Below are 60948 nucleotides of genomic sequence, written 5' to 3' on the forward strand. Positions count from 1 at the left end.
AGTTTCAAGTATAGCATTCTAACACTGTCTAGGGGAAACTAATATAACAAACTTTACTCCACTTTTCCTGTACCAAAACAGGAGGGTCTTGAAGAAAGCCATAGAAGTTGCTGAGTGTCTGGAAATACAGCATACAAATGTTCTCCTCATAGGTAAGAATTTAATGAGATAGTCCTATTATTGATTTGTTTAAATTCACTCTGAAGTAGCATAAGCTGTAAGTTTATAATTATGGTAGAGACTTGCTAAAATTCATATAGAATTCAAGTAAAGACACCTGAATGTCCCACACTTCTGGAAATGCTTCCTGTAGTTAAAGAAAACATATTAAGCACAGTTCCAGGGTATGAATGAAAAAGCTTCTGATAAATTGGCAGGAGAGTCTTGCCTATAGAAGACATTCCTATTTCCAAGTTTATTTTATTTAAGGTCTCCTAGGCCCTTTGCTGTACTTTAAGGGGCAGGGGAACCATATCTACACAAAGGACCAGTAATATGAAAACTTTGAAAAATAACCTTTATATCTTCTAGACACATGTTGGATATTCTGCAGACTCTTTATTAAAAATACATGGAATTATATGCTTACTGTAAACATTTTGAGCAGTTTATTTTCCTAGACTGAGTAATCACATGTAAAACCAAACCAAAAGTTAACCATTAAGTGACTCCTGGATTGGTAATTTAGTTGAGTTTTTCACACATATTGCCATTTGGGAAGCCTAGCACAGGCAAGAGGTGTTTTCTCGAGGCACCTTTTGGAAAGGATTGTATGTTGCATGAGGAGGCAGTTTCACACCTTGTGGAAAGAGGTGTGGAGGTTAGGAAGGGTGAGGACAAATGGCTGGGCTGAGGGGCAGTGTGTGCTTGTGGGAGACTGAAAGGCACTACTTATAGTAGTAAGGGTTGGGGCTTGGAGGTTTTGTTGTCAAAGTACTTTCCTAGGATAAGCATGTAAGTAACCTTAAATTTGGAATCATGGATTAACTTCTCTCTGACTTGCGAAAATGTCTGTGCTGCTCTGATCCTGAAATAGTTTTGTTTATGTGAACATGGCAATGCTTTGCTTTCTTACATAATGTTTGAGGAATGGCTCAGTGTAAAATGTAGTTTCTGTCCTCTTTTGTAGAGGAGAGTGCTACTGATCTGTGCTGTGTAATCTCGAGTCTGGTTCAAGTGATGATGGATTCATACAGCAGAACAAAGTCAGGGTTTCAGAGCCTCATTCAGAAGGAGTGGGTGATTGGGGGACATGGCTTTTTGGATCGCTGTAACCACTTACACAAAAGTGAGAAAGAGGAGGTATGATTTTTAAAATTGTTTTCCTTACTTACTATTTATAAGCTTACTCAGTATGAGGGAATTACCTGTTAGTCCAGAAGTTCCAGTTGCTCTGAGGATCTTGTGTTTTGTTTTATGGGTTGATGTTTGTACAGTGTCACTGGTTTTGCTGTTTAGAGGTCAGCAATGGCTTTATTATTAAAGAGAATTAAAATTCTCTTTAAAATTTCCCAGTCTTGGAGTCTTTTGAAAGTCATGTATCCTGTGCCCCTGAAAACCGTGTTAAATGGCAGTAGCATCCACAGAAATAAGTTAATTGCCTCTTCTTGTCACATCTGGAGATCAACTTTTTACTGTCTTGCTTTTGGACTAGATCAGATTGCTATTCAAATGGAAGTAATAGGTGTAAACTGACTAATTCTGATCAAGAATTGCTATAAACTAGTTTTGCTTTGCCACCTTTAAAAGGCTTCGTAGTGGCAAGTTTCAAATTCGGAGTAGAAAATCCTTATCTCTTCTGTCAATAATTGGCCAAGGATAGCTCAGATAATACTTCTTCAAATTTCAGCCAAATGTACATGCAACAGTTCTGTAGTTAATCAGTAGTTGCCTTAAGATTTGTGTTTGGAGACGCTTGATACTATAAAATAAATAGTTTGCATGGTGGAACAATTTTAACTTTTTTTTAAACTGATGAAATATTTTGTTTACTTAGGCTCCTGTTTTTCTGCTCCTGCTAAATTGTGTTTGGCAGCTGGTACAACAGTATCCTCCAGCATTTGAGTTCACAGAAACTTACTTAACTGTCTTGTCAGACAGCCTCTATGTGCCTATTTTTAGCACTTTCTTCTTCAACTCTCAACATCAAAGAGACACTAATAAGGTAAGGGTTTGGTATTTTGTGGATGCAGTGTTTTGGGGAATGAGTTTGACCAACAAATAAGGAACAGCCAAAAAAAGCTAATTCCCAACAGCACCTTTTTCCTTACTCATGGAACTGCCTGGAAGGGTGAACAAGTGCAATTTTGGCTATAGGGAGGCAAGTTCAGGACTTAGGAATTCATGATGACAGAAGGAATACATTACCTGTAATTTGTAGCTGCAGTTTCATGTTTAATGCCCTTCAGTGAAATTGGAGCTCCTTAACCTGCAAGGAATATCCAGCTGTCTGGCAGAATAAGTTATCTATTAAATTCTTGTATAGTATATTGTATATACTATATACAATATACTATACAAGTATAGTATATCCTCTATATACTATAGAGGGAGTATCCTCTGAAAGGCTGCACTGAGACTAAAGGAAAAAGTGAAGATTGCTGTCTTTCATACAAATAAATTGTTGATCACAAAATCTAGACCAGTAGCACTGCATGACTGCAGTTCCAACTTTTGGTGTTTGGAATCCTAATGTGCCCCCTGTGTTTGAGGAATCCAAACAAGTCTGTCTCTTGCCCAAGTTCCAAAATATCTTTTTTTTCTGAGAATATTTTACTTTTTTTTCATCTGTGAAAGTCTGATTGCACTGTTGTTTTCAGTTATTGAACACATAGAAAGCAAGAGTGTTGTTGCAACTCTGTGTCTTTTTTTTTTCTGAAAAGCCAGATTTTTTATTTCACCTTGACTTGGTCAGAATTCCCTTCTAGCAGTATTAAATGTGACCTGTTTGTTTTGGCAGAGTGGGGAAAGCCTCAAGACACAAAGTGGTCCTTTCAGATTCCTTACTGTGTGGGACTGGTCTGTGCAGTTTGACCCCAAGGCCCTGGCTTTCCTGAACAACCCTCTTTATGCAGAGAAACCAAAACCAGATAGAAGTCAACGGAAGACTGCACGGTTCAAAGTAAGATATGTGCTGCTAAACTGGTTTTTTAATTCTAGAAATATTTTGCACATCTGTTATTTCAAATATCCTCACAGTGAAAGTATTGGTGCAGACTTTTTTAATTGACAAAATACATGTATACCTCAGACCCACCTGGATCTTAAGAACCCAGTTTGCATGCACCACAGTAGATAACTGTTTTATAGTTCATAGCTGTGAAGTTAGGGATTATTTTTCTTCATACTTCTATGCAAGTCTGTTGGTAAGTCATGAGATTTAATATTCAGGTGAGTTGCAATGATGTGTTTGAAGGGAGTTCATTTAGTTGTTCCACGGAGTACCTGACTGAAATACAGAGGTTTGTAATTGCCTGCCTAATTTTCTCTGAGTGTAACTGGAGTGTGTGTGTGGACTTGGAGTGGGAGGAGCAAAAAAACTGTCTGGAGTATGGAGGATTATGGATGGACCTCCTCATTACTGGCACATAGCACAAACTCAGGGAAAAGTTTTTGGAGTAGCCTCTTTCAATTGCAATTCATTGGTTAACTTTTTTGTTGTATAAAGCATTCTCATGTGATACACTGCCAGTACGATCTACAGCATTTATCTGAGATGCAGTGAGGGACCACTGGATGAAAACCTATAAATAAAGTGCTCTCTGATTTCTAACTAGCTTAACCTAAACATGGACACTGGCAATACTTAAATGTAAGCAAAGGGTTTGGCTTTTTCAAAGACAGTTGTTTTATCAGTGTTACATTTGGTTAGCAGGGAAGGAAGCTGGCTACACTCAGGATGCCTTGTAAAGTACTTGATGTATTGAAAAGTTACAATTTAAACACAGCCACTGCTTTTCTATATAGGTCAAGTGACTATTGCTTGCAAGAAATTCCTGAATACAGCTTTTTTTTTCTTCCTCTTAAAACTGCTTTCTGAAGTCCCACTCCATTAACATTTATCTGAGTATTTTGTCTTTTTTTCCTCTTAAAGCATCAACGGCAACTTTCTTTGCCACTGACACAGGCAAAGCCTTCCACGAAGAGAGGATTTTTCAGGGAGGAAACAGATCATTTAATTAAAAACATTCTGGGTAAAAGAATTGGCAAGTTCATAAATTCTTCAGATGAGCCCCCTAATAGCTTAAGAGAGTTTTATGATAGCTGGCATAGCAAACCTGTCGACTACCACGGTCTCCTGCTGCCACGCATCGACGGCCCCGAAATCAAAGTCTGGGCACAGCGTTACCTACGATGGATTCCTGAGGCCCAGCTTCATGGTGGTGGAACAATAGCTACAGCTGCCAAGATTTTGGACTTGATGGAGGAAGTGCAAAGCCTGCAGGTGAAAATGGATGAAGAACACAGTCAGGCTGTTTCTGGAGATGTGCATTCTGTTCCCATGCTGAGAAATTCTGCCCGTTTGTCATCCTTGTTTCCATTTGCTTTACTGCAGAGACAGTCTGTCAAACCAGCTTTACCCACTAGCACCTGGAAAGACTTGGAAGATGAAGATGACTTGGTCAAGAGGGATGATGAATTTGTTGATCTAAGTGGGGATATGTTATAACATGTATATAGATTACAGTATGGATTGTATGTGGTTAAGCACTGAGTTTTAAATGTTGTGCTGTATCTTCATATAAGGAACTTGGGCATCTGCAAACTGTTTAATGGGTTTGTGGGGTTAAAAATCCTTGATTGGAAAGAGCTACTTGCTGTAATTAACTGAGCATGTTCTGAACCTCCATTTCACTCTAACAATATTTATTGCAGAACCATATTTTTAGCACAGGTGTAATAAAAATGGGAGTCTTGGCTGTAGTAACAATATGGCCAGTCTGTTAAAAAAAAAAAAAAAAAAAAAAAAAAAGCCAGCAAAAGAATACTTTCTGCTGTGAAGGTAGAATGATAAATGCATATAGCAACAATCATGCTATCTTAACAGAACATCTCTTTCCCCTTAGGCTAAGAGTACTGGGAGTACTGTGATTTGCAAATTCCCCCCACATGTAAACAGTGAAAGATGCAACTAACTGTGCACTCACAAGTCAGCTTTTAACAGCTGAGGAATACTCTTGTGGTCACCAGGGGTTTTCTGTCTACTGTTGGATCAACAGAAGTCATGTGCTTGCCCCTTCCCCTTTGTCACTGTTGGTCTGTGTGGTGGCATGGTCACAGGTTGGCTGCTCTGAGCCTGTGCATGCCCTTAGCTCAAAGGTCAGATGCAAGAGCTTAATGACACATTTCAAGTCTTAATGTATGGCTGCTGTGCTACGTGCCCTTGCTGCCTTGGAATTTTATGTTTGCTCTTAATTTTAACAAATTGAGATTTCAATTTGCCATGAGTATTTTTTCTCCTTTTAAGCAGAGGGAGACTTTTATTGGAACTTTCCCCCATTGATGCCAGTTGCCTTTAAGGCTTTCTGTAGCTTGCACTGAGACTCTCCACATAGCAGGGAAGACTCTTTTCCTGTAGTCCTGCAGGGAAGCAGGATTTGCAGTCTGTTACCACTTGCCATGAGTTGGTGGTACAGCTTATGAATGTGGTGTTTATAGAACACTCGTGTCCTGTTGCTGGATGTTATAACAGTACCTCAGTGAAAGAAGCCATAAAGAAATGCCTGTTGACTTGGATCTACTGTGTGTATGTTTATACAAATTTTTACTGCAAATAGTTATCCTTTGTAAAGCTGAATATTATTTGACTGTCAGATCTGTTTTTAACTCTTAAATTCTGTAATACCCCAAGAATGGATTCAAATTTTAAAATCAGTTACACTGGGAGGTTACACATTGAATATTTTTTCTGTTCTCTAACCATTTAGAAATCCATGCTGGAAAACTTAGCTGGTGGATAAACTGTTGCTTAAATTTGATCAGCTCGGTGAAACTTGGGGATATTAAACTTTTGTTACTGACTTATCACTTCATACTGAGTTGTATTAATATATAGCAACAATTCATCAGCAGCCCTCTGAAAACAAATTCTCATAACTGGGAAAGGGGAGAGATTGATGCAGCTATGCCAGACTGAAGCTTTCCAGCTCTTAATTGCCTTAAAGTCTTAGTGCGAGGACAATACTTGAGTTTGTAGTGTTTTATTTAAAAATAGAGTAGTACTTTGCTTTCTTCTGTGATATTTACAGCTAGCACTTGCTGGAATGGGCTCTACAGCACATTTCCTTCAGGCTTAATTGTAATTCATGTGACTCATGTATGCAATAATACTTTGCATGTTGAATGAGCAGTGTATTTTTACGGTGAAGAAATACTTGTCCTTCTAAGGTCATTTGGGTTCAAGGGTGGAGTTTTTTAAACACTGCCATAAAAAAAAGGTTACAATGATTTTCTATACTTTTGATCAAACTGTTGTAATGTTTCAGTCATGAAGATTACATATTTGTATTAAAGAACAGATGTTGGACATCTTATTTGTACATAAGTTATCAAAAATATATATAGAAGAGAAGTATATATCTGGATTTGAACATGGGAACACTTCTAATGTAGAGTAAATACCATTGTTGCTGGTTTTCTGCACTGAAGGATTGGAAATATACTTCATATTTTTACTCCAGGCTTTTGTTTATACCTCCAAGTTCTAACACTGAATGCAAGCTAGCAGTTTTACAGGTTTTTGTCTTCTTTTCTCCTTCTTTTTTTTAAATACTGTTTCTTCTCTCCAAGCTGTTTGAACAGTGTCAATAAAATATACTTTGAATTATTCATCCTGAAATAAGAATGTATGTTTAAGGTCCACTTTGCAAGTGATGCACTAAATCACAGCAGACTTGACAATCTGCAGTGGCAAGGCTTTTCAGGTTATATCCCGATTTTTACAGACTGTTAGGGGGAAGCTGTCCAGTTTTGATCTGGCTGTACTTCTGATGCCACCAGTGCAGGAGAGAGGACAGTGCAGCACAATGAAGTAGGATGGCTGTGGGAAGTTAAAGGTGATCTAGAAATTGTCTGCTGAGTGTCTGTATTCAGGGGGTTATTAAAGTGTGTTTCTGTCTTAGCAATATACTTCCCCCATGTCCAGGGTGAAATTTATTCATGCATTGTTACACTAAGCCACTTGAAATTGCCACAGGGGAGTGTTTCTCAAACTAGATGTGCATTTGAGATGGACTGAGGTGGCCACAGTAAGCTGTGGAGTACAGATTTTTAAATTACACTTTTTTTCAAGACACTACAAATTGCTAGCCCCTGGTCAAAGCAGCACTAGTAGAAATCACACATTAAAAACCCATGAACGTCACAAGACTGTGCCAGCTTTGTTCTTGAAGCCCCACACAGCAGTAGCTGTGGGTCATGTTGTACCACAAGGTGTGCCTCTGCCTCACCCACACCTGCTGAAGACCAGCAATTGTACTTTGACCGCTTGGCTTTGATTTAAGATTGTATTCACTATTGAAAAGGTTCAGCTGTTGATGTGCAGCATAAGGGAATGCAAACATGCACTTCATTAAGGTGTTTACAGCCAGCTTGCCCTCCTGATCTTTTGCTCCAGCTGAAGCTTTTCCCTTTTGTGCTTGAAGCACAGAAGTGTAATTTCTTCCAGAGGCACGTGAATACTTTCTGCTGATGATTTCTTACAATGGATTAGTTTTGTCACAGCAGAGGTCACCTTCATTCTAAACTACCTGGAGACCTCATGCAGTATTTACGGCTGGGTGCTCCTTCACAAAGAGCTAGGTTTTGCATAAATCTCTAAAAATTGTGTGAAGGACTTCATTTTCTAGGCTAGGAAGGAGATTTTGAGTAGTGACTTAGCTGAGTCTGGAAAAGCATTCTGTGTACAGAATTATACATGCTTTTCCAGGGTGAACTGGGGAGGGTGAGGAGTGGAAGGGGCAAAACCCTTCTTACGGTCTTGCTTCCTTTTTCTTGATTTGTAATAAAGTCAGCGTAACAAATGCTTTTTGCCAGCATTTGCAGGATGACAGAACTTGGTGGGGTAATAGAGTTAACTTGGAGAGGAGTGGACACAGAAGATAAGGAGAGCTAATACTTGAGCTGGAGACACGTGGGGAAGGCACCACCTTGTTGAGTACAAAGGCAATGGGGTTCTTCAGCCTTTGTTAGAAGGGCATGGCCAGACATTTACACACAGTTCTGAGCCCCAGAGAACTCCCTCTGCTTGCGTGCTGAGTTTGACTGGGGTGACAACTTCAAAAGCGCTGTGGAGGCTGAGAAAATGCAATAGAGGACTGCTACTATCTTGGCAAGTGTTTGGACGGGCAGTGGATGCGCAGTGCTGCCGTGGTTTGGCTGCTGTAGAGCCCTGTAGAGCTAGAGCAGTAAATGCTGGTGCTCAATTGCAGCATGTTGCTGTGCTTTCAGCAAGCATTTGTTTTCCCTGGTTTTCGTGTAGCAACCCAGTGAAACAAATAGGCACTTACCTTAATGTTATCCCTTGATGCTTAAAGCAGGTGAATAAGACAGGCCTATGAAAAGCATTTGTAAATTTTTCTCATGAACAGCAGATGTAAGAAGACTGATTTCCTGTGGCCTTGACTTTCTGGCCACCACACAATTTCGTCCTTTCTTCTGACATTTCCTGCCCTCGCCCATGCCAGAACATCTTCGGTCTCCATCCATCTCCTCCCTGTTCCTAAGTCATGTGCTGTTCCAGCAGTTTATAGGTTTGTCACCGCTCCTGACTTGCTGGACAACTCAAGCGCTGTGGCTCAGTTCCTGGGGGACCAGGTAATGCTCAAGACTTGGCATGGCCCGGCCACGTAGCCTCCAGATTGCCTGTTGGAATCTAGAAAATTTTGAAATAATTTTTTGTCAAATACCATCAGATTATTTAGTGGTTTTCAAAGCAGGTGACGGACAGAACATGGATTAGATGCCCAGTGTCGTTAGTAAGGAAATCAGGGTAGGAGAATGCAACAGAAACCTCTGTACCTGCAGCTCAGGCATGATCCAAATCTGAAGTTCTCAGGCTAAAAGCAATGCTTCTCTCAAACAGGAAAATCTGCTCAATTACAGTAAAGTCAGGTACCCTAGTTTTCTCTTAAAGCAATTTTTTTTTTAAGCATTGCATTTTGTTTCTGGGTCCTGAAATAAAATTTTCTTTATACTGTAGAAGCCAAAATTCAGTCTATGGAACCACTGAATTTTCTGCAAACCAGCTGATATTTGTACGAATTCTGAAATTTACAAGCCATAATTATTGCTATCTGAAGAAAATTTCCAATTAAGAACAGCTAACACTACTAGAAATAATGTGCAGTTTTGCTAATAGAGTGTAAGCCTTCAAGTCTTCTTAAGACATTTAAAAGTCAGAACTCCATGGGCTCGCTTTGCAATCAGTGGGACTAATTTCCTTTTGTTTAGGAGACATTAATTGAAAGTATGTTTATGCATGAATGTGATGACAGAGATGCTAATTTTATCTAGAGGGTGTAAGTGCTCATTGCTTTATGTTTTGGTGATGCAAGAATATATTTCCACTCTCACTCTGACCCCAATTCATAAATCAAAACAGAATGTTCCTCACCACCATCCTTGAGTGCACTACACACATGAACCCAGTTAGTTTCCTACAAGTCACTTCCTGTATTTTCCAGTTTCCCATCCCAGACTTTCCACTTTGGATTCACCATTAGAAAATATTTCTTCCTTTTCTGATGGTGTTCATTTAACTTTGGAAAATACTGGCTTTATACCTGCCAGCTGCACTTAGTTTTTCCTTTTGCAAGAGGCGGTGGGAATATTTGAAAGCCGGACGAGAAGTACAACAGATGACTTAAAACAGTTCTCAAAGTACAAGGTCTCTTACTTCCCTGCCAATACAGAGCATGGTTGTTCAGGAGGTCGTATTGTTATTGTACTATTATTATTATTTCATTTTAATTTATTTAAAGTGAGTAAAATCCTCCTGCACAGCACTTTTTCACAAACAAAAACTGCATCAAAGAAAAAGCAGGGTGGTAATCCCAAAATGTGTTTTCTAGTGCAATACATCTCCTGTAGATTCAGCACTTCGCTGTGATAGTGCCTGCACAAGTGACAGCAGAAGGATGGTCTGCTCTCCCACCAGGTTTGGGATTGGGTTACACCGGATCTGCTAATCACTGCCCAGCAGTGCCCTCACACTGCTGCTTGCCAGCTGACTTTATGGAAATCAGTGTTTTGCTTTTGTGGATTAGCTTTCCATCAGATCAGCTCGTTGATCCAAATCACCCCGTGGGGATGCAGGGGGAAACAAGAGGAGCAGATTGTTTGAGGATGCCCCTCTCACTCGGCAGCCCCCAGGCAGAGCAGATGAGGTGAAAGGTGAAACCACAGGTGCTGGAAAAGTCACTCTCCAGCTGCTGTGCTGCTGAAAGAGAGATAAATCCTGGGAACCACCTCTAATGTGCAGCGAGCTGAAATGCTGTAAATAGCACGCATGGCCAACTCCAACTATTTAACATTCTGAGGGAAAACAAAAAGACAGGGAAGAAAGAAACACAATCCAAACCAGCTGTGTTTTGAGGTTGCCTGTAGAAGCCTTATAGGATGATTTAAAGCACAGCTGCATTGGATCTGACCTGTTTGCCACAGCAGGAAGGTAAGTAAGGTGAGCAAACCCAGTGAACTCAGTTTATGGCCATCAAACATGTTCTGATGCTCTTCAGGCCTGTAGTTCCTTAGGCTGTGCTTTGGTTGGGCTGGCAGTCTTAAATACCATTTTGCTGTGAGCAAGCAGTTTGAGGGCAGCTGCTGAAAAGCAAATATCGTGTTCTGACTTGTAATCTAAAAGCAGGCATTGCTCAGAAGGTGGTTTTGGATTCCTGGTGCGTTCCTGCTGTTCTCTTCAAAGCTTCAGCCACACATAGGTGAGCTGATTGGTTACTCCCCCACACTCCTTTAGCATATTTTACTTACTTACTTCTCATTTGTATTTAGGCTTAATGCAGGTGGTCTGCTCAGTCTATAATCTGTCCATTATTTCTCTCAGGTGTAGAATCTAGTACTTTCCCTAATTTTCCATGAAAATTTATCTGCCTAATGTTGTTCTGAAAGCAATGGTCCTATTTATGATTCAAATTGCAGCTGAATAGCTGTCTGGCAGAAATGATGATAAAAAGGGCAAGTTAATGAAAAGAAGTACAGTAATAGTAAAACCATTACTCAATGGCTTGGAATTAAGTAAGAGGCTGCATGAATATGGCAAACCTCTGGAGTTCTGCAGGTAATAATGAATGCTAGAAACCGCTGAAATACAATTACCAGGGACCCAGAATGATTTAGGCAGCAGAAAATTACTGAACATAAACTTTTTTATAATCTTTGGGTTTTATTAAAGTAGTAATAGCCCTTCTTGTGCTGGTTGCTGACATTAATAGTCTGTCTAGGTTGATGGACATCCTTCTCCTCCGTGGACATTTTCCCTCTCAGTTATTAATGTACAGCCTGCTACCTTCCAGCTCCAGCCTCCAAAGGAAAATATCTCCCCTGCTGCAACACATGGAGGGAAAAGTTAACTGACATCTTTGCATTTGTTAGGGGAGCATTGTAAATGGCTGTTCTCTGCCAAGAAATTTCTTTTGAAAAGTTACATTTAGTCAGTAAAATAACGCCTGAGCATGCCAAACTGGAGTTGAAAAAAGGTAAATTTAATCATAGGACTGAAAAGGACTTCTTTAATGAAGAAGTCTTCTTCTCTGAACTGAAGAAAGTAAAGAAGAATTAACTCATTCCTTGGAGAGATGGGGGAAAAGACACTGGCTGGCTGTGAAGGAATTCTTTAATACACCTGAACTGAAGAAAGTAAAGAAGAATTAACTCATTCCTTGGAGAGATGGGGGAAAAGACACTGGCTGGCTGTGCCCCTGCAGCCCCTGGAGGCCCAGGGGGGAGCAGAGATCTCCTGCAGCCCTGGAGGAGCCCACACCGAGCAGGTGGATGTGCCTGAAGGAGGCTGTGAGCCTGTGGGAAACCTGAGCTGGAGCAGGCTCCTGGCAGGACCTGTGGCCTGTGGAGAGCAGAGCATTCCCCACTGGAGCAGGCCCCTGGCAGGACCTGTGACCCCACAAGGGGCCCACAGTGGAGCAGCCTGTTCCTGAGGGAATGCACCCTGGGGAGGAGACCCAGACTGGAACATTCCATGAAGAAATACAGCCTCTGGGAAGGACTAACCTTGGAGAAGTCCATGCAGGACTATCTCACTGGAAGGAACCCCACACTGGAGCAGTGGAAGAGTCTGAGGAGTCCTCCCCATGATGAAGGAGCAGCAGGGACACCATTGATGAACTGATTTCATCCTCAATTCCCTGTCCCCTTGTGTCATGGGAGGAGTGGAGGCAGGGAAACCATGAATGAAGCTGAGCCTGGGATAAGAGGGGGGCATGCTCTCCATAAAAAGGAGAAGGCCTTTGTAAGATTCATTCTTACTTCTTATTAATCAACTCTGATTTAATTGGCAGTAAGTTAAAGTAACATCTGCAGGTATTCACCCAGTTACCATCACCTGTGGTGGTAACTGGTGAGTGACCTCTCCCTGTCCTTATCCCAACCCATGAGCCTTTAATTTTATGTTCTGCCCCTGCCCTGTTGAGGAGGGGAATGACAGAGTGGCCTTGGCAGGTGCCAGCCAAGGCCAGCCCACCACAAACACTTAAACACAACTGCATGCCTTAACAGCATCTCTTCAACTGTGTGAGCTTTTGGAAAATCTTTATGGCAGGATTTTCAGTCTATGGCTGAATATGGGGATTTTTGAAGGAAATTTGAATGAGTTAGAGATGGGATTTCTGAGGTTTTTTTAGATTATGTTATTTATTTCTTTTATCTTTTCATAGACAGGAATGGTGAGTTCAGCTCACATTCTTACTGTATGGTTCAAAAGGTCACAGTACCCTTAGCTGTAAGACCTTTTAGGGATTTCTTGACCAATAAAACACTGCTAATAAGGATATTTATATTTTTGACCCAATGCTTAAGTATTTCATCTTATGGACTTATTTCATCTTATGGACTCACGTTACAGAGTAAGCTTTCTTAGGCTATGATACACAAGGCTACAGTATTCTAAACTTCTTGTTTACCTTTGTCACTACTTTTATTTTTTCTGTATCCTAAACTCCAAAACTCTAAACCTTCTTCTTAATTCAACATGTCTCTGCTTTAAATCATAAATCCACATTCTTGCTTGTAGTACCTAAGTTTGGAAGCCTTTTCCAAGGTCTCAAATCAAATCCTGTGTTTAATTCTAAACTTTAGCTTACAGGCTCAAAGTACTGAGAATTCCTTGCATTTCAGATTCCAACAGCTGAGTTTGAAAGGTGTTGACAAGTATTTCATGTGTCTCTATTATTTGTTGAGTTTGTTTAACTGTTGGTCTGCCAGCAGGGCCCCCAGGCGGCCACGTTTGCAGGATGAGCTTGTTCAGCGAGAATCACCCACTGATTCAGATCTCCCAAGCCTCCTGAATGTCTCCCTGGGCCTGCTAGAAGGTACATGTTGCATAAATAACTGAGTTATCTCAGAGTGGCCACCACCAAATCCTCACTGATGAGCTATGGCAGTCTGTCTCACAGGGGGCAGGGAGTAGCTGTGCCACCACTCAGGGGCCACTTTGGTGGGCCAATTCCATCAGACTTTTGAGATGTGTTTGATGGCAGTGAGGAGCATGAAGTGAAGGACTGCTCTGTGGAGAACTGGTAGAGGAGAAGCCTTTCAAAATGGTGCTTGGGTCAGGTGCTGGCTCAAAGAGCTGTGTTACAGAAGCTGTCCCCAGCTATTTGATTTCTCCTGTGCTCAGAGCAGCAGTGCTTCTTACATTTTTGTAAATAAACCAAACTTCATCAAAGAAGCTTTTATTCTGACTGGAGTAACCTATTGGACACTGAGCTGGCCAACTGCCCAGTCTTCCTGCAGAAGGGAAACTGGCAGACGAAGGAGAATTAGGAATCTTGATTTTGGTTTTTTGTTTGTTTGTTTGTTTGGGTTTTTTTTTTTGTTTTGTTTTGTTTTTTTTACTTTTGTCAGCTGTGCTAAAGAGCCATAGTAAAAAGTCTACTTTGAAATACTTTTATCTGTCTATGTATTTTCAAATTTCTGTGCAACATCATCTTTCCAAAACAAACATGCCAAAGGAAAGTGGTAAAAATGTCATCTTCTTCCCTAAACAGTCTTGGTCCTTCTTATTCTATGCTATATTTTGTCATGTTAATGGCAAAATTAAGTCCCTGCTACAGTTTGCTTCAACCACAGCTTCATAAAAATAATTTACTGAAGTTTTACTTCCAATGCAGTAGTATAGCTAAGAGCAACATGGCCTTGAAAAGCATCAGGAATAGCTTCTGTCATAAAACAGGATGTCAGAAACACTTAGCACTTTGTGCTAGCCTTGTGTTAACAATGATGAACACAAACATATTCAAATGTGACATTCATGTCTGAGGCCAATTGATAACCTTGGGGTCGTGCAGATGTAAGTAATGTTTTGGTTTTGGCTGCAGGATGTTTATGACTGATGGTGACAGGCCAAGCTGGTTCTCCCGTTCCAGGCTGAGTTTGCACAGAGGGAAACAGAATACATTTGATTTAAAGAAGAGGGAAAGTCCTAATTTTGGGTTTGGTATTGTTTGGTTTTGGGGTTTTTTTGCAGAGCTGTGTTTCAGAGTGGGACCATGCTTCCAGGATAAGGAATGCTTTCTTTACTTTGGCACAGTGTCTGGTCCTGCTCTCCTGCTCTGAGCAGTGGGAGATCATCTTGCTGGGTTTCAGCCACAGGTGTGTTTTGACCACTAAGGCCAGTAAAATCTTGTGTCTTCTGCTCATGCATTTGTTCTGCTCATGCATTTGCTTCTTGGGTCATGGGTTTCTAAAATTTTCTTTCTGAAGGGCTTAACTGTGTAGTAAACAGGTATTAATTAAAACCACTGTTTTATCCCTTAGCAAAGAGAATTAAGCTGGTACCTAAGTAAATATTAGGGAAAACACTTAGTGAGAAAAGGCCATACATACCAAAGTAGGACACCTTGATGCAGATGGCTGACTCATCAGTGTGACATATTCTGTTAAATATGGAAAGCTCAGATGTCATTTGTTGTACCTCAGCAAGAGCACAATGAGATTTTTTTTTTCTTCTTCCAAAGATGCCTTGTAAACCAGGCAGAGATCTTGATTTACTGTCTATGCAAGTGAAAACACAGATACACTGTGCAGCTCCTCTCATTCCTCTGCTGCAGCCCAGGTCCTCCCTCACAGACGCATTCCTGCTGTTTGGAGGTTCCTGCACCACACCAGGGCCACCTTTTTAGGCTGCTGGATGTATTTTTATTACCAGTTATTGGCTGAGTTTCTCCACTAAGATTTTGTTTCCAACTTCCATCTTAATTTGCAACCAGCAATAATTTAGCCGCAATCGTTTTCCGTCTCTCCTCCCTGGGGAAGTAATTTGAGCCCTGAAGGTCTAATCCTGGCTTCACTGATGTAGCTTATTGCTGTGAGCATCCCACTGCCCCCAGGAGCTGTGGGAGGCAGATTTTTGGGAGGCTGTGTTGTTCAGCCAGCTCTGAAGCTGCACAGGAAAGTGATCTGAGGATCACCTGCCACACACTGCTGCTGCTCTAAGCCTGAGGCTCTGAGGCAGACAGATACCATTGCTCTGGGTTGGAGCTTTAATGTAAGTGGATTCAAGAGGAAAGGAAAGCTTATTCTGGCCAGATCAAGGTAACATTTGCAAGAACTTAGTACCTTTAGAAAAAAATAAATACAATAATCCATAAGTAATTGGCCCTCAGTGATAGACCAGTGCACTAAACTGAACAAGTGATGCAAGAACTTTTTCACACTTCCTTTCCTTTTCCTCCAAGATACAGAAAAGAGTTTTGGGAAACCACTCTCTTGCCAAGTTTTTCAAGACTGTTTTTTCAGGCTCAGTGCTGCTGCATGTCTGGGCATGCAGGGAAATGCACCAAGCTGCCAGTTCATGCTGCAGCCAGCGAGGCTTCTGGACAGGGAGTCCTCCTTCCCCATAACGGCATTCCTAGAAAAAGAGTCCTGTTATCTTTCCAGCATTGCTGAGGATTTCTGGTGTTGTTTTAGCTCTCTTTGCCTTCAACATTGACGTTTCCAGTTCTCTATCTTCTTCCTCAATCTAGCTTTCAAGGAGAGAAAAAAATACACTAATAGGCAGAAACACAAGCATTCTATGAAGGTACAAGGCTGATGGTAAAACTGTATTTTTTCGGAGTTTTCTGACAGTTCCTGATTACTAGTAAGGTTTCTGCTTTGTTTGAATTCACGTGATAACTATAATACTAATTAAAAAAACCCAGGAGACATTATAGAATTACCTCGCTCTGTGTCTCGTAGTTAAATACTGTACTTCTCAATCCTGAGATGAGCTCAGCTGGTTAGAGCATGGTGCCAATAATGCCAAGGCTGTGGGTTTGATCTCCATACGGGCCATTCACTTGATGGTCCCTGTGGGTCCCTTCCAACACAGAATATTCTGTGATAATATGATCTTTACTTAGTTCTGTACATGTAGCCTTATGTTTGGTGCTATATTAGTACATAGCAGGAGTCCTTACGTATTTGTAGCTCATTAATGAGCTCATTAATGAAATCAGGACTTATGAAAATGTACTTATTCAACTGGACAGCAATAAATTTTTAATAACTGGCTAACCTTAGAAACAATGCTAAGATGCTCATCAATCTCTATTATGCGGTTAATGTCCTAAACAGCTTTTGTACCAACCATTCAAATTACCATAACAATTTTAATTAGGAATGTGGTTTGCAGGGTAGATTCACTTTAAAAATTATTTGCAGATCCCCTGTGAAGAGATTTCTGTTTGAAGAGCAGCTCTTTTGCAGCAGATTTATGTATTTGCATAGATGGTAAAGTGCTTGCCAGTGAAATTGCTTTAAAAGCCATCCCATACAATGATATAGCAATAACACCATTTTACAATACAGAAGATAGATGTTTTTTCACAGATGTGATCCAGCGCAGAATTAACCCCCCAAAATATCAATCCATGTTTGACTTGTTTTAGTCCTTTGGGGAATCAGTTCACAGGATAATACTCTGAAGCTCTCTACCTTGCAGTCAGCAGAGGCACCTGGATTACAGGTGAACACAGAAAGGTGACAGTTCCGTGGGGTGCTCTGAGTCCCACTTCTGAACTTCCCCAGCTAAGGGCAGGTACATCCCCTCCAAAAAACATCTTCTGGAATTTTCTCCCATTGCTGTAGTCAACCATGCAGGGCAGTTCACAGCAAGAGGGTGAGACAAAGTGCTCCCTAGGACTTGACTTGGATTTTATTCTTCCACGTTTTCCAAGCTAATTTCAGCAAACTAATTAGACACGCTTCCAGGGCTGCCGGTGTATTTAATCTACAAATGTTTATCTGTGTTTTTTGCTCCCTGGGTATAAGGTACTACAGAAGGTATTGACATCTGTGCCAGACTTAAAAACCTTCTGGCATTCCCTGTGATCACAACCTCCTGTCTGCCATCAGGAGTACAAACCACCCTGCACCAGCAGGGCATGCCACCTCTGCCAGGAGCAGCACAGAGAGTGCGATGCACTTGGCTCATTTCTCAGGAGAATGGTAACTTGGAAATGCAGCTTTATCTCCCTCACAACAATTTTTGTAGAGGCTCAGAGGTGGCTGCTACCAAATGCTTCTAGATTTTTCCTCTGTTTCCCAGCTGCTCATACACCTTTTCTGAGTTATGTGACTACTACTTCCTGGAATCTGTACTTTTCTCCCTCACTGACTCCATGGCTCTGTTTACCTCATATTTACAGTTCTAAAATTACCACTCATTATTCGTCTCTCTGCATGGGTCTTTGGTCATAACAAAAGGGTGTAAACCTACCAAGAGTATTCGACATTTATTCTACACACACTCTGAATGCACACAAGTACTCTCTATTTAGACAACATGAATGCTGCTCTAATCACTATTTATCTTGTAAATTACAACTCTGTGGAAACATTTTCTTTGCACCATCTGGCTTGATGTATTTTTTAATCAGTTGATAAGTATTTTTCTACATTACAAGGAGCAGATAGTAAAGCATTTGTTACAATAGGATGTGAAGTAAAAATTTTTCAAAGCTGAACTTGTAAAAAATTCACTGCATTAAACATTTTAAAATTTGCTGTAATACCAAAGACAGTTTTGGTGAAGGTTTCATAGGGCTCATTTTGGACAATGAACATCTGTCAAGAAAACTGCACATTTTTTCTAGGAATGCTGGTTGAACAGGACCCCTGTGTAGAAATGAAAAGACATCTCAATTACAAACAGCACTTTGGCTAATAATTTTGTCCTTATGATTTCACTATTGTAATTGTAATGTTAAAATAACCAGTACAGATCCTTGCTGGCAAAGAATTTCACTCAGATACAAGAGGGAAGATGCTATTAGATGCTAATACAAAGATTTCAGGAAATAGCAATCATTTCAACTCTCCTGGTGATAAGAAAACGAGAGTATCTGGAAATACTCAAAATAAAAAAAATGCTTTTTAAATGAGCAAATGCGCACAGCACTTTCTCATGTCTGCCTTTGGTCTTCCTAAAATGCCAGTCACTCTTTTTCTAAAAATCCACAAATTATTGTAATTGCAGATAAAAAACTTAAAAGTAGCTTGTGCTGGTTTTTAACTCAAAGTCCTTTGAAGATAAATTTTATTACTAAGTGTCTGCATCTGATTTTATATAAGCTCAGTGTTCAACACTGGCATTTATGCTGTTGAAAGTAGTAATTAAATACACAAATTTTTGAGAAGCCTAGAATATTGCCCTTGAATCATCCTAAGCTTAAAAGATGGGTATTGGAAAAGGTGCACTGGCAAATTTTGACTTTATAAATTGAAAATTTAAACAACATCCAAACAGTTGGGCATTTAAAGGCATGTTAGAGTTTGTTGTGCAGCTAGAAAGAATCATCAGTAAGTGTTTTTTTACTTAGAATAGTTTGCTGTTAGTGTTGGAAAACCTGTTCCTAAAACCAAGAAGAAAAGCCCAGGTGGTCCACACTGGCTACCAAAGGATTAATTTAGTAACCAAAACAACAGCAGAAGTAAAACAGGCGCAGCTGAAACTGAAAGAGACAATATTACATGATCACTGTGTACCAGACACAACTGCTACGGTAGTTGGCCATTGACTCTGGTCTCTTCCCACACACAGTATCACACACAAGCCCGCTCACTTGTCTTGCCTCTTGTCTCCGATCTTCTCCTTCTTTCATCACTCTGTACCTTCCAGCATCTTGATTCTTCTTGGTAGTGAAAATCCTGTTCTTGGAGATCACACTGATAATATTGGACAGAACAAATCTCACAACAGTTTGTTTCAAATTATTTCCTGGCATTAATGTCTAGTCTAGCACTCAAGCAGCATGGTAGTGAAGACTTTTTTGCCTTAAGGAATTCCTGTCATCATTTGGTCCTGGTCCTTGGGTTTCCATACCCTGTACTCCAGCACAGAGCTCCTTCAGCAATGATCCTGTGCCTACATATGAGGCTGCCCTGTCAATAGATCCCTGAAACCATACAGAGGAACAAGGCCTTTTTCTTGGCTGCTGTTTTTAAATCAGATCCTCACATGGATTCAGGCCATGGCTCCACCTGACACTTGCTCTTACTGGCCTAAGTGGGAGTGTCAAACCACTGGGAGGGAACGGAAGATACAGGCAGGAATGTAAACAAGCTTGACTGGTGAAACCGCTGGATGGTGGAGCCATAACAGAGTCAGCAGCCTTCTTCTGGAAAACAACTCGTGTTTTCTTGCTGTCAGCTTCAGAACATGCACCTCCCATTAATCTAACTGTTCTTCAGGAGAAAATCTGCCCACCTACATCTTGTGATAGTACTGTGACAGGAGCAGTAGGACTCATCCTTTGTGTCTGGAGTTCCAGAGCCTGGCACATCTGTTAAGCTGAGGTGTTGTGATAAGGCACAAAATGATGACACAGACACTGCTGCTCTCGAGGGGAACAAAAAAGAAGAAGCTTTATTTTCTGACTCCAACATTTATAGTTTTCCAAAGGTGACAGTGGATTGGAGAGTGACAGTGCCACCTCTCCAATGCCACTGGACAGACCAAGGGTCCATCAATTCTCTCCACCTCCATGAAAGAATGCAAAACATAGGTTATTTACAGAACTGTGTGTGAGAAAGTTTGTTGAAAGAATGTAAACATCAGAAGGCTTAACAAAGTCTTACAAAATCAGGGCGACACTGAGGTGTCTGCAATTTCTTGCTTCAACTAGCTCTGTGTCATGCTCTTGATGTTCAAGTTGTGAAACATTTGTTTGTAGTTACCAGAATGTGAGCTCCTACTTCAGGTGTTAAATAAAGTTACTCTTTTGGGACCTGCTGTCCCAACACACACTTGCAATCAGTTTGCCACTCACTTTTCCTGCTGACATCACTGAGATAATCCCTGCTCCCACGGAGAAGCAAATCATGGCAACTGCAACTAGCATGACAGAAAGTAAAACTCTCAGATCCATGCCTTTGCTCTTCTTGCTTTTATTTCAACCTCCCAGGTGGCTAGCAGCAATTAAAAATATCCTAGCTACTTCAGAAGACTACTGCACTGTGCCAGAGATGGGCTTAAGAATAAACTAGGATGCATTACAAGGTCAATTCACTGCAAGATGAACAAAACTATTTATAGACCACAGCCTGTGCTTTTGTATTATTACTTCTTAACAGAAGTGTTTTGAAGATTTTGGGCCTCAGCTCTCTGGATAACACTGGCATTGGGATGGGGGAGAAAGAGGAGTCTGTACCCAACAAGGTGCCCAGTGACAACCCAAACAATCAACAGTCAACCACACGTTGCAGTGTCGGGGGCTACAGCCTTCTGAACTCCTGATAAAGCCATGCAGGACTCAGAAATATTTTTCAAATACTGCTTGGCACTGTAAAATAAAATTGCAGTTATGAAGGTCATGACAAAGGATCTCCTAGGTGATATCCAGAGAGTGCTCCTCTCTGGCACACCAGCTCTCTGCTGTGTAGAAAGGATGAACAACAACATTATGTGCTGAAACATGTCTTGTTTGCTATCCTTTTCATGCAGATTTTTGTTTTGTATATCAGTGCTGCAGTGGTGTAGAAAAAAAAAATTAATTGGCTCAAAATTCAATTCATGTGTTCTTAATTTGATTCACACTGAACTTCTTAGTTTATGTCCATCAGGTAATGAGTCAGAACTGAAATTAATAATGAAGAAATACATTTGTTTGAAATGACAACATTCAATTTGTGCAAACACCTCAGTTTCTAAGTCAAAAAAGTGACTCATGTATAAGGAACTTCGCTGGACACCTCATCATAATAAAAACTAAACTGATCAACAAAAATGATTAAACTATTAGTGATCCTAATTTGTCAGCTTTTGTAACAAAATACAGTAAAGAGGGCAAATCAATAGTATAATTAGCAACTTTTTAAAGACTATTAATGCAACTATTTTAAAAGACTGATTTTTACAAAAATGAAGTAATGATGAGTCCTTTGAGGCCCTTCAGGAAAGGATAAAAAAAGACCAAAAAAAAAAATTATGAGCTGATAATGGACATTCCGTTAGCTAACCTTTAAAATGCAATCAGGACAAAATGAAAATGTACTTAAATGCCACCGTAATCTAGTGGGAAAGTGAAAATAAGTGTAACAGCCCAAACAGTGCATTCTATTGATAAAAATGGAGACGATAAAATTGCTTTAAAGATAGGAATTAGAGAAAATGTAAGTCATGCTTGAATGTGAATTGAATGTAGGCACAAGGCAAATTATACCAATGATATTACTAAAGTAAAATGTAAGAATTGTTAACATTCCTGTCAGAAAATGTATTCAACAAATAGCTTTGCATTCTGGGAAAATAGGTAAATATTATCAGACTTCACAAAGACTAAATTCTTTCCAATAACAGTACTTTAAAAAAAATTTAAACAGTAGCACTACAGCTAAGTGACTTGCATCAGTAAGCCAGGATAGCTTGCATACAGGTTTTCAAAATAGCTTTTTGGAACCTCTTTTTGATCTTTAAATATGGCTCTCAATAAACCTTGTGAGCTCCAAAGAACAGGAAAAAAGCTAATACATTGACTGTATTGAAAGAAGGCAAAGGGAATGACCCAGGTTAATTACATGCCTGTCATCTGGACTGTAATCCTCAGGAAAATATCCAAGTTGCTCAGAGAGGACTAAATGAATAAATGTTTGAGTTTAATTACAACTCAGAAATTACATTTCCAGGAAACACATCTTGTAGTACTATTGTCATATCTCTTCTTTGAGCAAACGTTACTTTGATAAAAATAACAGTGATGCTATATCCTTCAGCTTTGGTTTGGCATTTGAGCTCGTACAGTAGGACATTTTAATTAACAAAAAAACCCAGAAAGATAAAAAAAATCAGAACATTGCACAGTGAGTGGACTGTGAATAATCAGCAGGCCCCAAAAACCAGAAGAGGAACAAGCAGCAAACACTTGCATGAGTGATCCAGATCCTCTGGGGATCAGGACTGTCCATCTGCTATTCTTTCTTATGCTGCACCAAATTATCACCAAGTCACAATAGGAAGGGATGCAAGAACTGGGGGTGTGGAAAATAATGAAAGCTAAAGTCACTTCCAGAGTGACTCAGAGCTCTTGGTAAACAGGGTCCAGTTAGAAAAAAAAATCAAAAAAACAACAACAAATTAAAACACCAAACAAACAACTTATTAAAACCAACCATCTATTTACTGACATACTTTATTTATATATTAAATACCTATTTTACATATCTTTGTATTTATGTATCTCATAGACACAGTATTGGTTAAATGTAATATTCTAACTGTGAACTAAAAAGTGTAAGCTATCCTTGCCTACAGCATGAACACCTTTATTCTGCAATAAATTACACTGCCTGAAAACTTACATGGGATTTATATTTGACAAGATTTTTTTTTTGTGTTTTTGGTGTGCCACATAGAAAAGGGCTCAAGGTTTGAAAAGGTGCCCATCAACAGCAGAACTGAGGGATTCCATCTCCAAAAGCTGAGGTAAAAACTGCTGAGGGCTCACCTGAGTTCACCTGACGGGTGCATGTATTTATACATAGAATCATGGAATCACAGCATTTGGGTTGGAAGAGATCATCTCGTTCCAACCCTCTGCCATGGACAGGGACACAGAATCACAGAATCCACCAGGCTGGAAAAGACCTCTGAGATCTATCTTTGAGTCCAGCCTGTGACAGAATACCATTGTGTCAACCAGACCATGGCAATGAGCGCCACATCCAGTCTTTCCTTAGACACCACCAGGGATGGTGACTCCTCCACCTCCCTGGGCAGTCCAGTCCAATGTCTAATCACCCTTTCTGTGAAAACATGCTTCCTGATGTTCAGCCTGAACCTTCTCTGGCACAGCTTGAGGCTGTATCCTCTTGTACTGCCAAGACAAGAGGCCAAATCCCACTGGGCTACACCCTCCTTTCAGGGAGTTCACAAAGAGTGATAAGGCTCCCCTTGAGCCTTATTTTTTGCCAAACTCCCTTATTTTTGCCCCAGCTCCCTCAGCTGCTCCTCATCGCATTGTGCTCCAGATCCTTCCTCAGCTCCTTGACCCTTCTCTGAACTCCTCACTGTCTTGTGAGGGGCCCAGGAGCGCTCACTGGACGTTGGAAATGTGGCCTCACCAGTGCCAAACCCAAGGCTATGGTCACTGCCCTGGTCCTGGGGCCACACACCTTCCAGCAGCCCAGGCTGCTCATCGCCACATCCATCCCGTTTTCTGGCTGAACTCGAATGGTCAGTCATGGGAACAGGCTGCCCAGGGACGTGCGGGAGTCGCTATCCCTGGAGGTCAAGGGCCGTCTGGATCCGGCGCCGGTGATGTGGTTTAGGGGTTACAGGGGCAGTTCTGGGCGGACGGTTGTACTGGATTGCCTCGAAGGTCTCTTCCAACTTTAATGACTGTATGAAATCAAGCCTTCTTGCCGCTGTGCAAACGAGGCACTTGTGGAAGGGCACCCCTACCCCGAAGGCAGCGCAGCGCCCGCCCCGGGTCACGGCCGCGCTCCCTCAGCCGCGGGTCCCTTTCCGGCGCCGCCCCGCCCGGCGCTGCCACATCCTCCGCTGACATCAGCCCGCGCCGCCATATTGAGCCGCCGCCGCCGCCAGCGCGGCCGCCCCGGGACCGGCCCGCTCCCCATGACTGCCCCCGGCCGGGGCGCGTAGGGCGGAGCGGCTCCAGCCCGGCCCGTCCCCTCCCCGAGCCGCCGCCGAGCCCCGCTCGCTCCCCGCCGCCATGACTTCCCTGACCCAGCGCAGCTCCGGGCTGGTGCAGCGCCGGACCGAGGCCTCCCGCAGCGCCGCCGCCGCCGATAAGGAGCGGGGCGCCGGCGGCGGCCCCGAGGATGAAGGGCGTCGGGACGAGTCCGGCGACGACGAGAAGGGCGATTCCAAGGAAACGCGGCTCACCCTCATGGAGGAGGTGCTGCTGCTGGGCCTCAAGGACCGTGAGGTGCGGCCGGGGGCGCTGGGCAGGGGGTGCCCGAGCGGACACCGGCTTTTGGGGGTGCTGTGGGGAAGAGGAGCCTGGTGGAGGGATGGGGTCAAGGGCGCTGCATAGTGAGTGTGGCTGTGGGCTCGGGGGCAGAGGGGATGGGGGACGTGATGTGCCTGGAACAGGCTTGGTGTTTTGGAGGAGGTGGGGAAAAAGGGCACGGATTTTGGGGAGGGGGAACCCGGCAGTTTGTAGAGCTGCGCTTTGGTTGCGGGGTTCGCAGAGGGGCTGTCAGATGAATACACCTGAGAATGAGTATAGAGGACCCGGGAGGACCTGGGTATGGGGGCCAGGGCTTCAGGCCAGCGTTGGACTCGAGGGCCTGGGTGAACCTGTCACATTTATGCTCATTCAGCTTATCCATGCCTCTAATGTGGGAGAGCCCTCTACTCCTGTGGGTTTTGTCAGTCAGAACTCTGGTACTTACGAGGTCCTCAAGTGCTCTAGGATGCCGAGCAGCCCTTTTCTACTAAGACTTTGCAGATTAATACATGTGAAAAATATCTTAAAACTGGGGGGAGAGTTATATGACAAAAATGGGCTGTGAGTAATGAGAAGTGTGTTAAAATGAAGAAATTGAATTATTATATAATTCTGTATTTTTACTGATTTAATTGCTTGATAGTTTGCCATGATACTGTGAGTAAGTCATTGAGGAAGGTGTACTTCCACCAGTGTTGGATTTTTTTCATCTGTAAAAGGCAGTCAGTATAGAAAGCACACACACTGTAGAATGAGAGTTCTGTCAGGGAAGCAGTTTAATTTGATGTGGTGTATGATTAAAGGGTGATACATCCTTATATTAGAGGTATAGTAGATATATATATAGATATATATAGGTATATATATTTGATTAGATAGATGTGAGGTACAGTATGGATTTGATTAAGTGACCAGCTTTTCTTTTTTTTGTTAAGTGAGCTTGCTTTTGTTTTTTAATTTGTGTGACAAGTAAATAATTTAATCCAGTCATTGATTTGAATGGAAGTCTCTTAAAACTCTGCCTGTTCAGGATGACAAGATAATTTGGGAGGGAAGCTGGTAAGTTATATGTTCTTGACAAGGCATTGCATCCACAATAAATTTACTGGTTGATAGTGAATAAAGAGTGGTTTTCTTGATTAACATTTGCTTTTTAACACACATCACAGCAGCAAGCCTGTCTGGGTTCAAGCAGCATTTGGACAGAACTCTTGGGGATGATGCTGTGCAGGGCCAGGAGCTGGACTCAGTGATCCTTGTGGGTCCCTTCCAACACAGTTTATTCTGTAACTCTATGATCTGTGTATGTGCCTGCTACAATAGCATTGTGTTTCTCTCTCAGACTGTGTGTTTCAGAGCATATTCTTGCAGTCCCGTCATTTCAGGTGGACCTTGCCATGGTGTCCTGATAACCTCAGTAGATAGTGATCTCTGCTTCTGCGTGTGAAATTGAAAGCTTGTTGAGTTGAATGCATATGAGCATTTCTCTTTCTACATGCCTGAACAGCTGGGAGAAAGTAAGTTAGGAGTGGAAGGAGCAATTGCTGGCAGGATTGGGTTAGGGATACCTTACCTTGAGGAAGGTGGTATAAACTGGGTGATCTTTCAGCCTGTTTTTTGACCAGGATTGTGTGCTAAATCTGCTGAGTTGGTGGGCATTATGCTGTAAAGATAGTGAGCATTGTGTCTGCCAGGAGGAGTATGTGGCACAAGTCTTCGTGGTATATCAAAAGGCAATAGTTAACATTGGGTCTGAAAGTCTACCTTTGCAGTGGTGTGCATCAATGTTATAAATTATCTGGCTTTGGTAAGCAGAGCAGTGACATACATTGAAGATGATCTATTATTCCTTTGTCTAGAAAAAGGAACTGAATGGTTACAGTGGCATGGATATTCCTAAGTCCCTTGAGATTTCGCGGTGGAGACATCAGACAAAAAGAATTGTAATGTCATCTCTAGGGCAGGGGGCTTAAATGCAGAAGCTCTTTGTGGGCTTTGTTAGACATGAAGCATTGGGATTTAGACTTTGATTTGGACCTGCTTGTGCCCCTGTGTACAGGGTACGCAATTTAAACCATTTGTCATGTGTTTTACTTCCAAAACTGGAAATAAAACTACAGGCTCATTTTCCAATGTGAATATTTTTTGTTCTTTGTTGTTCTAATGATAAGTAAGCAGAACCAGCTTACTTTACACATCTGGAAATGTTTTTCCCAAAGTCTTTACTTCCAGTAGAACTGATTGAGTGTAGCATTTGAGTGAGACTTTCTCAAGAGAGCAAGCAAAGCAGAGCAATGTAGCAATATCTGTAAAGTGTAATTGTGAAACTATATGAAGTCTAAGGGACAGGCAAAAAAAAAAGCTTGATTGAAAATCTGTAAATTTAAAGGTGAGACTATCCTTCCTGTTTATTCCAACAGGATAAAACAGTTTAATGTTTACTTTAAAATAAAAAAAAAAAAAAAAAAAGAAATAGACTGGATTGGCCAAAGAACATATAAATAAAAAATATAAAAACAAGGACTCTGTTTTGGCCAAAGAATATGTTTCCCTATAAATAGGTACTTTCTCAGAACACTCACTGATACATGCATTGGTAACATAGCTTTCAGATTTTTAGGGAATTTTAAACACTAGTGGATGTGGCTTAACTTCATATGAATTGTATACAAAATAGCTCACATGTATGGAGCTACCTTTATAATTTCTAAGTGTACATGGATGAGTCTTTGCTATTAGACAGTTTTTTAGGTAGATATTTAGTGATGCATTGATGAGTTCAGTGTTTCCAGGAGATTGTTAGATACTCATGTGAATCTTGTTTCCACGATGGTGTGATGGTTGTGAGCAACTATAGGAAGACTTTTGAGTTGTTTTCTGGTTACTGCTGCAGTATGGATTCAGTGATGGGAATTTCTGGCAGCTGTAAAACAAGCACACCACCCCTCAATCCCCCCTGACATCTGAACACAATTAGCTGTATTTGTACATGCTTCTTTGACATGGCCTTTTTGTTTGTTAATATTGTGTCCCCCACCAGTTTGGCCTAATTAAGTTGTACCTAATGTATGTGTTCTGATTGCTCTTTTCCACCAACAGTTCTTCTTCAATCTTTATTTTCTGTGTACACATAACTATTTTTGTATTCTGAAGTCAAGATAGGTTATAAGGGATATGAGCTGAAATATGTGCTGAAATGTGTGCTTGCTTGCATAGCATGACAGATGAGGTGTCCTTGGAGGAGTGGGTAATAAACTGGAAGAAAATACATTACTAAAATTTTTCAGGGAGCCATCACAATACCTGCATGTATTTGGAAAACCTTCAGAAACTTGTCTGGAAAAGAGAGTCAGGTTCATCCATTTAAAGCAGAGCAATAGCCAGTTGCTATAGGAATGAAAAGCATGCACTGAAGTAAACCAGTGCTGTATTAGGTAAAAACCCCAGTATTGTGATAGGATGGGTCAAAGCCACAGCAAAAAGAAGTTACAGTGAAGAACTACTGAAGCAAAAGAAGGGAGTAATAAATATTGGAAGTTATATTCCAACTTATTTAAAAATAATAGCTAAGAGATGAGTACAGGGTAGCTGTTTCATTACAGGTCCTCCAGGCATCTTGTAATTCAGTGCCATAAAAATGGAGAGGTTGTGAGGTGGTCCTGCTATGTGACTTGCTCCACTGAATTTCATCCTTTTATGGTTTCTTCTGGTTGTGGGTTTGGGTTGGTTTTTTTCTTTTTCCTCCTTTTTCAAATTTTCTGTTGGCAATTGTTGGGAATCTATTCAAATATAGCAGTGCACTGAGCTGCTTTTATCCTTTATACAATTGCCACAACTAAACAAATTGAAGCAGCTAGAGAGACCTGGCACCTACCAAGATAAAATATTTATTTTACCTGTAACTAATTCCTCACTTGCTGAAAGAATACTCATGTAAAGTATGCTGAAAAACACCTGGCTACTGCAGTCTACTGCAACGTTAAATATTTCTTGGACTTTTTACCCTTTCTTAGCTGAAGACTAAAATGTCATTTGTGGGAGTGAAATAATGTTAAATCACTTAATTGGGTACAGAAATTATCTTGGATCTTCGTTGCTTATGTTTGGCCCTCAAAAATTTTATTTGCTGCTGAAACTTTGATTTTGCAGCATAGCTTTGTGTCCAGATAGGTCACATGAAGGTCTCCAGCTTACGATATTTTTCATTGTATTGAAATAAGCTTTTAGGGAAGTAGTGTGCCTGCTTCAGATAGGCTGTTTTGCATTAACCAGATTAGTATTAAAATGTAGTTCCCTTATTATTCTTGCAAATATGAGTGTCTCAGTTGGTTTTTGAATTTTATATTATAATCCTAAAGGTGCTTGCATGAAAGGTGGCATGGGAATTTTGATGACATTCAAAATGTGAGTGGTGTTTTTCCTGCTCTTAAGGTTTGACTTAGTGAAATGGATACTGTGATGCAGAAGTCTTGAGGTGATTTGCCTTTGTAAGAAATTAACAGGTTTTTAAAAGTCTTCTTTGTATCCTTTTAGTCTTTTTTTGTCTCATGAAAACAGTTTCAGCAAGAGGCTGAATGTCAAGTTAGAAGCGCCCAAGTTTTGCTGGAAAATTTCTGAGACAAACAAGTGTAACTTGAAGAGGAGTCCACTGGGAATTCATTCGCATTGCAGTTGAAGAGTGATGTATGAATGTGTTGAAACCTGGACAAAGGCATGCTTTTTCTCAAATGTTCAGGGCCTAATAACAACAAAGTGTGTAATGTCTGTGGTGAAAAATTCTTTCTTTCATAGTTGCCTACCTTTTTGGTCTTTTTTATTTTTGTATTTCATGTCTATAGATAAATACAGACTAGGAGAAGATAGGAGGCGTGGGAGGAGAAGTACCCCAATTCTCTTTGCTACAAGATGAGTAAAGTGCCTCTTTACCATACTGCTGAGTAAATCCTGCTTTTGGGCTCTTTTGAGGCTGATTTTGGATCATTTGCATGCAGTTGGTGTGGCTATCCCTGGTTTCATAGCATGGTTAATCTGTAATTGATACTATTTTTCTGTGGATAACTTTTAGAAATGTAGAAAGTCCCTTTTTTTGTGGCAAGCTGTCTGGTGTAGGACAAAGACAAAAACAAATGTTAGAGCATTTTTAGTAGTGCTGTCTGTAATTGATACTATTTTTCTATGGATAACTTTCAGTGTAGAAAGTCCCTTTTTTTGTGGCAAGCTGTCTGGTGTAGGGCAAAGACAAAAACAAATGTTAGAGCATTTTTAGTAGTGCTTTCCAGTTTTTTACATGCTCTCAGAGCTTTAAATTAAGCACTCTTAAAAATGTGCCATAACTAGTCTTCCTCTCCCTTTAGCAAGCTACTTTTAGTAAACATTTTGAATAAAGTATATATATAAGAAAGTTTTGCTCTTTACTGCTAGAAGAGAAATAATAAACTGAAAATAATATTTTATATTAAAGAAGTAGTGGGTTTTTTTCAGGTATTTCTTAATTCTAATGTAGATAATCCTAATTTAGTGCTGTATAGATAGCATTTATTTCAGTTAGTTGAGGTCCGTGTAATGGACTTCTTTGCAAGGGCAAATTGACCAGACTAAATATTTCAGACAGTGTATTTAAGAATTACTTTCTTACAGATCTAATAATTACTGCAGCACATACTTATCTCTGTGTTGTATTACTGGGAAGAGGGAAAGCTAGTTTGGAGTAAATGTGCTTGGCTTCCTCTGCACAACATTCTCAGTCTATTTTTTCATAAGTTTTAGTGAAAGAAGAAAATAATTAGTTAACTAGCTATGTGCCACTTTTAACTGAGTTTTTTTCTGGCTTGCAAACAGGTCTTAAATAAATTTCAGTAACTTGCTTTCTCTCAGAAATATTGAGAAAATGTTACTGCAGAATGATTTCACATGTGCTTTTCAGACATAAGAATTCTGAGATTGCACATAAAATAGTTCTCAACTGCTCTTTTCCTCAGTGTACACTGTATGTAAGCCTGGATGAGTAGGAGCATAAGTGAGTAGCAGCACAAAATCACTGTGCTGTTGGTCTCAGTGTGAACCAGCATTGTGCATGCCAAGTCTTTCCCACCTCCCCCAGTAAAACCTACTATACTAAACTACTGCATTTCACCTTTTTTTTTTGCTTTTTTTCTTCCCGTGTTTGTGGTGGACTGTTGGGATAATAAACCCTTACAAGCAAGGTCTTTATAATGGGAGAGGTGTTGTATTCAAAGCTCTCTTTTTATTTGTGGATGTTACAGGATTTATTCATCACACTGGGAAATTAGTTGTCAGGCTTTTTGCATATCTTTCTGTTGCTGATACTCTTTTAAGCACTTGTAAGCTGCTTTTTGCTATATACTTTCCAGTCATGTGCCTTTGTGGTCTTACTAAATAGCATGATGTAGTTGTGTTATTTAGAGTCCTTAGCTGCCAGACTGTCTTTTGTGCATGGTTTATACCAGGAGGTTTGTATTTAGCTTGTCATTCTTGTACAGCACAGCACATTGCACTTCCATTTTTTTTGTTTCAATAGACACTTGATTTTACTGTGGCACTTCCACACTGGGCAGTCTCTGCCACGAGAGAAACATTCTGTATGTATTATGATGTAATTTCAGTGTTCTGTCTTCTGCAGTGCACAGTGACCAGGCAAGTATATGACACTCATTGTGTAGCTTGAGGTAAATGTCAGGTGGTTATTCTGTCTGTACTGCTCACTCAGGGAGGGCTAACTGCAACTACATTGCTTCAGCTGGATATTGAAATGGAACTCCTGCTTTAGTAGCTTCTGCACTCTCAGTTTACAGTTAGTATATGTTAAATACTAAATGGAGGAACTTGTTCCTTTCAGTGTGAGAACAGTGTAGTGGGTGAATTTTTATTTAACTTCATAACAAAGATGTTGACGTGGCATTATTATGAGTTACTCTGCGTCTTGAAGATTGCTTGCACCTGGGCAAATGAAACAAGTGAGGAACTAGAAGCTTGTTCTGAAAAGAACTGAAAGGAAGATGGGTAAGATTTAGGCTAAGAGCAGAGGAATCTCTCTCCATTATGTACATGCTATTTTAAAGACCCAAAACATTAATCTAGAATTCCATCCACATTAGTGATCAGGTGCATATTAACCAAAATTAAGCATTGTGCACCTCCCCAGTTTGAAATAATACAGTGTTTTACAAAGTGTTTTTAATTGTGGCTGCTGTAAAAGAAAAGGTAGAAGAGAGGGAAGGTGTAGACGTTTTATTTGGGTGCAGATACACTGTATTTGTAAACCTGGAGGACAGAATTATGATTTTAATAAATGTGACCTGCCTAGTCCAAGTTAGTGAAACCTCCACCTCTTATTTAGTCAGCCTATAAGGGGCCTACTTAGTCTATATGAGAAAGAATTAATAGATTCAGGTTTTTCCTTTTGTTTTTAAGAGAAGTGTACTGGACCTGTCTGTGGTAGAGTTAATTTTCGTCATAGCAGCCAATATGGTGCCATGTTTTTTATTTTTGACCCAAACAATGTTGATAACACAAAACAGTGGTGATAACATGCACCCTGTGCTTTCTGTTGCTGAGCAGTGTTTGCACAGCATCAAGGCCACCTCTGTTTCTCACTCTGCCCACCCCTTCAGTGGGAGGTGCAAGAGGCTGGGACGGGGGACAGCCAGGACAGCAGACCCCAGCTGACCAGAGGTACCTCAGGCTGTGCAGTGCCATGGTCAGCAACAAAAAGAGGGTGGAGAGAGTGGGGTGGGTGGTCACAGCCAAGGGGCCTCCTGGGCATCAGTCTGCTTGTGGTAGGTGGTAAGCATTTGGCATCACTTACATTTGGGGTTTTTGGGGTTTTTTTTGGGTGGTTTGTTTTGCTTTTTTTTTCACTTTTCTCTCTCTCCCCATGCCAAAGTGACTGAGAGAACAGTTTTATGGGACTTAGCTGCCACCCAGGCTCAGCCCAGCATTAGGAGACACTAAATTCTAATGAAACATTTCTTTCATATAAATGTTAGATTTTATGTTCAGTGACAGTAGGAGGTAGAGTAGAAATCAGTTTGTTGAAATCAAAGGTTATTGAACAAACTAATTACGTCTTAATTTTGCACCAATATGGAGAATAGAGATTGGACACTGATGGAAGGTGGCTTTGCAAAAGTCATGCAAATATTTGAAGTCATTATCTACATGTGTCTACAGTTAATCATGAAGAAAGTTGGGCTTCTAAGTTTATCTTTTCATTTCTAAATGAGCAAACTCTTAAATGTTGATTTAATCAGAGGTCTCATAAGGGTTCAGCAGTGTGTGTGCTCAAGTTGCCTCCTCTTTAGAAAATGTATGGTTTTTTTATTATCTTCATTTTAATGAGATATGTGCCTGTGTAATGTGTGTGTACGTGCTTGAAAACCTGGGCAGTAACATCTGGTTTTAGTGCTTTCAGTGCCTGATAGCAGCTGCTGTGTGTTACTCATTCCTAAATGCAGTGGCAGGTTAATCAAATACCTGACAAGTTCCTTGTCAAGAATACTGTGCTTTGTAGAATATGTAAGCATGCTTTCGTGAAGTGTTTCTGTGTTTGATTGTCAGAACATTTCAGAGATTTCTTAACTTCTCTTCTATTTATAACTAGAGTATAATTTATGTTCCAGTAAATGGCTAATGATTTCATTTGCATTAAAAGAGGAAATCAAGAAGGACTGGAGTAAAACATCAAAGTCCTTGCCTTGTAGTACTCCAGTAATAAACACTCCTGCACTCTGGCTTGACTTTTTCTTCTTAATTTTAAAAAGTTTCATAGGTTAGGGTGTACCATTAGATGTTCCTGCAATTTTCTGGGTTGAGAAGGTGGTGGCTTATTTGAAAGCTCAGATTTGCCGGAAAGAGCTATCTAGTATAGGTTGAAAAAGACCTAATGTAATGTGAAGAGGAATCCAGTTTATTTAAATTGCACATGATTGAAGTCTGAATATTTTTCCTTTGACACATGAGAAAACCCAGAATATTCCTATAGCAGTGTTTTACTTGAATTTTTTTTTTAGTATTTATACATTTTGGGCATCTTGTTTTTATGTTTTTACTATTACTACTATGTTTTCTGATGGCACCAACTTGAGAAGAGCTGTTGACCCCTGGAAGTCATAAAAGCCCAGCAGACCGACCTTGGCAAGTCGGAGGGTTTGATACCACCAGCTGCATGAAGTTTAAGGAGGGCAAGCGCCAGATTCTGCAGTTGGGGTGGGGCAGCCCCTGATGTGGGAAGGAGTGAAATTCTGGGGATGCTGCAGGCACATGGCAGGATTATTTGGGGTGTCCTGTGCAGGGCCAGGACTTGGGCTTGATGGTCCTTGTGATTCCCTTCCACCTAAGGTTATGGCTACAGGATATAGGTTATGATGCTGTGATTTCTGAGGGATGACTGGTAAAAGGGATGAATGTCTCCTAAAATTATTTTGTTTTCAGAATGTCTTCAAAATGCATATCAAGTGAAGCTGGGTCATGTATTTAACCAAATATTTTAAAACAGGTTGGTCTGTAGAAGCAGTAAAAATCAATATATGACAAGACAGTAGGTATGAAAACCATTTAGTAAGGAAAATGGAGGGTTAGTATTTTAGAATTTGCTAATAATTAAGAATTTTATTGAAACGTGGTTGTCTGAACCAAATTTCAGTTTTGTGTTTCAGGATTGCTTAGTGTCTTGGAATCTAAACATAGGGGGAAAAAATGCATGTGTTCTCAGCTTAAATATCTTTGTTGTATTCCAGAATTGTTTTGTGCAGGATGTTTTTTGTCTGTCTTGTTTGCTAAGTCCATTGATGGGGGAAAACATTGAAACTATTATTGAAGAGTTGTTCAAGCAAGACATCCTCACCCTGAACATTTGATTTTATTTTGGGTTGTGGCCACACAGTTCCTTGCTGAAAGAAGTTGATTTGGGACTTGCCAAAGATTGCTGCCAGAGAACATGGACTTGGTTTTCTGTTTAAATCTGTCTGCCATTGTGCAGTACTGCAGTGTCATGGAGTATGAGATTTTCTTAGAGGTAATAAATTGATAGCTATTAAGAGCTAATAAACTGAAATATATATGTTGAATGTATATTAGAAAGTAAGAATTTCTGGGTCATTAAAGCATATGCATAATTTGATTATGTCAGCTTGTCTTGTTTGAGACTTAATGCCTGCTGCAGCTTCTGTGCTGTGGTTGCATTCAGGTTGGTATAAATTACAGTAACCTGCATTGGAAGGAAAAGAACAGATCTTTTTGGTTCCCTGAAGATGAAAATGGATCAGTTCATATAAGATACGTATGATGAGAGCAGTCTTACTTTTACCTTGAGAATTGAAGTAATTTTGTACATTCCAGCCTGTTCAAGGAATGCTGCAATAGTTTTTCCTTTTCCTTGCCTTCTGTAATTGTTTTCTGTTATTTGCATTTTCCCCACATTCCTATAAATATGGCAGAAAGACTTTTAATTGGTTCTCACTGGACTTGGAGGTGCTTTATATGTTTATTCGATCTGAGGCTCCCGAAGCTGAGTCAGAGGTTCACAGAGGTCTGTATAAGGACCTAACTGAGGTGGAACAAATGGTGGCTGGCTGCAGAAGAGGAGTTCTAGCATTGACCAGCATTTCTGTTTGTCATTGAAAACCTGGAAAAGTTTGTGGACTTTTTTGCATTTTCTGCTATTGCATTTCAAGACCAGTTTGCCTGCTATTATGCTGTGAAGCTTCTTGTAACAGTATGCTGGAAGGAAAGACTGCCTTTTTTTTGTTTGTTTGTTTTTTAAAGGGTTCCTTATTTCTAAGGGATCATCTAAAAATTATGTAATTGAAGTTTTTGACTGAAAAAGTCAGGTGTCAGATTTGCTGGATAAATACTTTATAAAACACACTCAGTATTAAGTTAAGCATCCATAGCATCAGTCTTGCTGACTCTGACCCCTTCAAGAGATGCAAAACTATATTAGTTGTATAGAGTCGTGACATGCCTAAACAAATGACTAACTTTTAACAGCTTTTCATATCTAAAGAATCTGTAAACTTATTGCGGTTTTATTGCCCGGTAACTCAGTTACTGACTTTGATTTGCCTGTGATTTCTGCTTGTATTTATGTTACTGCAAAGAAGATGTTTGCTTACCTGCAGCAGTGTCAGACCAATCAGCAGTTTCCAGTCAGCAGTTTCACCTTCAGCTAGGAAGGATAGGAACAGAATCATATACAGGTGTTAGAAGACAATGCTCCATGCTGTTCTTTGTCCTCTCCTAGTGCTGTCAGCTGGTATCTCCATTTAATCCGAGAGGACGTAGTGCTTCCATTACAGAAGAATGCTGGTGATAGATGCATTTGCAATGCTTAAAATTAGGCTTTCGGGTCACCAGAATTAATTGAAATTCTATGCTAAAACATTATTTATAATAAACCAAGTACTGTTGTTATCCTTTCTCTATATGTTCTGCTTATATTTTGTACTTTGCCTGTTTGGATTTGGGAGCAGCTCTAAGGGGATGTGTTGTAGAAGTTCTTCAGGTGATGTAAGTGCTTTTGAAAATTCAAAGTAATATTAGTAGGTGTAGAGAGACTACATAAGGGAAACAGTGTATTAAGATGGTGGTTATCTTTTTTGAGAATATGATAGCCCAATGCCTTTCACTCCACTCATACTCTTCATTAAAATCAAAATACTTTTAGGCAGTGTTTGTTTCATGAGCAATCATAGCTGTGAAGCAGATTAAAGTTCTAAAGTTGCTTGTGACCAATTCTTACATTGGAGATAGGATGCAGAGGGAAGGAAGCAGACATCTCTGACATGAAAACTGTTGCAGACCAAAGTTCCGAATAACTTCACCTGCTGCAGAGCACCTGGACAGTGTATGCTGTTAATCCTTTCCCTTCTGTTCTCCCCAGCTGTCTTTGTCATCTCAAAACTACTACTTCAGGAAGGAACTTGTTGACTAAAAAAGTGACAGTTCTGTCATAATTGTGATTAAATCTGTTATGAAATACAGCTTGCCACAGCCTCTATTTCAAGATAAATTGTCTCTGATTGTCTTTTGCAGTAGGTTTCAAATGGGTGACAGAGGATGATTTTATATTTTGTTCTCTCTACTATGTGTTGGCTAATAATAGGCTAGTAGGTGCCTCTGAAAGAACTTGCTGTTGCTTCAGAGAATCAGAAAGGGATGCTATTGCTGCCTTGTTAGATTTAAACAAAATAACTTCCAATTTATGATTATCAGGGGAGTCATTGCTGAAGTCCAAAATGGGGAGCTACTTTCTGTCTTTCCTGAGCATATTTTGTCATGAGTGGCTTCATTACAGGTGTCACAATAATATACTTTTTTTTTTCCCTCTGTTCTTTGTCCCACATACTAAGTTCTAGCTGAAACTATTCAGGCTATAAAAACTATTCAGGGTTTGAATACAGTTTATCTATTGAAGTGTGGATTGTCATGGAATGGAATGTTGTTACATTTTGCTGTCTTTTCCAACTACATTCTTTCCCTTTTTCACACTATCTCTGAAATTTGTTAACTTGTGTGTTGAATCAGGTGAGGACAATGTCAGTTAGCTCTCAGAAACACCACTTACTCATCTGGCTGACTACACAAATGCTCCTTTGGGCTCAGGTGAGAGAACAGCAGTGTGCTTCCATGGAGTGAAGAAATGCTGTGTCTTTAACAGCAGTTCAGGCTTTGGACTGCTTCCTTAGTTTAGTCCTCAAATGGCTAAAAATGAAGATCTGGGGAAGGACGTACCTTCTCCAGTTACATGCAAGGTCTTGTGCAAGGCTAAAATGAGATGTAGTGACATTGATTTGAAAGGTCAGTAAAACTGAAATTAATCTCACCAAAGTAAAAAGTAGTGATTCAGGGTTGCTTGTGCTGGGAAAATAATTGAACTCTGGGGTATCATTTTGTCTTTTTTCTTTTCCTCCTGTTTTTCCCCTGGTGTTGCTCCCTGCCACCCTTATTACCTCTAAGAAAAGAAATTTGAATATGTGTATATATATAAAACATGAGTCTTTCTCAAAATTAACTACACACAGTGAGCATGCAGGTACGTTTTTCTTCCATGACACTGCTATGTAAATGCTAGATGTAAGTAGACTCTTTACTAATTGTGCTATTCAAAATGAAAAGCAGCTCATACAAAATACAAACCAGCAGATGACTCAATTTACCTTTTCCAGTCCTCCAGGTGATCTGAACTGACTTTGAAAAGTTTTTTTTCCCCAAATTCCACATTCAGTTTAGTTTGTCTGTCTCAGGCTTAAATTTCTTGACAATTGTTTCCTCTTATGCTCGTCTGAACAGTAGAACTGAACATTGTGGTTTTACCTGTTCCCAAACTATGTATTTATTATTCTGGCTTATGTATTTGGCAAGGGCCCCTCATTGGACTTGCAGGTAATTGTCCTCAGTAACGTTCCCTGATGCCAGCAAGCATGGTGAATTTTCCAGTATGTTTGTCATCTGTGATTTGTGAGAACATAAAAATAGTCTGCCGCACATTGGAAAGGATAGATAGCAAGGAAGAAACACCTGCTTGGGAAAGCTCAACGCTTGTTTGTATATAAACAAATCCATAGTTTTGTGTCTCAGAGCTTTTATGTTGCTACCCCCAGCAGAGTGTTTGAGTGCCATCTATGCCAAAATAAGGAAAGTAACAGCAAACTCCAGAAAGTTTGGGAAGTGTAATTTTTATCTTTTATCATCTAGGTAGAGATTGCAATTTGCAATTTTTTAAATCAAAATATATTCTAATAGAGAACAGGGTACCTGTACATTTAGAATTTACTGTTTACTAATGTGAAAGCTTTCTTTAGCCTGGATTGCACCTCCTGGCTGAGAAACCCAGAAGCTAAGGATTTGATGTCTTCTGACAAGACTGTAAGATTTATTACCTCAGAGCTGGGACTCGCGAACTCCTCAGGAGTTGTAGTTGTTCACTACTGCTTTCTGTTAGTTGGCCAGTTTCCCTTCTGATTGAGCTGCCATGACTGGAAAGAGTTTAACCAATATTTTATTTGTTTCGTCTGTGCACAAAGTTTCAGAAATTGCATTATTTACCAAATTTCGAAGTCTTTTTGTTTGTGTCTTTCATAATAGAAAAATTTGGAGTTTCCTGAGAACCAGAATTCAGGGGTTTGGGTAGCTGTAGTAATGTTTCTCCTTTAAATGGTTCCCTTTGATTGGTTTACTTCGGTTGTGTATTAGAGATGTTTTAGTTCTAGATGTTTAGTTTCTAGATGTTATAGATGTTTAGTTGTGTTTTGGTAGAGGGTGCTGAGTGAGGGTCTAAATACTATTGAGCCTCAATTTTAAATGAAAAGACTTTTAGTAAGAGAAGCATAGTCTGGGCGTTATTATGTGCATTATCCCAGAGAAACTTCTGTTGTGGCTCCTCATAAATGTAAATTGAGTCTGAGTCAGGGCCAAAACTTCAACCTAACACTGACCTGTGATAATAAATATGAGGCTGTGGATCTGAGGATGGGCCTGAGGGTCCTGTTATGTTAAAATAAAGAAATACTTAATTTTTTTTGGAAAGTAGGCGTCATTAACCCACAAGTTACCTTCACATATTGTTAAATGACTTTATGATGCTTTTTAAAAAAAATATGCTGATTTCCAATTGCAGTGGCTCTGTGATCTGTAAAGTAATCTGCAGTAGCTTGAGACTCTTTGGATTAGAATGCATTGGCAGCTGCAGTCTGTGTTCTGTAAACAGCTGCCCTTACCCACATGAGTTAAACACATCATATTTATTTATATTACTATGTGTGTATTTTGAAGCCTCAGAGTTGTAAGTCTGCAAGCCTTTTGCTTTCCTTCCTCTTGAATCTGAGGTATTTTCATGGATTTTTATTCTGCCCTGTTCCTTTCTTGTCTGTGCCAGGTATAGTAGAACTGCTGTTCACCTATTCTGAGTTAACTGAAGAAGTGGAGAAAGAATGTGTATTTCTGTAGTGGGAAGAGATTTTTAGCAACTCTGATAAATAAAGTATTATTGAATTAAAGATTACCCAGTATTTTCGGAGTCTTTTGTTCTATCTTTTATTAAGAAAGTTGGTGTTTTGTTATTTTTTTTTTTTAACTTTGTAACCCATTAGGGAGTACTCCTACATAAACATAAGATGACATCTGCAGCTTAATTGCATTTTTTGCACTGTTACTGCTGGGTAACTTCGAATTGCACTTGTGAAACAGAAAATGGTGATGTTGATTCAGTGGGGTCTTTCGGTTTTGGGGGTTTTTTTAAGCTATTTTTTGTTTGTTTGTTTCAAATACAATTAGTGTGACAGTAGCCTGGAAACTGAGAGTCATTGATCGGTGAAGGTTGGCTGTTTTGTGCTTAAGTGAAATGATTTTGAAGTTTTTTGTAAGTCTTAAATCAGCCTTAATTGTGTAGAAGTCACTAACATGGCACCAAGTATCTTCAGGCACATATGATCATTTTTTGTCTTCTCACTCTGATTTTTTACATACTTACGAAATTATGGTGGTCATGGCTGCAGTGCCCTGTTGGATCACAGATAAGGTGTTAGCAATCTTCTTAAAGAAAAGAAGAATTACAAACTTATGAATTTTAAAATCTCTTGGGTAACTTAATGGCTCTAAAGAGGCTAAGTAGAAGCAGGAAGTGGAAAGTTAAGGTAGTTTTGGTAGCTGGCTTCTGTTATACAATGGACTCTTTAATAGTTGGCAGTTTCAAGTGATTAATGAATAACTGAACAGGAATACCTGTGTGAGCTGGAAGTGAGTAGAAGGCAAGGGAATAGGAGAAAGTGAATAAATGCCATAGAAGCTGGTGGGAAAGAAATGACCTAATGAACATGGATTTTAAATAACTTATTCTTAAAGTGGAAACAGGATCTTAGTCTCAGCTCTGTACTTTGCCATACCTGGGTGGAAAGTCTGAGCTTTCAAAGTTAATATGGAAACAAGTGTTTGGTGTAAACTTTATTCTAATTTCCCTTTTTGCTTGTCTTGCAAAACTAGTTTTTAGCTGAAAGTTTCTAGGTCAGGTCTGACGAAAAATGCTTTTGTGCTGTGTTTGTATAATTAAACATGACAGTTGTAAACAGTTTTTTGATCTTTAAGACATTGTAGATTTAAATTTTTGTCTTGCAAGCTATTCATAGCTTAAAGCTATTCTAGTATGATTGCTGTCAGATAAAAATAATCTCCTGCTTTGTAAGTCTTACCCCCTGCTGCTTAGCAACTTTAATGAAATAAGTATTTCTTTGAGTTAGAGAGTTTATAACGCTGTAGGACTTGCAGGAAGATGGATGAAGCAAAAATACTTGGTGTTGTATTTGTGAGAAAACTAATGCTGTTCAAGGGCATTAAATAGTAGAATGAGTTGCGCTTCTGCGTAGTGGTGTTTGATCTTCAGTCAAGTGTTTTGAGACTGCTAGGAATTGGAATAGATGAACAGTTTTAAAAACCATGTCCCTGTCTTATTCTGTGTGCTGTGATGAGCAGTGGACAGGTTATACTCAGGGAGAGGGTGGGATCAGGATGACAATTCCCCCAGTGAACACTGACTTCATCCTGGTCCACGTGTGCTTTAGATTTGTTGCTGTCTGTAAAACTTCATTATTGTTCCTGTTTTTCAGGGAAGTTTTAAATTTTTTTAAAACTTCTGCCTTCCCATTAAAACAATTGAGTGGAAAAACAGAAAAGAAATTGGCTACTGACTCCTAACCTGTGAGCTAGCTTGGTTTGTCATCTTTTAGCCCTTGTTTCCTTTACAAATAGTGCATTATTCTATTTTGCCATTCCATTTCTCCATAAATTATTAATCTCTATCCCTTTGTTTCTCGTTTGTGCATCATTTCTAGTTATGCTATATACCAATTAAAGTAGGGGTCAAGAGGGTGTTTGGAATATCAAAGATTAGTGTCTCCCATTCAGTTCCAGTTATTCCAGGAAGATTGCGCTAATTTAAGGATGATTTAGTTAGACTGTTGTGTGCTAAAGTGAGATTCTGTGTTCCTCAAAGTTCCTTTGATTCTGATGTCTTCGCATTAGGTGTCAAAACCAACCCATTCATCTACCAGAACAATCTGGAAAGATCAGCTTAATGGTTTGAAAAAAAATCCCTTTCCTAACTCTGTTAATAGATGTACAATTTATGTGTGTGGAAATATAGTGTTCCTTCTCTAGAGGATCACATGTTGTGAACTCTGAGCCTGGGGGGTGGAAAGAAAATAAGATGGTAACAGGATTTATTCTCATGACTTTGCTGTCATCCAGCCCACCAAAACAAGCAGCTCCATTTATGAAGGATGTAATCTTTTTGAACTGGCTTTCAGTATTAGTTGGTTGCAGACTTTTGGGTGGTTGTGCAGTCTCCATCCTTGGAAGCTTTTGAGACACGCTTGAATAGAACCCTGAGCAGCTTGACCTGACTTCATAACTGAACCCGCTTGCAGCAGGAGGTTGGACTAGAGACTCGTGGTCATTTTTGACCTGACTTACCTTGCCAGAGAGCCTGCATTTCCATGGAACCCTCAGCCTGTGGCCATCCATTTTAACTGCTGGAACAGAGGAGTTTACATCTGGTAATTGGTGCTGGGCAGGAGTGGTGTAGTTGAAGTCACTTCATTGAAAAATAGTAATTTTTAAAAGAAATTCAGCTTTCATTGCTAAAAAAAGGGAACAAGCATCAGCACTTTAATTGTTTGCATAATAATATGAAATTTTCTATGAGTATAAAGAAGTGTAAATTTATTGTGCCTGTGAGTTTCTGCTGTAGTTTTTTAGTTTGCGTATGTATTGTCTGACTTCAGAAATTATTATGTAGAGACTGATTGGAAATAGAATGTAGGAGTCATATCTTCCCTCTCAAGCAAATATTGTACTTTATTGTGTGTGTTATTTGGCAAAAAATGTCTGGTGCCAACCAAAATCTTAATTACAGAATGGCATTATAGGAGTAGCTGATACCTGCAAGGTATCAGCTCTAGAGCAGAAGGCTGATTAGATAACTTCTCAAATGCCTTTCCAAACTCATATTTATGGTGTTTTAAATAAATATATGGGACTTATTTCAGTAATTACCTTAGAGATTCAGGGCTTTTGTAGACTTTTCATAAGTACTGGTCATCTGTAGAATATAGCTCTTGAAAATAGCTAAGTACAAAATTGAAACAAATGTTCTTACATTTTTGGAAATCTGTAATTGATGGCATTAGTTAGAGACTGGTTTGTAAATTTAGTGGACTTAAAATATCTTTATATGTTGGCAGCTTTCATCTGCAAAAAATAATAAAATTGACTTGCTTTTGTTTTAAGCCAGTCTTGGTTATTGGTTAAGACAAATTTATGAAAAGCAGAGCACTCTTCTGCTCTTCCCCTACCTTGTCTGGTGTACAGCATCTTTCTCTAAAGTATCCTGAAGTTGGTGTTTTTTTAGAAGTGCTTCACTAGAGGGACTTTAGAAAGATCTTTGTGAATCATATCAAACATTTCTCAGTGATTTTACTTTTATCTTAGATACTCAAATATTAAAAAATATGCAAGAACATTGTTGGCTACTCCATATAAGATAATTTTTTGTAAGATTTTTTTTTTGTCATAACTGTTGAACAATGGAGTACAAAGTCAATCGTTGTGTTTCTAGATACTGATGAATAAATGTATTGGGTCAAGTGGTCTCTTCTGCCATTTAAGCAGACAGCTGTCAATGCAGAAGTAGAGAGAAACCACAGTAGGAGAGCTGTGCTTTGTGGAATAAATGTGTTTTGTAGTTTTGCAGTTTGTATAAGAACTATGCTTCAAGCTGTAAAAGCACATGTTTTCAAAGGATTTAAATGACAAAATAATAGCTGTTATAAATATTTATTTGAAAGCTTTTTTCTTTTAGTTTTCTATGTTCAAGCCAAAAGAATGGGTTCTGTGATTTTGTTGATTGCCACATTTGTGTTTTCCAGCATACTCCATAGTTAACTTAATATCCATTTATAGTTTATTATTGCTTTCCTCAGTGCCACATTGTTTATGTATGTAAAATCATATTAATGTTTATCAGTCACTCATAAGGCCATGTGATGTCAGTAATGCCAAATGCTTGATGTCTTAAAAATATTGTAAGTTTGTTTTGACTGTATAAAACTACACTTTATACCTCACAGTTCTTGGTATTGCCCTGTTTCATTCTGTATCATTTTCCTGAGGATTCCCAGTTCTTCACAAGGCAGAGACTGAGTGTCAAAACTAACAGAGGATGAGACTGTTCCTCTCTCATGTTTTCAGGGCAGGAATGGTAGTGACTAGTGATGCTACTTCAAAAGTGTGAAAGCAGGAGAACTGCTTAGAGAACACAGCAAGGCCCTTTTTCTGCTCGCTTTCAGGTGGAGATGGGGATATCTTACTGTCTTTCATTCTTCACAGGGTTACACATCGTTCTGGAACGATTGCATCTCCTCGGGATTGCGCGGCTGTATGTTAATTGAATTGGCATTGCGGGGGCGTCTCCAGCTGGAGGCCTGTGGAATGAGGCGCAAAAGTCTGCTAACAAGGAAGGTGAGTGCAGGAAAATGGTCACATTTACTTGTCAGGCTTCACAAGATACAGGAGCTACAAATTACAACTGGTTCTAATAAAAAGCCTCAGGGTTTTTTTCTTTATGTGAACATGATGATTCTGAGTAATGACCTAAGGCAGATGTGCAGAGATAAAAGGTGTCTTGGTGGTGAGATGAAGTGCCTTGGAACATCTCTGGTACCTGTTCTGTGCCCGTGTTTGCTCTTGGGATGTGTTGCTGGTGCTGCTGCCAGCCGTTGGCTCTGGCTGGGGCGCGGCGGCAGCCGCAGTCTGCCAAAGGAACTGGCTTTCGCAATGCCGGTGGGATGTGGGCTGGGAATGGATAACTGCCGGATGCCAGATGTGTCCTGCAGGCCGCCAGTTTACTTCTGCTCTACACAACGCTGCAGTTCGTGCTTGCATTGCATGCGAAGGAAACTGTCGTTGTTCTTGGGACCCCTGAGAACATGCATCTAGTTCAAGCATGAGGCTGGTGTGGTAAATTGTGCTCTCTGACCTTCAAGATGACCACATCTCTATGGTCCTTTATAGAATTGGGCTGAAGATTTGAGGCCTTTATGTTTTTTACTTTTACCACTGAATTTTCCCTTTGTACAAAATGTGCAAAGTCACGCTCTTGGAAGAATTTTTACTTCATCAGCATTAGAGGATACTTGTAAAATAAGTGTATTGAAAACCTGGTCAAATGTTGTCTGTCCACCACAAATAAATTCTCTTATGGCACATTTCTCTGTCAATATTATCTTTTGCTAAATTTTAAGGCAAGCTTGTGAATTCCCTAACCTTCTCCCAGCTCCCTTCACTTCAGAAAAATTGAACCTCTGTTCTGACAAACAGTCCCTACTTCTTTTAGCTCGTTTAAGCATATTCAGCATTGATTAGTTCGCACATTTTTTTTTTCTCCAGAGCTTTTGGCTTCTTAGGCATTCAGTAATCTTCTTAGGCATTCAGTCAGGAGTTATTTTCATTCTGTGAAAACCTTGTCAGTTCTATCTACTTGAAATATCAACTGTGAGGTTGCTAGGTTTTTTAGGAAAATGGAAAAATAACCTGTATGTACATTCACTAAAGAATACAAGCAAAATTATTGGTCTGAGTTGTGATTGGTTTTTGTTTGATTGTGGTTGCGTGTTTTTTGCTAAATTTTATCATGTGGTTTTGGCATTGGGTAGATGTATTTGTTTAAAGTGATCTAAAATCTATGCAATTTGGAGGTTTTCTTTTTCTGCTGTTGTAAAGTATTTGAGATTCTTCTCAGCTTTCAGGCAGGAAGGTTCTACAAAAATAGGCATTAATTTAAAATTTAGATGAAGGTTGTTTTCTGCTTAAGTACTTCCCTGCAAATAAAATTCCTAAACGCACCACCTCCGTCAATTTAGAAATCAGTCTTGTGAATGACTTACGTTGTTTTGCACCTTATTTGAAGCTTTCCATTTACACTAAATTTCAGTTTTGTTTCTGTGTTGGCCACATTTAAGTCTCTACTCTGTCAAGTGTCCTCCTTGTCCTGCTTCTGCAGGCTTTGCTCCCCATGCCCTTAGCTTTGGCTGTGAAATAAATACTGTGCCTGATAAGTGGAAAGAGCTGTCTAATAACGCATCCAAGGTTGTAATTCAGGGGAGAAATAATTTATTTTGAGCAGCTCAGTTTTTACTGGAACCACTCTCTTGATCTTGTCATCAGGTGGGGCACAAGTTATAAGGTGAGGATGAGAAGAGGGTAGAACAAGTTTTTTGGGCAGTAGCACAGATTTATAACCAGCTAACTGTGGCTTTAATCATATAATTAACTTGAAAGAATGATAGCTACAAAGATTTCCACTTAAAGCCTTAAATCAGATTGATCTCTGCTGATAATATTTAGTACTTCAGAATGGATCAAGATGCATTAAATCTATGATTGAATGCCACAGTCAAATGAGACTGAGAAAAGAGTGGACAAGGACTTGATGGACCTTAGTGAGACTTTGTAAGTGGATGTGTTTACACATTGCAACATCCTTGTAAATTTGGCTTAAGAGTATGTAGTTGTCACACCATTTTGGAGTTCTGCCTACTGGGTTCAATATTAAAAACAAATAAATGTTGAGGTTTGTCAGTGGTTATTGAGAATAGAAGATGTACTCTACATTGCTATACAGGATCAGAGAGCAAAGCAAATCCATAGAGTTACTAGGACCAAAAGGAATCCCAAAAATCCTTGGCAGATTTGCTTCAGTATTTTATTGCCATCAATTCTGAGCAATTCATGCAAGAGTGAATTTTGGTATTAAAACTAGAAAATAAAGTTTACTTAAAAATCTGTGCTTAATCTTTTAGCTTTGCTTAATTGCAGAGCTGCATTGTGAAAAATGCAAATTAAATATTCTGTATAATTGAAATTTCCTTAGTTGATAAGTACCAGGCAACTCTAGTACCTGATTCATCACTGAAAAATTGGAATAAAGAATATTTTTTTTACAATCAGGCTAAGGACCAGCATCTCTGAAGAAACAGGATGTTCCCTGAACTGTAGAACAGTATGACATTTCCAGAATACTTTTCTGACTACTCTGAAGTGTTAAGAAAAATAAGAGCTTTTGCTTCCTGTTTTTCATACGTGTGTGTGTGTGTGTATATATATATATGGAATTGTGATTGACAAAAAAATGTTGTTTTCCCTGATGCTTGTAAAGTGCTAGCTTGTAAACTATTTAAATTGCCAGATAAAATAGTAACAACAGCAACAACTATTATTATTATTATTATTAACAACTGTACTAATTATTCTATAAATAAAGAATTATTTTATTTAAACATACTGACTTGATGAAGTTTAATCTGGAAGTTTTCATTTGGTGCTCTTGATTTTCTCTTCTGAAAAAAAATTGTATTTGTGCATGGTTTCTATAACTACTTGTACTGGTAAACAAGCAGTTACTCATATTTTTTAATTTTACTATGTTATTACTCTAAGTCAATTTTTTTGTTGTGTTTTCCTCAGTGAAGAACTCAGTTTTAGAAGTTATTAAATAAGAGACTTATATTATATTGTATTTATTGTTGCATGTTAAGGGGTTTATTAGTACGTGGTATTTTCCCTAGTACGTGTGGTTTAACTGTTATTAAATGAAACTCTGTTAGGTGGCAGTGTGTTCTTCAGAGCTGCAAAACTTGCAGATGTTGTCATGAACCTATTTTACCTCTTCGTATATTGAAGAAAACTAGTTTTTGTACTTTTTTTATTATTATTTTCATGCAACCTTATTGTTTAACTCAGTATTTTGAATAAATTGACTTGAAGCATAAAATAGACTGTATTCAGAAACTAATTTAGTGCAATGTACTTTGTATTGGGGAGGTAGCAAGGGACCTAGCTAGAGAAGTGAGTTATTTTCCTTCAAAATGCAGCTTTTAAGTTTGTTATTAATACTATAATTTTAGCCCATTAAGGTTAATTTAAGTTACAGATAACCTCAGACTTAATGTATTTTGAATCAAAACACATGTAGTTTGGGGTTTTTTTAATAACAAAGGTTTAGGTTTTTCAAAGTTGCATATTCTTAAGAGAGAGTTTGTTATTTAAAAAAAAATTATTTTGGTTTTATTATTGATGGGTTTTATTATTGATGTCATGTATGAATTATGTCAAAATACTGACTGTATTTTATTCGTTCTTAGGTGATTTGCAAGTCAGATGCTCCTACAGGGGATGTTCTGCTTGATGAAGCTCTGAAACACATAAAAGAGACCCAGCCTCCTGAAACAGTACAAAATTGGATTGAACTGCTTAGTGGTAAGCCTTGCACATAATGTATTTTCTTTCTTTACCCAAATAAAGCTAATTATCTGGCATCACTAGAGATTATATTGCAAGGTTTTTTGAGAGAAAATATGCAAAAAAGTTAATTAGTCTGTCCTCTAGGGTAGTCTCTTGTTGATTGTAGCCTTTAATCAAATATAAGTAACTGTTGCTTTTGACTTAACTTGGTACAGAAGGGATCTGTATGGAAGTGTCAGAGGACATCTCAGCTCGGTGGAAGAGGTGCCTTCCACTGACTCTGAAGTAAATCAGGACTGCACCCTGGAGATGTAGCTGCCTTTCTCTGTGTTTGGAAATGATGGTTGATGGAAGTTGGGAGCCTGAGTGTGTGCACTGAGTATTCAGATCTTTCAATGAAGAAAGGAAGTGAAGAGCTCATAGCTTGCACGCAAAACTCGAGGGTGATTTGGCCATTAATCATAAAGAAAAAATAAAGCATTAGGAGTTTTATTTTTTCATTAGCTGAAGAAATGTAATAAATATTTTTGAATGTTAGATATTTCTTGTTGATCAAAACAAAGTCTTCAAGATGAGTACTTTGCACCCAGCTTTCCCTGTAAAGCTAGTAAATAGTTGAGGAAAAATGAAATGTCAGTGATCATAGAATTATGAGTAGATTTGGTTGGAAGGGACTTTTACAGGCCATCCAGTCCAGCCCTTCTGCAGTCAGCGGGGACACCTTCCACTAGACCAGGTTACTCAGAGGACCATCCATCCTGACATTGGATGCTTCCAGGGACGAGGCACCTACCACCTCTCTGGGCGATCCATTCTGGTGTCTCATTGTGAAAAACTTCTTCCTTGTATCTAATCTCAGCCAACTCTCCTTCACTTTGAAACTGTTACTCGTGTCCCAGGCTCTGCTAAAATGTCTGACCCCATCTTTCGTGCAGTCCCCCTTTAAGCCCAGAAAGGCTGCAGCAAGATTTCCTTAGAGCCTTCTCCTCTCCAGGCTGAACTGCAGACAGAATTGATCACCAGCGTTTGTCTATTTTCACAAAGCACATAAATGCAGCTTCCTTGGAGGAGATCAGAGCTGTACTTCAGTTGTGCAAACAGCGCAGGAAAAAACCCTGCGCCGTTGACCCTCATTGTCAACAATGTGACTGTGAAGTTGGGAGTAGTGAGATTTGGAAGTTGCCTGTGTAAAATCTGCTACTTCTGAAAACCAATAAGCTGCAGAAATGAGCAAAATCTCTTTGCCTTTCTCTGCTTTCCTGTTTTCTTTGTTCTTCCCATTCATTCTGCACCACCTTAAACAGCATTCCTTGCACACCAGTTCATTCTCAGGTCCTTGCCATCCCCTGTCTCCTGCTCTTTGGTTGTCAGGCAGAGGGGAGACTGGACTACATGTCAGGAGGGGCATGGCTGCTGTGGAGCCATGCAGTTCAGTTCTCAGCTCCCCTTCCCTCTTACAGCCAGCAAAACCAATTCATTTTTCCTGTCCCAAATATGTAATTTGTGCTGTCATTTCACCTCCTTTCCCAGTGCAATGCACATCAAGTTAGGACTGGCTCAAAAAAGGTCAGCTAATGAATGAACTAGGTTTTCTTTGAGTTAAGCTAAGGTTTTCCTGACCCTGCTGAGCTTTGGCTCTGGGAAGATGGTTATCATCAGTGCTGTGGCTAAGGCTTGAATCAATAATTTTTACTAACATATGTGTATTAATTACTAATTCTTGGATGGCATTAGTGTTCTTTGGTTCCCATGGTATAGAGATCTGTCATTCTGAAGAAAAGTATTTCAATGGGCCTGGGTGGGGGTTTTTATTTTTATTGTTTGGTTGGTTTTGCTTTATTTTGCTTTATTTAATAAATTCATAAACTCTCTTAGAATTTTGCCTTGGAGACCAGGTTGATCCTGGAAAAAAATCTACTCTATCCATGATTATCAGTGATGCAGAGTGCTGCTTGGAGTTACAGTACATGTGAGTTCAAAGCCATCATGTAAATAAATATGTGGACATGCAAGGTGATGTTTGCCAGGCTGATGTTTATAAGGTAGCTTCTAAAGAAAGCAAATGTAGGGAATATAGATGTTTGCACCAAAATGTGAGGATTCCTGGAGATGTAGCAGACATCTCTGTCCGTGTCTGCAAAGTGCTGTGCAATTGAAGAGCTTGGTCACAAGGTGTCACCACAGCACTGACTTTCAGCCACATGGCAAGGGCACAAAAATCTAGGAAATAGCCTTTGCCCTGTGAAAGGTGGTAAGGAAACCACTTTTTTGTGTTTGTGTGATAGTTTCATTTATGAGCAAACTGGGGAATAGCATTCACTGATGTGTAGTTGGACTTGTGTAGTTCCCAACTGGTTGGGTTTTCTGCCTTTCACTCTGCAGTTGGAGTCACCTCCTTTGTTTGCTTATCTTGGCTGTTACTTGGATGCAGTGTGTGTCACCCTCCATCACAGTGGGAGAAACCTCAAAGTCACCCGTGGCTTACTGTCATTGTTGCTATTATTTTATGCTAACCAATAAATTTTTCAAAAGTTTTGTACAGAAATGCTCATATAATTTATGGAAAACCTCCATCTATGTAAGAAATACTTAAAGTTGTTCCTTTTCTTGCCCCTTAAAATGCATAGTTTTTTACATCAGGAGGGGATTATGATAAATTCCTAAGTAAGCTGGAATTAAAATTTTTAGCCTGTTAAATAAGCTCTTAAGCAAAGGTAGAATTCTCAGTGATAAACAGTTTTAGTTGGAGCTGTTGATGCTGATTTTGTGCTTTGTCAGTTCCTCTGTGCGTATAGTGACAGGCTCTGAAGGGCCCAGTTCTTCTGCCTTAACAAAAGGCATTAGAAATATTTTATATAGAAGCATTAAAGACTCTGTCTAATATGTGGATCATGTGAGCACACCTGTGTCACACACACTCTCACAGTGCATGGTCGCTGTTTTCATATGGTGGAAGCAGGAGCGGGGAGAGGAGTGGAAACCTGCAGAAATGAAGAAATGGACTGGGTAACTGCATTAGCTTGTCTCTGTGACAGAAGAAAGGCAGTAACTCTTCTCCTGGTCACTGACATGGTAAAAGGCTGTAGAAGGTGCTTAATTTTACTTCATTTTTATTGTTACATGAAGTAAATTAATTCTGCATAACTAGTTGTTTTTTTATTTTACAATAAAAGATTGTTTATTTTTCATATCTGTAATCAAGACGTGGCTTAGCTATTGTTTCATCCAAACTGTCAAGGTACCCCAGAGCTGCTCCAAGGAGGTTCTCCTGGTCTCTGCCTCCATGCCAGGGATCAGAGAAATGCTGACAGGAGCACAGTGTCTTGTTGTCTGAGTCTTGACAGCTCATTCTGCACCACAGAGCGGAAAAAAAAAATCACTGCAGCAGTGCAGCGTAAACTTTGTCTAAGTGTGGTGTGGTTTTCTTGCTGTTGTAGGTGAAACATGGAACCCACTGAAGTTGCACTACCAACTACGAAATGTCCGTGAGCGGTTAGCTAAAAATCTTGTGGAAAAAGGTGTACTGACAACAGAGAAACAGAACTTCCTGCTTTTTGACATGACTACACACCCTCTCACTAACAACAACATCAAACAGCGCCTCATCAAGAAGGTTCAGGAGGCAGTTCTTGACAAGTGGGTGAACGACCCTCACCGCATGGACAAGCGCTTGCTGGCGCTCGTGTATTTAGCCCACGCCTCAGATGTCCTGGAGAACGCTTTTGCCCCCCTCCTGGATGAGCAGTATGATTTAGCCACAAAGAGAGTGCGGCAGCTCCTGGATTTAGACCCTGAGGTTGAATGTATGAAAACCAACACCAATGAGGTTCTGTGGGCTGTTGTAGCAGCTTTCACAAAGTAACTGCGTTCAGACTGAAGTGTTCTCTCTTCTTTCATGTAAACCAGTTTTTTCTCTTTTTTTGACTATTCATGTTTTCTGTAATTTGTACCTTCTCACATGATGAATTGGTTTTTGTTTAATGGGAATTATAAGTGGTGCATTCCCTACTTCTCTATCTGTGTACAGGATTCTGCTGGTACAAGAGACTTTCCTGTTTAAAACAAAAGAAGAAGGGTGAACTGCCATATTGGCATTCCATTTCCTATTCAGTTTGAGTTACCTTAAATACTTTGTTTAATTTTTCACCTCATTGTTATTGAAGTGGTTTGTCACCAAAGCTCCATGTTGAAGTGTCTGTCAGGACATTTTATACACAGATATTTTCAATTGCATATAACAAAATTACTTATAAAGCAGAAATGCCATTAAGCAGCTTTGTCAATAGTTCCTGTAAAATGCCCCATAAATTTTAATTTTCATGCAGGTCTCTTGTGTACTTATATTTTCATTAGAATGATAGCTGAGTCATAAGGCTAGTATAGAAAGGTCCAGTTGTTTCATAAACCTGTTTTGGGAGGGGATACATTCCATTATATTGTGTATATATAGTTCAAATTGTATATTAACAACAGCCCCATCTTAGTATTTTGCAAGATCTAATTACTTGTACACCTGGTGCCCCTTATTTGCTGTCAGCCATTGCCATCTGATGCAAAGAAAGGCCTCCTGCAGAGGTCCTGTGTGTGAAAGTTGTTTCCAGAGTCTCTGGAGTTTGCCATCCAGGTATTCTCAGTCTATGCATTGTCTTTGAAAATTAGCGAATGGAAAGAGACTGCTTTCTATCATTGGTACGTTTTTCTTTCCCTCCACTTCTGTATGGAAAAGACTCATGACCAGTACAATTCTTGAGTGCAGTTTTTGGTTTTGTATACAAATTAATGTTTGTCTCTTAAACCTTGAACTGTTTTACACTTCAAAAACAAAAAGTCAGTCCTAGCAGGTGTTGCATGTAAATGGTTAGCAAGTAATGGCAGCAGTTCAGAGAATTCAGATTTCTGTAATGGGATGCTCTGCTATATTTTAATTTTTATATATACAATTATGCTGATTAGCACACTATTGTAAAAAAACCCAAAACCTATATAAAACCCTGGCTTTTTAAAATTTATCGCCTCTTTGCCGCTGCTTGTTATTTCCCATTGGTTTCGCAGTGTAAATATTATGCATTGAAAAAATTAAGTATTGATTTCTATACTTTTTTCATCATACCAATGCAGATTTATAGTGGGGCTTACAGGTGTTTAGAAACCTTTTGGTTAATATTCAGACCAAGAATACTAGATGGTGTATAACTGTAGAGTTGAAATTTAAGAGATCCCTTAATCTGTATACTAGCTTTTTACCTACAGTAAATAAACTATGATCTTGAAAGTGCCTGAAACAGAGTAAGCATGTCACTTATACTTTTTTGTTGCTAATTAGAAAGGTTTTATTGCCTAACTGAAAGCTTTAGTTTATATCCTTCTTATTAGAAAGGGAGAATTTATATTCTGTAGTTCAGACTGACTTAATCGGTGTTGCTCAGATCTGCAGGATTCATGGCTGGGACAGCCTGAATTAATTTGGGGAGTGTGCAACTGTGCCTGCCCTAGGTAAACCTCTTCAGTCTTGAGCACAGTTCTACAGCCTCGTCTGTGACTGGACTTCCAATTTTGCACTTCATTTTCAATCATTGAGATGCTTAAGTAGTTGACTTTAAAATACAACTTAAATTCATCATACCTCTATAACCTTTTTTACGAAAGGTTTTTGAAAATACAGTCCTTGACATTTAATGACACACTGTTCTTTCAGTTCTTAATGCTATTTCTTTAGCAAATGAAATTAAAAGTATATTGTAAAGTATTTCAAACTCTGGTTTACAAATAAAAAGACAAACAGTGTTCTCTCACTTGTAAAATGCTGTGTTGAAAACTTTGAGTGGCTTGGGCATGAACCTGGGACATTGTCTTTTAAACATTTCAAGCTGTGATTACTTTTAAGTGGGAGGAAAATGAAAATTGCTGTGTTGCTCTTATATTTGACAGCTTCTGGAATACTTTCTGTATACTTGGTAGTAGATGCAGCTCACAGCTTTCATTGTCTCTCTCGTGTGATCTGTTTTCTCATTTTCTGTTGCTCTTTGAGAGGAGGAAAAAGTAATTAGGGGGAAAGGTCAGAAAAATGGTGGAGTATGCAGGAGCAAGTTATGTGCACAAAACTTCTAAAATGGCTTTGAAAATCTAAGCTACTTGAAGCATGCTTCAGACTGAAAGTATCTTTCACTGTCCTTTTTCTGGCCTCTTCTTCATTCTGTATCTTCCATTTTCCTGCTGGTTTCATGTTTAGTTGTGGGGGATATTGGAATTTTATCATTCTTATGGTCTACATGGTTTAGAAGAAGTCATCCTTTTTTAGTCCTCCCCTTGAAACATGATTTGGGGTTTTCCCACACAGAGGATAACTGCACACAGTATTTATCAGCTTTATTTTGCTTAGATAGGACCTCTGACCACGATGGGGAGAGTCTGTGCTGGACATGTCAAAGAAATTGGATGTAAGTGAGGAAGGGTTTGGGAAGAGCAACAGTCTTTTGCTGGACCACGTGGTGTAAACCTGGATATGCAGGGGAAATAGATGAGCTTTTGGAGTCCTGAGTCCTAAAATTGTGTTTCAAAAAGCCCAAAACCTCCAGGAAGGTAAGTTTGGTAGGTAAACAGGAACTGATTTGGCTGACATCATTGCCTTTGTTGCTACTTCAGGTTTTAAAAAAAATGGTTAAACATGGGAGACTGTGTTGATGAGATTCAGGTACCATTCTACCTGTGGGCTGCTACTGCAGCTCACGGAGACCTACCTGGTTTCCAGACAGTTCTGTCTCCTCCAAACCCTTGGCTCTCAGTGGCTGCTTCAAGTGAAGACTCTCCTCCAAAGCCTGAACTTGAACATGTGCCTCAAGGAATAGCCTGTATTATTCAGGGACACATTATTTTAAAACAAACTTTCAAGTCAAAACCAGGATTTTGAAAGTTAAATCACCAAGCAGTGTGTGTGTGTGTATACACACACACATACACACACACACACACACACACACAGACATTTTCACAGTCCTTGAGATTGACATGGTCCTCTCCTGTGTTTCTAGAGCTGGCATTACAGTGCTGTTACATGGGCTGATAGTGAAATGTGTGTAAATGATGCTTTTGAGGCAAAATTTGCCTAAGTGACGGTAAAAGGCTGCTGACTGTGTGCTCGTGTGTTCATGCCCATTTCTCCTACAAGGTGAAGATATGTATTAACTGATGTGTTCTCTGTGAACTGGACTGAATCTGTACTGTAACAAAATAAAGCACTCTTTCACGCTATCAGCTGCAGGTGGTTACTGGATATCACATGCATGCAATACCTAAAGGATATTTTTTTCATTTGCTCAGTAATTTCCAGTTTTTCCTCAGGCTGCATTATTCACCAGTTTGAGAAACAACTTTTTTTTAAGGTTTTCATCAAAGCCTTAGCTCTGCCTTAGCTGGGCTTCAGGCACTTCAGGCAGCCAAAGTCTGTTATGTCCCAGTTATCCCTATTGTCCGTCTTTCTCTGTGGAGGGGGGGTTTCCAGCTTCTGAGAAGCATGAATTTTTTTGATAAAGTAATTTTTTTTTAAAAAAGAACTTTTGAAAAAGTAAGTTTATTCTGTGGAAATGCTTAATGCATTTAACAATTTAATTACTTAAGAAATGAGATGCTGTCAGGTGCTTTGTACTTGTTAAATATAAAGTGGGATCTCAGGTGTGTGTATGGGGTGACTGCATGGGGCAGTGGTTGGGGAAGAAGTGTGGTCAAAGCTGCTGTCCTTGTTAATCTCTGAATGAGATCTCGAGTTTCCTTACAGTGGATCTTGCTTTCTCCTGCCCACAGAGCAGCAGCATGGAGCCTGTGCAAAGCTGATGGTAAGAAATGTCTTCTGACCCTGAAGAAAGCTTCTGTAGAAAGACAGGAAAACCTGGGTCCCAGGACAGCAGACAGAAATAGGGAAGTAAATGCTGATAAAGCCTTTGGCTTTCCCCCTAACCCCCACCTTTCTGTACTTTCAGATAATTTGCTGCTTCAACTTTTTTCTCCCCCGACTCTGGGCTCTGGTCTTCTCTGTTTCTTGTCTTGTTGCTTGGTGACTTCAGCAACAGTCTGGCCAGAAGGACCAGGGCAGTGATTGTCCTCCTGTACTCAGCACTGGTGAGGCCACACCTGGAGTTCTGTGTCCACTTCTGGGCCCCTTAATTCAGTGGGGACATTTGAGATTCTGGAGCGTGTCCAGAGAAGGTGAACACAGCTGGGGAAGTGTTGGGGACATAAATTTTCTGAGGAGCAGCTGAGGGAGCTGGGGATGTTTATTCTGGAGAAAAGGAAGCTCAGGGGGAGCCTTGTCACTCTACAACTCCCTGAAAGGAGGGTGTAGCCAGGTGGGGTCAGGCTCTTCTCCCAGGGAACAAGTGACAGGACAAGGGGAAACAGCCTCAAGTTGTGCCACAGGAGGTTCGAGTTGGGCATTGGGGAGAATTTTTTTATTGAAAGGGTGGTTAAGCACTGGAATGGGCTGCCCAGAGAGGTGGCGGAGTCACCATTCCTGGAAGTGTTCAAGAAACAACCGGATGTGGCACTTAGTCCTGTGCTTTAGGTGGTGGTTGATTAAAGCCCTTTCCCCTCTGATTTGATTCCCCATCAAAGCCTCGAGAGCCTCCTCTTTTTCAGGAAATGGGTTTGTCAAAAGTAGCTGCCTTGATGGCTGAACTGAAGCAGCTGGTGGCCTGCTACAGCTCGTAACACCTGGTTTGTTAAGGTGAACACAACCTGGTGCTAATTTACCTTGAAACTTCTCTCTGCCAGCTTCTAAAGCAAGTTATAGTCCATGCAGCTGGGAGAACTTGCAGCTGAGGGTGATGACTTTACTAGTTCTCTAATATAAGTATATTTCGTGAGCCAGTGCTTCAAGGACTTGCTATTTCTCACTCAAGCTTTTCCTACAGTGAGAGTGATCTATACAACAATAATTTTCTCTTTTGGGCTTTCTGCTTGTTAAAAGAGTTGAGCTCGTGTTGCAGGTCAAAGAAGCAGCTCTGTTTGGGTATTTATTTTTCCAAAGGTGTAGACACACATTATTTACAAGGTTTCTCTATGTGTATATTATGTGTTTAAAAGGTAGGAGTGGGAGAAGAAAAATGTATAATTATACTTACAGTGTGATGGAATAAGCCATTTTTTGGCACAATGTACTAAAATGTTTTGGTCTTTCATGTGATTTCTTGATTACCAATTCATCATTCAGTTAATTCTCATCTAGTGCATCTGATGTCTGCTCAAAAAGGGTCTGCCATCATCTAATGCACTAGTCTTTCAAGATTTGTATTCTGTTGCCCCTTTCTTTTTTTCGTTTATTCAAATCTTGGCTTTTTTTGTCCTTTTGATATGGGATTGGTCTTGAAGGCAGATGTTAAAGAAGACTTTGGTGGTTGTAAAGTACAATGACAGGCAGTTTATAAGCTTTCTTTGCTACTGCCAGGGCATATTTATAGGTCCTTCTTTGTTTTCTGACTGTTCAAATGAAACCAAATCATGTCTCAACCAGCTTTCAGAATCCCTGTTTAACTCCTTGAACTTCTCAGGACTTCAGACACTTCTGAAAAATACAATTTAAGTCATGAATAGGTTTTGCAGTGCTAAACAGAACAACTTCTACACACTTTTAAAAATCTCAGACCTTGTGTTTTCAGAGAACTTGCAGAAGAAATTTATCAAAACCGTATCATTTTTCCAAGCAGGAATCTTATGGTAACCCACTCAGCAGTGGCAGTAAGCCAAGTCCTTTGCAGAGAAGTCGCACTGTTGCCTGAACAAAAACTGGTCCAAGGGAGCTTCCTGTCCTGGAAAGATTTGGGATTCCTCCGATCATTACCCTTTCTCAGTGTTCCTAAGATCTTACATGGATACATGCTTTATTTCTCTTCACTCCCACTGCATTTGGTGTTGGCTGTGGGCCAGAGGCTGGGGACACTCGGTGCCCCGCACGTGATGTGTGAGCCAGTCTCCATCCAGGCAGGCCATGAGCTTCACATCCATGGCAGACCTGAGCGTCCTCCCCTGGAGCCTGCTCTCACAGCTGTCCCGCTCTGTGTGCCAGGGAGACTCTGCGGCGGGGAATTCCTCCCTGGAGAGCAGCAGAGGAGGCGGGCGAGCTGTGCAGTGAGAGTCTGGCTGGTGCCCACCAGTGAACACGCTGCAGATGTGTCGGGCTGCGCCTGTGCCTGCGTGGGAGGGAGCAGCTGCTGCTCACAAAGGTCCCACTCAGCCCGGAAAGCGCCACGTCACGCGGGTGAGCGGCTCTGCCTGAAACAAGGGAGTGCACGTGACCTTCCTCAAGCTGGAATACGTACAAATAAAACAGGCCTGAAATAAAATGCAATTATAAACACATAATAACAACTGGGGTCTGTTTGTTGGATACGTTGCAAACAGGAAATGGAGCTAAATTCGCTGCATTAGTAGACGCCTCGCTGCAAGGATGTTGCCTGATGTTAGGCTCTAGCTTGAGAGCTTCCTTCTGAGATCCAGCTGAAGATTTGCACACATTTTAATATAACCAAATCTGAGATGCTCATCAAAAAACATCAGAATGTACAAGCAGTACTGATATGCAAAGAAATTTGCACACAGCATTTACAGACATTTGAACCAGCTCCTAACTTTATCTTTTAAGAGGAGACAAAGTTGTCTTTTGATTGTACTGAAGTATCCTTTTTTTTTAAATTTTGAGTTCTTTCTTCTTGGACAGGACCCTCTGGCAAGATCACATATGGCTGACAGCACAAGGGTTAAGGATTTGTGATCCACACACAGCAGATACGTCTGGCACATTTTCAATTTCTCTGCACAGCGATAGAGAGAGGCAGCAGCCTTAATTGAAGTATGTCCTCTGAAGGTAATTGCTTCAGAGATAACTAGAGGTACAAGCAGTTTGGTGACTATGCTGCTCTTAGTGTGTCTTGCAGGCTCTGTTCATCAGCAGCACAGAAACGAGTACAGAAACCCTGTGGGGTTGCAGTAATGAATGAGGTTTAGTTCTGCTTGGTCCTCAGCTCTTCGTTTATATAGTCAAATGAGTCCCAAATGAGTCCCCAAGTCAGCTCTCCCACGTCAATGTCTCTGAGCTGCCCAGGGCTCTGCAGATTTGCCACTTGCCTATTTCAGATCTGCAGCCAAGTGTCAAGGCTGCCGTGGGACCTGCTCTGCTCCCAGGCTCTTCCCCTCTCCAAGGCTAGGAGCCTCATGTCCCTGGGCTTCCCTCTCAGCCCCGGGGAACTATCAGGTTCACAAGGCAGCACCACTTGTGATGTCCCAGATGAGGCAGCCCATAGTGAGCACTGTGAGTCTGAAAGTGAGGGAGACGACAACCAAGTGGCATGAGAGATGAGGAAACGCTGATGTCTGCTCTTCTCTGCCTTCCCCAGAGCTCAGGGTGTGCCCCAAGAGCTTGGGATGGAGACAGGCAGCCAGCATCAGGGACTGCTCAGGGAGGTTGGATGTACACATCCAACCAGCTGGATGGGATCCACCCCAAGGCGCTGACAGGGATGGACAGATTCAGCTGGGAATAACCACAGTGACTCAGAGAGGGCCTTGGGGACTGGGCCAGTGTTGTACCTCTCTTTGAGGTGGAGAGCAGGGTACAGTCAGCCTTGCCTCAAATCCTGCAAAGGTGCAGGAAATGCAGCCTCTTGAGGCCATTCCAAACATCTAATATGGCAGGAGGGCACTAGGGAATGGTCCAAGATTCATTAAATCCAACTTGGCCTGACTGACAAAATTGCCTTCTGTGATGAAATGCCTCCTGTGGGAACTGAGAGGGGAGTAACAATGGATGCTTGACTTCAGAGAGGCTTTCAACGCCATATCATCATTTTTGGGAAAGAAGTTGCAGAGGAGCTTATCAACATCAGCAATACCATGTGAGGTGTGGCTTGGGGTCCCCTGGTTCAGAAAGTAAGTTGAAGAAATAAGGTCCAGCAAAGGGCAGTCAGGATGATCCTGGGCCTGGGGGACATGGTTACAAGAAGAGATACAAAGAGCTGGGATATTTTAATTTAGGGAATAGAAGGATGAGGGGTCCACAACCACTTAGTAGGGGAGTTACAAAACTAGCAGGGATCAACTCATCTCAGTAGCAGTAGATAACACACCAGTGGGTGACAACATCAAACTGCACTTTCAGAGTTTCAGATTGAACTTCAGGAATTTTTTTTCCCCTGGGAGGGTGCTACAGCCCTGAAATAGATTAACCAGAGGCGCTGGGGTAGCTCCATCCTTGGAGGTCTTGTGCACCGGTCTAGACAAAGCCACAGCTGACCGGATCCAGTGCTGGCAAAAACCCTTCTCCAAGTGGGAGGTTGAGCTGGATGACCTCCAAAGGTCCTTCTCAGCTAATATTTCTGTAATCCTCTGATCGGTTTCATTGCTTGGACTGTGGCTGCTAAGCTGGATACTCCAACAAGCTTCCTGCTCAAAAGGTTGGTCAAATAGCAGAGAAACAGAGGGTGGTCTGCTCATTTTCTTTGAGCAGCAGAAATTCAGTCCTCATGATATTATTCAGCTTTGTCCTGAATGCCCCAAATTTTCACATGTGCCAGAAGCTTTGCTCAGTTCTTTCATGGGACTGGATTTAGATGCAGATTTTCAATGTCTAATTTGACAGATAAACTGGAGTTATTGCCAGCCAAACTGCCAGAATCAATACTTCTTTTGCAAGACGGTGACAACATCAGGCAGATAATGCACCATGGGGTCTCATCCAGGCAGCAAACCTCAAGAAGTAACCTGCCTGTAGTTTGGCATGAGGTATGTGGGGAGAGACAGAAACGCTGCACCTCTGCCCACTACTGTCAGAACAGCAGAGCTGAGTTTTTTGAGCTTTTGCTATGTCCTTCAAGTCCATGGGTGTTATTTGTAGTTATTTTCACTTGAAGAAAACCCTTGCTTTGCATACTTCTGTTAAATAAAAGGAGGTGAGAAACTATTTTTCAAAACATGAATTAAGGGGATATTTTCAGCAAATACATACACCTGTTGCTTTCTT

At 40.1% G+C, this 60948-nt stretch overlaps 2 protein-coding genes across 2 annotated transcripts in view; both read left to right on the top strand.

Annotated features, from left to right (window-relative positions):
* The window catches only part of MTMR12 (myotubularin related protein 12), a 32948-nt gene extending 26120 nt beyond the window's left edge, over window positions 1-6828 (top strand). The window contains exons 12-16 of the mRNA XM_041419468.1: window positions 82-152; window positions 1130-1302; window positions 1997-2164; window positions 2960-3121; window positions 4094-6828. Coding sequence (XP_041275402.1) covers window positions 82-152; window positions 1130-1302; window positions 1997-2164; window positions 2960-3121; window positions 4094-4669 — 1150 coding nt within the window. The 3' untranslated portion in view covers window positions 4670-6828. The remainder of the gene's footprint in view (window positions 1-81; window positions 153-1129; window positions 1303-1996; window positions 2165-2959; window positions 3122-4093) is intronic.
* Window positions 6829-24250: 17422 nt separating this feature from the next.
* On the top strand, window positions 24251-53746 carry GOLPH3 (golgi phosphoprotein 3). Its single transcript, XM_041419297.1, has 4 exons — window positions 24251-24614; window positions 44034-44165; window positions 47846-47960; window positions 51383-53746. The coding sequence occupies exons 1-4, from the start codon at window positions 24399-24401 to the stop codon at window positions 51805-51807; spliced, it is 888 nt and encodes a 295-aa protein (XP_041275231.1). The 5' UTR covers window positions 24251-24398; the 3' UTR covers window positions 51808-53746.
* The last annotated feature ends 7202 nt before the right edge of the window (window positions 53747-60948 follow it).

This window comes from Onychostruthus taczanowskii, unplaced genomic scaffold (genome assembly GCF_017590055.1).
Source record: "Onychostruthus taczanowskii isolate IOZ18803 unplaced genomic scaffold, ASM1759005v1 scaffold108, whole genome shotgun sequence".
NCBI lineage: Eukaryota > Metazoa > Chordata > Aves > Passeriformes > Passeridae > Onychostruthus > Onychostruthus taczanowskii.

Excerpts from the sequence above, each read along its gene's own strand:
- GOLPH3 (XM_041419297.1), top strand. The coding sequence starts at position 24,399 with ATGACTTCCCTGACCCAGCGCAGCTCCGGGCTGGTGCAGCGCCGGACC. Across the intron at positions 24,615-44,033 it reads TGGGCCTCAAGGACCGTGAG|GGTTACACATCGTTCTGGAA; the intron begins GTGCGGCCGGGG and ends CATTCTTCACAG. Across the intron at positions 47,961-51,382 it reads TTGGATTGAACTGCTTAGTG|GTGAAACATGGAACCCACTG; the intron begins GTAAGCCTTGCA and ends TTGCTGTTGTAG.